General features: G+C 43.6%; 1 long non-coding RNA gene across 2 annotated transcripts; it reads right to left on the reverse strand.

The window, feature by feature from the left end:
* Window positions 1–25,552: 25,552 nt before the first annotated feature.
* LOC149971177 (uncharacterized) lies at window positions 25,553–44,233 on the reverse strand. 2 transcript variants are annotated; one of them, XR_016493061.1, is made up of 3 exons: window positions 43,329–44,233; window positions 42,899–42,960; window positions 25,553–29,038 (listed from the first exon to the last, which is right to left on the reverse strand). It is a non-coding gene; the product is annotated as an uncharacterized LOC149971177 (long non-coding RNA). The 2 variants fall into 2 exon arrangements; XR_016493060.1 differs by lacking the exon at window positions 25,553–29,038 and adding an exon at window positions 38,635–39,713 and having other exon boundaries at window positions 43,329–44,224.
* Between the last annotated feature and the right edge of the window lie 27,856 nt (window positions 44,234–72,089).

Consider the following 72,089-nt stretch of genomic DNA (forward strand, 5'->3'; position numbering starts at 1 on the left):
ATCGCTATTGGAATCTATCTACTTCATAGCTATATCGCTATTGGATTACCCTCACTGGCTCTCCCTCAGCCCGGTTCTCCCAGCCTGATATTCTCAGCCGGATTTTAGAACTCAACATTATTATTTATTAATATTATTATTATTTTTTAATATAATTTAATATGAATGAAACAAGACCACTTTCTCTTGGTCACAGATGGACGACCCTTCGTGTTTAAAATTATAACTTTTCTGCGCACATTTGAATGATGTCTCTGCGCCGCTCAGCGGACGTTTTAAGAGAAAATCCTCTGTCGTCAGTTCTATGAAAGAGTGCCAATATTGTACTGTCACTAAGTAAGATCCCATTTTGCATTGTTTATGATTAGGAAATATATTATTTTTCATATTTTCACATTATCTGTACTGTACAGTCGGTGCCAAAAGTTCTGAGAATGACACAAATATTAATTTTCACCAAGTTTGCTGCTTCAGTGTCTTTAGATATTTTTTGTCAGATGTTACTACGGAATACTGAAGTATAATTACAAGCATTTCATAAGTGTCAAAGGCTTTTATTGACAATTACATGAAGTTGATGCAAAGAGTCAATATTTGGAAGTGGAAAGTGGTGTGTTGGAGGGAATGCATTGCAGGACACTGTGAGCTATCTATCACAAACAATCAGTAAGATGGAACAACTGTTCCTGTAATGGTACCTAACAGCCTTCAGTGTGTGTGTGTGTGTGTGTGTGTGTGTGTGTGTGTGTGTGTGTGTGTGTGTGTGTGTGTGTGTGTGTGTGTGTGTGTGTGGTGTGTGTGGTGTGTGTGTGTGTGTGTGTGGTGTGTGTGTGTGTGTGTGTGTGTGTGTGTGTGGTGTGTGTGTGTGTGTGTGTGTGTGTGGTGTGTGTGGTGTGTGTGTGTGTGTGTGTGTGTGTGGTGTGTGTGGTGTGTGTGTGTGTGTGTGTGTGTGTGTGTGTGTGGTGTGTGTGGTGTGTGTGTGTGTGTGTGGTGTGTGTGGTGTGTGTGTGTGTGTGTGTGTGTGTGTGTGTGTGTGTGTGTGTGTGTGTGTGTGTGTGTGTGTGTGTGTGTGTGTGTGTGTGTGGTGTGTGTGTGTGTGTGTGTGTGTGTGTGTGTGTGTGTGTGTGGTGTGTGTGTGTGTGTGTGTGTGTGTGTGTGTGTGTGTGTGTGTGTGTGTGTGTGTGTGTGTGTGTGTGTGGTGTGTGTGTGTGTGTGTGTGTGTGTGTGTGTGTGTGTGTGTGTGTGTGTGTGTGTGTGTGTGTGTGTGTGTGTGTGTGTGTGTGTGTGTGTGTGTGTGTGTGTGTGTGTGTGTGTGTGTGTGTGTGTGTGGTGTGTGTGTGTGTGTGTGTGTGTGTGTTGTTGTCAGGTAGGTAATGCCTATCAGTTGGTGTGTGAAACAGGTCCCAAAATAGATGGTGCTGCATGCCAACCTCAGACGGAGTAAATAGTGTTGTTGACTGCACATTTCCAACACCTGCATTTCAACTGAAGGTGTTCTGATTTTACCTTCAGTTTGTTAATGTTCCATTATGACTTACAACCGTAGTGAATGTTCCATTATGGCTTACTACTGTAGTGAATGTTCCATTGTGACTTACTACTGTAGTGAATGTTCCATTATGACTTACTACTGTAGTGAATGTTCCATTATGACTTACTACTGTAGTGAATGTTCCATTATGACTTACTACCGTAGTGAATGTTCCATTATGGCTTACTACTGTAGTGAATGTTCCATTATGACTTACTACCGTAGTGAATGTTCCATTATGACTTACTACTGTAGTGAATGTTCCATTATGACTTACTACTGTAGTGAATGTTCCATTATGACTTCCTATTGTAGTGAATGTTCCATTATGACTTAATACTGTAGTGAATGTTCCATTATGACTTACTACTGTAGTGAATGTTCCATTATGACTTACTACTGTAGTGAATGTTCCATTATGACTTACTACTGTAGTGAATGTTCCATTATGGCTTACTACTGTAGTGAATGTTCCATTATGACTTACTACTGTAGTGAATGTTCCATTATGGCTTACTACTGTAGTGAATGTTCCATTATGGCTTACTACTGTAGTGAATGTTCCATTATGACTTACTACTGTAGTGAATGTTCCATTATGGCTTACTACTGTAGTGAATGTTCCATTATGACTTACTACTGTAGTGAATGTTCCATTATGACTTACTACTGTAGTGAATGTTCCATTATGGCTTACTACTGTAGTGAATGTTCCATTATGACTTACTACTGTAGTGAATGTTCCATTATGACTTACTACTGTAGTGAATGTTCCATTATGGCTTACTACTGTAGTGATTAAGAGTAATGAAATATCACATTTACGTAAGTATTCAGAGCCTTTACTCAGTACTTTGTTGAAGCACCTTTGGCAGCGATTACAGCCTTGAGTCTTCCTGGGTATGACGCTACAAGCTTGGCACACCTGTATTTGAGGAGTTTCTCCCATTCTTCTCTGCAGGTCCTCTCAAGCTCTGTCAGGTTGCTGCACAGCTATTTTCAGGTCTCTCCAGAGATGTTAGATTGGGTTTAAGTCCGGGCTCTGGCTGGGCCACTCAAGGACATTAAGAGACTTGTCCCGAAGCCACTCCTGCATTGTCTTGGCTGTGTGCTTAGGGTCGTTGTCCTGTTGGAAGGTGAACTTTCACCCCAGTCTGAGGTCCTGAGTGCTCTGGAGCAGGTTTTCATCAAGGATCTCTCTCTACTTTGCTCCTTTCATCTTTCCCTCGATCCTGACTAGTCTCCCAGTCCCTGACTCTGAAAAACATTCCCACAACATGATGCTGCCACCACCATGCTTCACCGTAGGGATGGTACCAGGTTTCCTCCAGATGTGACGCTTGGCATTCAGGCCAAAGAGTTCAATCTTGGTTTCATCAGACCAGAGAATTTTGTTTCTCATGGTCGGAGTCTTTTGGTGCCTTTTGGCAAACTCCAAGTGGGCTGTCATGTGCCTTATACTGAGGAGTGGCTTCCATCTGGCCACTCTACCATAAAGACCTGATTGGTGGAGTGCTGCAGAGATGCCTGTCCTTCTGGAAGGTTCTCCCATCTCCACAGAGGAACTCTGGAGCGCTGTCAGAGTGACTATCGGGTTCTTGGTCACCTCCCTGATCAAGGCACTTCTCCCCCAAATGTTTAGTTTGGCCGGGCGGCCAGCTCTAGGAAAAGTCTAAATACTTATGTAAATAAAGTATTTTCTGTTTTTTATCTTTAATATATAACATTTCTAAAAACCTTTTTTCACTTTGTCATTATGGGGTATTGTGATGTCAATAAAGGGTAGTTTTTATTTTTTATTTTTTTTTCTCCTTTGACTTTTTATTTGAGCTTGCGTTGTTAAAATTCATGTTTGAATACATAAACAGTTATTTAAAAATGTCAACTGACCAGATATCAAATTACTTTTAAAAACCATTTGGTGTAAAAACTTAGGACCGATTTTTAGAAAAACATCTGCCATTAAGGGGTAGTGTGATGTCATTAAGGGGTATTGTGATGTCATTAAGGGGTATTGTGATGTCATTAAGGGGTAGTGTGATGTCATTAAGGGGTAGTGTGATGTCATTAAGGGGTATTGTGATGTCATTAAGGGGTATTGCTGTGTAGATTGATGAGGGGAAAAAAGTATTTAATACATTTTAGAATAAGACCATAACGTAACAAAATGTGGAAAATATCAAGGGCTCTGAATACTTTCTGAAAGTACAGTATAGCGTACCTCTCACTCTCTGATCACAGAAGTGGAGCTGCTCTGGTTTGCAGTAGGACAATAGAAAAAGGGAAACACTAGGCGATGGAGAGAGAGAGAGAGAGAATGAAATAAATAAAGAGGGAAGGAGGGAGAGAGAGAGGAGAGACAGAGAGAGAGAGAGAGAACAAAATAAATAAAGAGGGAAGGAGGGAGAGAGAGAGGAGAGACAGAGAGAGAGAGAGAACGAAATAAATAAAGAGGGAAGGAGGGAGAGAGAGAGGAGAGACAGAGAGAGAGAGAGAGAGAGACAGAGAGAGAGAGAGAGAGAACAAAATAAATAAAGAGGGAAGGATGGAGAGAGAGAGGAGAGACAGAGAGAGAGAGAGAACAAAATAAATAAAGAGGGAAGGATGGAGAGAGAGAGGAGAGACAGAGAGAGAGAGAGAACAAAATAAATAAAGAGGGAAGGAGGGAGAGAGAGGAGAGACAGAGAGAGAGAGAGAGAGATAAATAAAGAGGAAAGGATGGAGAGAGAGAGGAGAGAGAGAGAGAGAGAGAGAGAACGAAATAAATAAAGAGAGGGAGAGAGAGAGAACGAAAGAAAGAAAGAAAGAGGGAAGGATGGAGAGAGAGAGGAGAGACAGAGAGAGAGAGAGAGAGAACAAAATAAATAAAGAGAGGGAAGGAGGGAGAGAGAGAGAGACAGGCGATAAAGTAGAAGAATGTGGCTGGTTATTCTGCTATGATGTTGAATAGCTGACCCCTAACCCCTGACCAAACTGACAGCTGACAGTTGAAAGGCCCAGTATGTAGTAATAGTTTGATGATGTTGACAGTTGAAAGGTATTCTGAAGATATATTGCTTTGTAAAAAATTTTGTTGCTTTTGATGTAAAACCACATCTGTCTTTTGACTTACTCACAGTGCGCGTTTCCATCTGCCTAAATAAGACGACACTAACGCTTAGGCTTTAGCTCAGTGGGATAACACAGTTGAGGAACACAGGAGACCAGGGTTTGAACTCACTCGGTCACACACCATGTTACTCAATGACTCACAATGCACTGGGGAAAACTACATTTTCTGGGTTCAAAGGTTACAAGAAGACAAATGCTATTTCTGCAACGGTGCATTCTATATTAAAAGTCATACATATTTCACTAGGTTTCTCTCTGTATGTTTAGAGTACAGAGAGAAAGAGAGCGAGCGAGAGCGAGAGAGAGAGGAAGTGGGAAAGCGAGAGAGAGAGAGCAAGGAAGCGAGAGAGAGAGAGAAAAGAGAGAGGAAGTGGGAGAGGGAGAGCGAGAACAAAAGAGACAGAGAGCAAGAACGTGAGAGAAAGAGAGTATACAGCAAGATGTTTATCTCTCTCTTCCCTCCACTCTCCTGTTGTTTTTCAATCCTGTGAAACACCCCCTTGTGTCCGCTAGCATCCCATCCATTAGGCCAGTCAGGTGGAGTAAACACGGTAGGCAGCAGTGCCCTGTGGCTTGTTCTGGTTCCTCAGTAGACTTTAAAACACTCTGTTTATTTTATAGTCCAACCCTACATACAGAAAATAATTCACATCCCTTGATGTATTCCACGTTTTGTTCTGGTTACAGCCTGAATTCAAAACGGATTGAATGGTTTGTTTTTATTCAACCAGCTACACACAATACCACATGATGACATCACAATACCACATGATGACATCACAATACCACATGATGACATCACAATACCACATGATGACATCACAATACCACATGATGACATCACACTACCACATGATGACATCACAATACCACATGATGACATCACAATACCACATGATGACATCACAATACCACATGATGACATCACAATACCACATGATGACATCACAATACCACATGATGACATCACACTACCACATGATGACATCACAATACCACATGATGACATCACAATACCACATGATGACATCACACTACCACATGATGACATCACACTACCACATGATGACATCACAATACCACATGATGACATCACACTACCACATGATGACATCACACTACCCCATAATGACATCACACTACCCCATAATGACATCACACTACCCCATAATGACATCACACTACCCCATAATGACATCACAATACCACATGATGACATCACAATACCACATGATGACATCACACTACCCCATAATGACATCACACTACCCCATAATGACATCACACTACCCCATAATGACATCACACTACCCCATAATGACATCACATTACCTCATAATGACATCACACTACCCCATAATGACATCACACTACCCCATAATGACTTCACACTACCCCATAATGACATCACAATACCCCATGATGACATCACACTACCCCATAATGACATCACACTACCCCATAATGACATCACACTACCCCATAATGACATCACCCTACCCCATAATGACATCACACTACCTCATAATGACATCACACTACCCCATAATGACATCACACTACCCCATAATGACATCACACTACCCCATAATGACATCACAATACCCCATGATGACATCACACTACCCCATAATGACATCACACTACCCCATAATGACAAAGTGAAAACATGTTCTTAGACATTTCTGCAAATGTATTGCACCTGGCTACTCCTACAAACCCCTACCCCGACCAACAGCTCAACACCCCCCTCAGCAACTTGCCCTGGATTGTCATGGATGAACCTCAGCTGGTCATGGATGAACCTCAGCCACGCTCAAGGTCCTAAACGACATAATAGCATTGTTTGCTTTCGCCAAAAAGCCTTTTTGAAATCTGATATGTTGGCTGGATTCACAACAAGTGTAGCTTTAATTTGCTATCTCGCATGTGTGATTTAATGAAAGTTTGATTTTTATAGTAATTTATTTGAATTTGGCGCTCTGCATTTTCCCTGGCTTCTGGCCAGGTGGGACGCTAGCCTCCAAATTAGTTTCAATGCCATACATGCCTCTAACTGCTCTTAAATGGTAGTAAAACTAAATGCATGCTCTTCAACCGATCGCTGCCCACACCCGCCCACCGCCCACACCCGCCCATATCTGGTTAGACTGTAAACTCTCCTTCCAGGCTCACATTAAGCATCTCCAATCCAAAATTAAATCTAGAATTGGCTTCCAATTTCGCAACAAAGCCTCCATCACTCATGATGCCAAACTAACCCTCGTAAAACTGGCTATCCTACCGATCCTCGACTTCGGCGATGTCATTTACAAAATAGCCTCCAACACTCTACTTAGCAAATTGGATGTAGTCTATCACAGTGCCATCCATTTTGTCATCAAAGCCCCATATACTACCCACCACTGCGACCTGTATGCTCTCGTTGACTGGCCCTCGCTACATATTCGTCGCCAGACCCACTGGCTCCAGGTCATCTATAAGTCTTTGCTAGGTACAGCCCTGTCTTATCTCAGCTCACCATAGCAACACCCACCCGTAGTATGTGCTTCAGCAGGTATATTTCACTTTCATCCCCAAAGCCATCACCTCCTTCGGTCGCCTTTCCTTCCAGTTCTCTGCTGCCAATGACTGGAACGAATTGTAAAAATGACTGAAGTTGGAGACTTATATCTATCTCATTAACTTTAAGCATCAGCTGTCAAAGCAGCTTACCGATCACTGCACCTGTACACAGCCCATCTGTAAATAGGCCAGCCAACTTCCTCATCCTCATTTTTGCTCTTTTGCACCCCAGTATCTCTACTTGCACATCATCATCTGCACATCTATCAATAAAGTGGTAATGCTAAATTGTAATTATTTTGCCATCCTTTCCTATGTATCGCCTTACCTCCCTAATCTTACTACATTTGCACACACTGAACATATACTTTTCAATTGTGTTATTGACTGTACGTTTGTTTATTCCATGTGTAACTCTGTGTTGTTGTTTTTGTCGCACTGCTTTGCTTTATCTGGCCAGGTCACAGTTGTAAATGAGAACATGTTCTCAACTGGCCTACCTGGTTAAAAGGCTAGGGGGCAGTATTCGGAAGTTCGGATGACTGACATGCCCAGAGTAAACTGCCTGTTACTCAGGCCCAGAAGCTAGGATATGCATATAATTGGTAGATTGGATAGACAACACTCGGACGTTTCCAAAACTGTTAGAATAATGTCTGTGACTATAACAGAACTGATATGGCAGGCAAAAACTCGAGGAGAATCCATCCGGACATGTTTTTTTTTTTTAGGTCACAGGCCATTCAAATGCTTGTCTATGGAATATTCAATGGAATTCCTCCCAGATTGCAGTTCCTATGGCTTCCACTAGATGTCAACCGTCTTTAGAAAGGGTTCCAGGCTTGTTTTTAGAAAAATGAGTTAGTAGTTGTAGTTTTTCAAGGTGGCTCTCATTTTGACTCTAGTCTTGAGGCGCGCGTGGATGAGGGTGTTATTTATCTCCGGTATTGAACATATTACATTCCGTCTTAAATTGTATAGTTTATTTACATATTAGGGATTGTTAGAAACGTTGTTTGACATGTTTGGACGAAGTTTATTGGTAACTTTTGAGATTGCCTTTTCTGCATGTTGAACGAGTGGAACGGGTGGATTACTGAATGCAACACGCAAACTAAACATGGGATATAAAGAAGGACATTATCGAACAAACCACCATTTGTTGTGTAGCTGGGACCCTTGGAATTGCAAACAGAGGAAGATCTTCAAAGGTAGGTGATTTATTTTATCACTATTTCTGATTTTTGTGACGCCTCTGCTGGTTTGGACAATGTTTTTAATGCTGGTGTATGCAGGGCACTGTCCTCAGATAATCGCACGATGTGCTTTTGCCGTAAAGCCTTTTTGAAATCTGACACTGTGGCTGGATTAACAAGAAATTATGGTTTTAAACGATGTAAGACACTTGTATTTTCATGAATGTTTAATATTACGATTTTTGTCTTTTGAATTTCGCACTCTGCATTTTCACCGGATGTTGTCGAGGTGGGTTGCTAGCCCAAAGAGGTTATTAAATAAAGGTGAAATAAAAATACATTGAAAAAAAAGTAGAAATATCTCATTTACATAAGTATTCACACCCCTGAGTGCATGACAGCAATTACAGCTGTGAGTTTCTCTGGGTAAGTCTTTAAGAGCTTTACACACCTGGATTGTACAATATTTACACACCATACTTTTTAAAGTCTTGCCACAGATTTTCAGGATGATTTAAATCAAAACTGTAACTAAATCACTCAGAAACATTCAATTTCGTCTTGGTAAGCAAAATATTTAGCCTTGTGTTTTAAGTTATTGTTCTGCTGAAAGGTGAATTCATCTCCCAGTGTCTAGTGGAAAGCAAACTGAAACAGGTTTTCCACTAGGATTTTGCCTGTGCTTAGCTCTACTCGTTTTATTTCACACTAAAAAAACTACCTAGTCCTTGACGATGACAAGCATACCCATAACATGATGCAGCCACCACTATGCTTGAACATATGAAGAGTGGTACTCAATCAATACTGAGTTCAATAAACGTTATTTACAGTGCCTTGCGAAAGTATTCGGCCCCCTTGAACTTTGCGATCTTTTGCCACATTTCAGGCTTCAAACATAAAGATGTAAAACTGTATTTTTTTGTGAAGAATCAACAACAAGTGGGACACAATCATGAAGTGGAACGACATTTATTGGATATTTCAAACTTTTTTAACAAATCAAAAACTGAAAAATTGGGCGAAATATCCAATAAATGTCGTTCCACTTCATGATTGTGTCCCACTTGTTGTTGATTCTTCACAAAAAAATACAGTTTTATATCTTTATGTTTGAAGCCTGAAATGTGGCAAAAGGTCGCAAAGTTCAAGGGGGCCGAATACTTTCGCAAGGCACTGTATATTGTTGAATTTTGTTCTAATGTTTTATTCTGTTCTACTGGCTGCACTGTCTGCAATGTTGATTTTTCTCAGCCCAACAGATGTCTCTCTCCGGTAGGAAGGGAACTGACTTCAGAGTCTCCTCTCAGCCCAACAGAAGTCTCTCTCCGGTAGGAAGGGAGCTGACTTCATAGAGTCTCCTCTCAGCCCAACAGAAGTCTCTCTCCGGTAGGAAGGGAACTGACTTCAGAGTCTCCTCTCAGCCCAACAGAAGTCTCTCTCCGGTAGGAAGGGAGCTGACTTCATAGAGTCTCCTCTCAGCCCAACAGAAGTCTCTCTCCGGTAGGAAGGGAACTGACTTCAGAGTCTCCTCTCAGCCCAACAGAAGTCTCTCTCCGGTAGGAAGGGAACTGACTTCATAGAGTCTCCTCTCAGCCCAACAGAAGTCTCCCTCCGGTAGGAAGCAAGCTGATTTTAGAGAGACTCCTCTCAGCCCAACAGAAGTCTCCCTCCGGTAGGAAGCAAGCTGATTTTAGAGAGACTCCTCTCAGCCCAACAGAAGTCTCTCTCCGGTAGGAAGGGAACTGACTTCATAGAGTCTCCTCTCAGCCCAACAGAAGTCTCCCTCCGGTAGGAAGCAAGCTGATTTTAGAGAGACTCCTCTCAGCCCAACAGAAGTCTCCCTCCGGTAGGAAGCAAGCTGATTTTAGAGAGACTCCTCTCAGCCCAACAGAAGTCTCCCTCCGGTAGGAAGCAAGCTGATTTTAGAGAGACTCCTCTCAGCCCAACAGAAGTCTCCCTCCGGTAGGAAGGGAGCTGACTTCATAGAGTCTCCTCTCAGCCCAACAGAAGTCTCTCTCCGGTAGGAAGCAAGCTGATTTTAGAGAGACTCCTCTCAGCCCAACAGAAGATAATCTCCTTTTCTTTCACATGCACCTTCAGCCATAACAAGCCTATATGCAGCCCAAATCATATTGATAAATATTCTGAGATGCAAGTCGTTAAGTGCTCAAATGCGTATAGATTCTTGGATCAATTACTCCACGAAACATTAAAGTGAACTTACATCTGCCTGCATGTTTTAATTCAGCCTGAGATGAGACAGGGGGGGGAGGGGCAGTCATAAAGCCCTTTTGTGGGTGGGGGAAAACTAATTCTGATTGGCTGGGCCTGGCTGCCAAGTTGGTGGGCCTATGCCTTCCAAGGCCCAATCATTAGGGTCTAATAGGTTTATTTCCATTGACTGATTTCCTTATGCGAAATGTAACTCAATAAAGTCTTTGAAATTGCTGCAATGTTGCGTTTAAATTTTAGTTCCAGCACCTAACTCAGGTTACTGGGCAGACTGAGCTGGCAAATGCGTGTTGTCTGGCTGATGAATGCCATCATAAGACTGTAAATTGCCCCCCAGCTTTACTTGGCCAACACCCAAACCTCTCCTATGAGCCAGAGCCAGTCAGAGTGTGATCTATTGGCAGGGAACACAGAAGTGGCCCCATTGCCTGTCCTCTCTCTCTCTCTGCTGCTGTTTCTCTCTCCTTCCCCCTCTCTCTATTTCTCTGCCTCCCTCTCTCTCTCTATTTCTCTGCCTCCCTCTCTCTCTATTTCTCTCAACCTCCCTCTCTCTTTATACTTCTCTGCCTCCCTCTCTATTTCTCTCTGCCTCCCTCTCTTTCTACTTCTCTGCCTATCGCTTTATTTGTCTCCGCCTCCCTCTCTCTCTCTATTTCTCTACCTCCCTCTCTCTCTATATTTCTCTCCGCCTCCCTCTCTCTTTCTACTTCTCTGCCTCCGTCTCTATTTCTCTCTGCCACCCTCTCTATTTCTGTCTCCCTCTCTCTCTCTATTTCTCTGCCTCTCGCTCTATTTCTCTCTGCCTCCCTCTTTCTCTATTTCTCTCTGCCTCCCTCTCTCTCTATTTCTCTCTGCCCCCCTCTCTCTCTATTTTTCTCTGCCTCCCTCTCTATTTCTCTGCCTCCCTCTCTATTTCTCTGCCTCCCTCTCTATTTCTCTGCCTCCCTCTCTATTTCTCTGCCTCCCTCTCTATTTCTCTGCCTCTCTCCCTGTCGCTACTTCTCTGCCTCTCTCCCTGTCTCTACTTCTCTGCCTCTCTCTCTCTCTACTTCTCTGCCTCTCTCTATCTCTCTCTACTTATCTGCCTCTCTCTCGCTCTACTTATCTGCCTCTCTCTCGCTCTCTCTACTTATCTGCCTCTCTCTCTCTCTACTTATCTGCCTCGCTCTCTCTACTTATCTGCCTCTCTCTCTCTCTACTTCTCTGCCTCTCTCTCTCTCTACTTATCTGCCTCTCTCTCTCTACTTATCTGCCTCTCTCTCTCTCTACTTATCTGCCTCTCTCTCTCTACTTCTATGCCTCTCTCTACTTCTCTGCCTCTCTCGCTCTCTCTCAACTTCTCTGCCTCTCTCTCTCTCTCTCTACTTCTCTGCCTATCTCTCTCTCTACTTCTCTGCCTCTCTTTCTCTACTTCTCTGCCTCTCTTTCTCTACTTCTCTGCCTCTTTTTCTCTACTTCTCTGCCTCCCTCTCTCTACTTATCTGCCTCTCTCTCTCTCTACTTCTCTGCCTCTCTCTCTCTACTTCTCTGCCTCTCTCGCTCTCTCTCAACTTCTCTGCCTCTCTCTCTCTCTCTCTACTTCTCTGCCTATCTCTCTCTCTACTTCTCTGCCTCTCTTTCTCTACTTCTCTGCCTCTCTTTCTCTACTTCTCTGCCTCCCTCTCTCCACTTATTTGCCTATCTCTCTCTACTTCTCTGCCTATCTCTCTCTACTACTCTGCCTATCTCTCTCTACTACTCTGCCTATCTCTCTCTACTACTCTGCCTATCTCTCTCTACTACTCTGCCTATCTCTCTCTACTACTCTGCCTATCTCTCTCTACTTCTCTGCCTATCTCTCTCTACTTCTCTGCCTATCTCTCTCTACTTCTCTGCCTATCTCTCTCTACTTCTCTGCCTATCTCTCTCTATTTCTCTGCCTATCTCTCTCTACTTCTCTGCCTATCTCTCTCTACTTCTCTGCCTATCTCTCTCTACTACTCTGCCCATCTCGCTCTACTACTCTGCCTATCTCTCTCTACTTCTCTGCCTTCCTCTCTCTACTTCTCTGCCTCCCTCTCTTCTTCTCTGCCTCCCTCTCTCTATTTCTCTGCCTGCCTCCCTCTCGCTCTCTCTATTTCTCTGCCTCCCTCTCGCTCTCTCTATTTCTCTGCCTGCCTCCCTCTCGCTCTCTCTATTTCTCTGCCTGCCTCCCTCTCGCTCTCTCTACTTCTCTATTTCTCTGCCTCCTTCTCTCTATCTATTTTTCTCTGCCTTTCTCTAACTCTCTGTCTCTGTGCTCCTCTTACTCTCTGTCCCTCTCTTCTGCCTACCTAGTATCACAGTGGTGGGGTGGTTTTCAGTTTTCCAAATGATTCATAGTTATCCGCTCATGAAAAAAGTTTATCTGCGGTGATGATGCCTGCTGTAGACTCAGCCAGCCAACACCATGTATGTATGAGAGCTTCCTGTATATTATTGAAAACTATTTTCCTGAAGGGCTAACATACTGCACACTGGAACACACACACACTACACACACACACACACACACACACACTCACACACACTGGCCATTAATGTCCAACAGGATACTTTTGCCTATACTTCAAATGATTAAGTAGTGATGGGAAACTGAGGCTCTCTTAAGGCTTAGGTGCTTTTGACCAAATCATGTCGGGAAAAAACAGTTAATTACTCTGAGCTTCATTATCTGTTCACAATGCAGAATAGTGACATCTGCTGGTCAGCAATACACAGCAGCAATACACAGCAGCAATACACAGCAGTGTGTAATTATCTGATACAGGTATTTTTTTCTCAGTTGTTTTCATTTTAAGACCTTGGAGCAGTGGTCAGTTGTTGACTGATTATAGTATTACTATAATATATATATGCCTCATTACTGAACTTAGTAGCCTATAATTATATAATATATTATAGTAGCCTATAATGTTATTGTAGCCTATAATTATATATTACCCTATAATTATATATTATAGTAGCCTATAATTATATAATATATTAAAGTAGCCAATAATTATATTATAGTAGCCTATAATTATATTATCCTATAATTATATATTATATTATAGTAGCCTTTAATTATATTATATATTATCGTATAGTAGCCTATAATTATATATTATATTATAGTAGCCTATAATTATATAATATATATTATATTATAGTAGCCTATATAGTAGCCTATCGTATAGTAGCCTATAATGATATATTATATTATAGTAGCCTATAATCAATTGAAATATCAGGTTTGCATCTTACATCATGCTTCTCTTTTTCGCCGTCAAGTTGACTATTTAAAAAAAAAAACAGAATCTATGTCATTATTTACGATGCTTAAGACAGAAACTTACTAGACTAAATTAAATACATTTTTTGAAAAACAGTGCAGAAAGAACAATTTTATAAATAGTGTGCCTTCAGTGGAATTCAACCTCATACCCTAACGTCCCTGAATGTTCCCTACCCACTAAGCTAACGTCCCCGAATGTTCCCTAACCGCTAAGCTAACGTCCCGGAATGTTCCCTACCTGCTAAGCTAACGTTGGGCGGCAGGGTAGCCTAGTGGTTAGAGCGTTGGACTAGTAACCGGAATGTTCCCTACCCGCTAAGCTAACGTCGGGCGGCAGGGTAGCCTAGTGGTTAGAGCGTTGGACTAGTAACCGGATTGTTCCCTACCCACTAAGCTAACGTCCCTGAATGTTCCCTACCCGCTAAGCTAACGTTGGGCGGCAGGGTAGCCTAGTGGTTAGAGCGTTGGACTAGTAACCAGAATGTTCCCTACCCGCTAAGCTAACGTCCCCGAATGTTCCCTACCCGCTAAGCTAACGTTGGGCGGCAGGGTAGCCTAGTGGTTAGAGCGTTGGACTAGTAACCGGAATGTTCCCTACCCGCTAAGCTAACGTCGGGCGGCAGGGTAGCCTAGTGGTTAGAGCGTTGGACTAGTAACCGGAATGTTCCCTACCCGCTAAGCTAACGTTGAGGTGAAACCTATCGTTCAAAAATCCTAACTATATTTGCATGTACGGTGTCCAGCAGAGGTCGATGTCTGAAAGCAGCTTGAAAATCCAGGGAAAAAAGCACCGGAATCGCGGCATAAATCACACACGGTTTGAAAAAGCCTGTGATCAGACAAAACTTTGGACGTCAGTAATGACGTACCTGTGATAAAGTGACGCACACATCGACACACTGCTTTTTTTGATTTCGACACATGACTCGGAGCTCCGGTATCAAACATAACATCACTATTAAATCAGAACTCAGGCATTATCACTCCTCTAAGAGGACAGACATTCAGCACCTCAGACATCCAGCCCTGTCTATAGCCTATACAACCGCTGTGCAGCCAGTATGAGCCATAACCACTAGCAGTAGTGTATGTTCATCCCCCACCTCCCCCCCAAAAAAACATATTAAATAATGTATCTTTAATCTCTCCGTGTTTAATAATTGTCCTTCAATTTGCAAGAGGCTAACCATCTCACCGAAGAAAACATCCAAAAGAGCGACACAGTGCCCCCTCTGTCTATGTACAGCACTTTCGGAAACTATCCTGACCCCTCCCTTTTTTCCACAGTTTGTGACGTTACAGTCTCATTCTAAAATGGATTAAATCATTTTTTTATCTGATCAATCTACACACAATACACCATAATGACATCACAATACACCATAATGACATCACAATACACCATAATGACATCACAATACATCAGAATGACATCACAATACACCATAATGACGTCACAATACACCATAATGACGTCACAATACACCATAATGACATCACAATACACCAGAATGACAACATTTGTGACTGACCAGCTCGAGTCTGTCTTATGTAGCCAACTCTGAAACATTGTTTTTTTACATTGGATAAAAGTAGAGGATCAGAGCTAGAAAATGGTATAACATACACTACAGTTGAGGAACAATGGGAAAGTAATTACGCTTTGAAAGTTGATAAATGAGTAATCTCACTTTTGAGAAAACGGCCTATGAATGTTTTGGTACCTACTGGAAAGCTCTTTGTGAACACCCGTTCAGCATCGTTCACACCCTTTGAAGCTTAAGCCCCACCCATTTCTTTAAGGGTTGGTCCGGGTGTTCTATCCTAACAACCATATCGCTCCCGGTAACGGCATCTCAGCCATAACAAGTTGATAACAAAAGGTTCAAATGGCGTAGTGATGCGGGACAAACAGTTGAAGTAGGAAGTTTACATACACATTAGCCAAATACCTTTAAACTCAGTTTTTCACAATTCCTGACATTTAATCCTAGTAAAAATTCTCTGTCTTAGGTCAGTTAGGATCACCACTTTATTTTAAGAATGTGACATGACATGAATAATAGTAGAGAGAATTATTTATTTCAGCTTTTATTTCTTTCATCACATTACCACTGGGTCAGAAGTTTACATACACTCAATTACTATTTGGTAGCATTGCCTTTAAATTGTTTAACTTGGGTCAAATGTTTAGGGTAGCCTTCCACAAGCTTCCCACAATAAGTTGGGTGAATTTTTGGCCCATTCCTACTGACAAAGCTGGTGTAACTGAGTCAGATTTGTAGGCCTCCTTGCTCACACACGCTTTTTCAGTTCTGCCCACAAATTTTATATAGGATTGAGGTCAGGGCTTTGTGATGGCCACTCCAATACCTTGACTTTGTTGTCCTTAAGCTATTTTGCCACAACTTTGGAAGTATGCTTGGGGTCATTGTCCATTTGGAAGAACGATTTGCGAACCAAGCTTTAACTTCCTGACTGATGTGTTGAGATGTTGCTTCAATATACCCACATAATTTTCCTGCCTCATGATGCCATCTATTTTGTGAGGTGCACCAGTCCCTCCTGCAGCAAAGCACCCCCACAACATGATGCTTCCAGCCCCATGCTTCACAGTTGGAATGTTGTTCTTCGACTTGCAAGCATCCGCCTTTATCCTCCAAACATAACAATAGTCATTATGGCCAAACAATTATATTTTTGTTTCATCAGACCAGAGGACATTTCTCCATAAAGTACGATCTTTGTCCTCATGTGCAGTTGCAAACCATAATCTGGCTTTTTTATGGCAGATTTGAAGCAGTGGCTTCATCCATGGTGAGCGGCCTTTCAGGTTATGTCGATATAGGCCTCGTTTTACTGTGAATATAGATACTTTTGTACCTGTTTCCTCCAGCATCTTCACAAGGTCCTTTGCTGTTGTTCTGGGATTGATTTGCACTTTTCGCACCAAAGTACGTTCATCTCTAGTAGACAGAAAGCGTCTCCTTCCTGAGCGGTATGACGGCTGCGTGGTCCAATGTTGTTTATACTTGCGTACTATTGTTTGTACAGAACAAAAAAAACTTGGTATCTTCAGGCGTTTGGAAATTGCTCCCTAGGATGAACCAGACTTGTGGAGGTCCACCATTTTTTTCTGAGGTCTTAGCTGATTTATTTTGATTTCCCCATGATGTCAAGCAAAGAGGCTGAAGGTAGGCCTTGAAATACATCCACAGGTACACCTCCAATTTACTCAAATGATGTCAATTAGCCTATCAGAAGCTTCTAAAGCTACACTTTCAGCTTGGAAAATGTTCTGGATTGTTCCAAGCTGTTTTAAAGGCACAGTCAACTTAGTGTATGTAAACTTCTGACCCACTGGAATTGTGATAAAGTGAATTATAAGTGAAATAATCTGTCTGTAAGCAATTGTTGGAAAAATTACATCTGCACAAAATAGATGTCCTCGCCAACTTGCCAAAACTATAGTTTGTTAACTAGAAGTTTATGGAGTGGTTGAAAAACAAGTTTTAATGACTCCAACCTAAGTGCATGTAAACTTACGACTTCAACTGTACGTTTCCTGAAACGATTCAAGTTTATAAAACATTTAAAAAAAACATAACTACCTTATTTACATTAGTATTCAGACCCATTAATCTGTGACACAAAATTGAGCTCAAGTACATTCTGTTTCCATTGACCATCCTTGAGATTTTTCTACAACTTGATTGGAGTCCACCTGTGGTAAATTCCATTGATTGGACATGATTTGGAAAGGCATAAAACTGTCTATATAAAAGGTCCCAGAGTTGACAGTGCATGTCAGAGCAAAAACCAAGCCACGAGATCAAAGGAAATGTCCATAGAACTCAGAGAAAGGATTGTGTCAAGATCTGAGGAAGGGTACCAAACAATTTCTGCAGCATTGAAGGTCCCCAAGAACACAGTGGCCTCCATCATTCTTAAATGGAAGAAGTTTGGAACTACGAAGACTCTTCCTAGAGCTGGCCGCCTGGCCAAACTAAAAAATTGGGGGAGAAGTGCCTTGGTCAGGTAGGTGGCCAAGGACCCGATAGTCACTCTGACAGAGCTCCAAAATTCCTCTGTGGAGATGGGAGAACATTCCAGAAGGAGAAACTTCTCTGCAGCACTCTACCAATAAGGCCTTTATGGTAGAGTGGCCAGACAGAAGTCACTCCTAAGTAAAAGGCACATGACAGCTTGCTTGGAGTTTACCAAAGGCACCAAATGGACTCTCAGACCATGAGAATCAAGATTATCTGGTCTGATGAAACCAAGATTGAACTCTTTGGCCTGAATGCAAAGCGTCATGTCTGGGGGAAACCTGCCACCATCCCTACGGTGAAACATGGTGGTGGCATCATCATGCTGTGGGGATGTTTTTCAGCGACAGGGACTGGAAGTCTAGTCAGGATCGAGGGAAAGATTAACAGAGCAAAGTACAGAGAGATCCTTGATGGAAACCTTCTCCAGAGCTCTCAGGTCCTCAGACTGGTGTGAAGGTTTACCTTCCCACAGGACAATGATCCTAAGCACACAGCCAAGATATCGCAGTAGTTGCTTCAGTCTCTGAATATACTCGAGTGGCCCAGCGAGAGCCCGGACTTGAACCCGATGGAACATCTCTGGAGAGACCTGATAAAATATGTGTAACGAGACTCCCCATCCAACCTGACAGAGCTTGAGAGGATCTGCAGAGATGAATGGGAGAAACTCCCCAAATACAGGTGTACCAAGCTTGTAGGGTTATACCCAAGAAGATTCAAGGCTGTAATCGCTGTCAAAGGTGCTTCAACAACTACTGAGTAAAGGCTCTGAATACTTACAGTACCAGTCAAAAGTTTGGACACACCTACTCATTCAAGGGTTTTTCTTTCTTTTTACTATTTTCTACATTGTAGAATAATAGTGAAGACATCAAAACTATGAAATAACACATATGGAATAATTTAGTAACCAAAAAAGTGTTAAACAAAATCAAAATCTATTTTATATTTGAGATTCTTCAAAGTAGCCACCCAAAACTCTACAAAGATGACCATTTGCATTTCAGGTCAAATAACAATCCAATGTTTAACTCCCATGAAAAAAGTTGCTAGCAACAGCACGCTAGCTATATAACCATGAATGTTTCATGTGTGCTTCGACCTGTCTCCATATTTAATATAGTAAGTTCACAGTTATTTTTTGGTATGTTAACGTGTCATGAACGCGTCTGGCGGGAATAGACAACAACAAAAAAACGATGAAATGTGGCACGTCTAAAACCTAAACGGCAGTGTTTAAAACTGAAACATTAGGTATTTAGATTAGCCAATAAGTGTTCTCGTTTTAAACACAGGCGTTTCACAATGCAAGATTAAACGTGATAGTCAGTTTCCAACCAGATTTTAAACACTAATGTTTCCTTTCCCATCGTCCTGCTTAGAGTGCTTTTAGTCGTTAGAAATGGATGTGACCTCCCTTGTTATTCAGATCGGTGTTAGGAATGTTTGTCACCTTACCTACATCTCAGCCCAACTGGACATTTGATTAAAGAAACCTTTTCAACAGCGTGTTGTTGTTGTTGTTGTTTTTCCACCGTGTTGAGTTCATTTCCGTTTTCTCTCTCAGAGTGAAAAAGCAATCGGGGGTCTCATTATCATATTTCCCAGCATGCTTTGTTGTAGGTAGATTTTTCTTTTTTAATAGTTGGTTTAAATGTGTTTCCTCATGCACATTGATTAATGAAATGTGTCTTACACTATACAAAGATAAATAACTAAATATTTTCTAAACTAATCCAATTTGTAAGGGGTTGGACTTATTGTACCTGTTACTGAGATGGTTGCTTCAGTTTATATGGTTTAGGTAGTCTTGTGATTATACCCTTCACCATAGCAGTTATTCTGAGTGCAGGTTTTGGGTGATAAAATATAAAAAACAAAATGGATATTCTCCCTCTGGCTTGGATCCCTAGAGATGGGCAAATGAAGCATTGAGGCTTTCCAGCCAATTGTTTTTTGAAAATTAGGTTCATTATTTGAGACTGTGTACACAATTGTGGCAGCTGCTGGTCAAAAAAGAATTTATAACAGCCAAATTATTATAGATTATAGTCCCACACGCCGTAGCGCGTTTTTGTCTTTTACCGACACTAATACCAAAACCAATCAGGTGGTTTTTCAACAAAAAACTAAAGTTTTGGAAGTCATTGGTCATTGCTAAGTGTTATACCGGCACACTGCTTTAAAGTAAACTGCTTAGCGATTACGACGCACCATATTGGAGCTGTCATTTGTGACCGAGACTTGTAAACGTTGTACTTTAAATAAAAAAAAAGAAATGTACATTTCTTGATTGCTAGACATATAAATAATATTATTTAAATAATATCATAATATCATTTAAAATGAGGTGTAGTGGTGGCTGCAACTTTTCCTCTACTCTGTTGTCCGTTACATACGTCTCGTTATGGAGAAGAAACTAACATCCGTTTGGCCGGAGTAAGGAGTCTGGGAAGTCAGGCAAGGTGATAAGCACAGTCGTTTGCAAAAAGCTGTGTCCATCATAACATTCAGTATTCAATTAATTAAATCATTATTGCACCATGAGAACAATTATCAGTTTTAAACATGTTTTTCTTCTTCTCTATGCTCAAGATCTATTTCCCTTTGCACATTTGACAGACAGTTGGTGATCGGAGCACGTCTCTGGAGCCGCTGAAGAGTGTTATTAGTCCTGCTGCAAGACTCACTGCGGCCAGCACAAGCAGGTCAAACAAATGACTAAAAAGGAACGAGTCACGACTCTCGAGTCGGTAAAAAGAGTCATTTAAAAAAATAAAAAGTAGTTCACAAACTGCACATTAGAAGTGTACTGTGACTTGCAGATCTGATGTGGTCCATGAGACATGATTTTCAGCCCACAATGTCAAATATAACTATAATATATAGATATAGCCATAACTAAAGTAAATTAAACTAAAGTAAAGTAAAAGGTATGAAATGTATAACATGCGGACATAAAGGGATTGTTTTTAATTGAACCACAAGGCTTCAGGAATAAAAGTTACTGAACGCAACAACCATGTCTTTGTCGCTAACAAACAGTCATTGGTGGGTATCGCTCACATTCACTCAAAAGGCATGCAGGGAAATATGCAAATATGGCTTTACACCCTAGAGTGTTTAGTGTTAAAACCTAAAGGCATTGTGCTGAACAACCTGTTCATGTGTTTAAAAAGTGTTACAGCGAATAAACACTTTCTGTCGTTTACAATCTAAACACTGCGATGTAAAATTCTAAATTAATTTGATGCATTTACAAAGTGTTACCAAAAAAAGCGTGTTTAGTTATGTGTTTATAGACACTTGATTTAACAGTGTAAGTGCCCTAGAATGGAGCTGTAGGCTAACTGTTTTTAAACATTCAACAAGTTCATTATGTAACCTAGTGTTTACCTTAGTTGTTTAGAGTTGGTGTGCTGCAAGAGGTCATGGAGTAGATTGCAATATCTGATGTAGATGTTGGTACACGACCAGATTGGTCACATCTAAATCTATAGCCGTATCACTACAATAACCAACCGAGTCATGCGTAAAGCGTACGTTTAGAAAGCAACAGACAGAGAAAACACCTCTCTCGCGCTAAAAACCATAGAATATTAAAATAGCTAAAATAACCCGATAAACCGTCAGATTTTGCTATCAACTTCAAGATCTAAGATCTCTTTCCTCTCACCTTATGCAACCTCTTTTTGGAGATCCCTCTCTTTCACTGTTTTCAAGGAAATCCCGGGAGCACAAACGGCTTCTCTCCAAGTCTCTCTATTTTCGCTCAGACGAGTCTCCGGAGACAGGAATAACCCGGAGGCACGGGAAACCTCCACGCGTATCCTTAATCATCTGTTTATTTTTTATGCAGCCGAGACGTCCACGCGGTTCATATATTGAGTCAGTCGACCATGCAGGCGTTCCTCAGGTCTCGGGATCTTTCTTGATAACCTCTTAAAACCACCTATCTCTGCTCTTTCTGCTCTCTGCGGGGCTTAGGGACAGAGCCACAGAGCTCGAGACAGATGGTATATTCGGAATGGGTAATTACGGGCTTCCCGCTGTCTCTACCACTTGTCACTCCCCAATAAGAGTCTAGAATGGAGATAAGCAATCTTTTTTTCCAAACGTGAGCTAATAGGAACGGCGATAACTATTCTAGTTCAACACTTGTCTCTCCCATTCAGCTGGGTTCTAGAGATAACATTTTGCCAAATTGGAGAGATGCAATCAGCCGAGACATATGGATTTAGGATAGTATATGCCCTCTTTATGTGAACAATAATATGCACGGAGTAGCCTTGTCGAGGCTGAATTAAGGGGATGAGGGTGTGGATATCCGCGCATTCGCATTCTTGTCATATTCTGTCAATCTATACAAATGTGGAAAGGTCTATTTCACATGTGGTTTCCACTGAAGGTTCATGGGAATAGTAATATCTATATTTCAGAATAAAACCTCATAGTAATTTCTTACTATCAGCTGACAACAATTTTTGGAGTTTGTGTGAACCAAATGCAGTGTTTTTTAATTTATTTATGTGTAGTTATATTTAACTAACACTTGCTAATCTGTCATTTATACCAAAGTTCGATAATATGACAGATAAAGCAACACATGCATAAACAACTCTTCATCGACATGTCAAGAGTAATAACGAATGACGTTGGTCAATGGACATTCTCTACTAATCATTTCACTCCATGTGTGAGACGCAGGAAGTGAAAACGCCTGTTATGCATTGATCCTTTATATTCTTGAAGCCAATAAAGAAGACAAGTACTTACCTTTCCTCTTTCCAAGTTCACCAGTCATTGAAATACATTTAAACGGGGACTCCTTCAAATCGACCGTGCACAACGTGGTGACTTTTAAACGCTTTTGCGGGGCAGAGTAGAAGGATGCGGCGGAGCGGTAGTGGCTGCTGTACGTATCTCCCGCGGTGAGGAGTCATTGATGTCATACTTGCCCCTGCAGGGTGCCGAACAGTGGGGCAAACAAGTGTCGTGACGGGTCGGTTTGAGCAAGACGCTTAATGTTGGTGTATTGCCATGTCCGGGACCGGGAGATAGCACCGTAACCACACCCAATCGGAAGGTCAGCATCATAAACCAGTTGTGTCCATAGATTACTAATACACTGTTGTAACGCTAAACTCATGTAGTGGATATAGTCTAATTGACGTCATTATGGTTATCAATTTTGATCCAAGTCAAATGCTCCGTATTGTGAAATCGGGTTTTGGGGATAATGAAATCAGATGTTATGGGCGTGAGATAAATAATTATTTGAGTGTAAGGGACAGAGGATGGGCGCTAGGTAGGCCTACTCGATTTAAAGATGCCTTAAATGTGTTGAAATGAGATTGGTTAAAGTCATAGTTGGCTGCAAGGAATTGGGTTTATTAATAACAAGTGTTTTCATTATTTGAACATTTTACTGAAGATACGACACCAGGGTCAAGGATCAGGATAGCGAGTCGTATGGAGATAACATGGGAGGGAAATGCATGTTCTGTTAACCCCAACCCCCGAATGTTTGTTCCTATTTTCTAAACGTTATGCTGCATGTGTTATGCAACAACAAAAAAACGCTGTCACTGATAATTCACGTCTACTCAAAACAACACATATTTAATTGAACTTTACACTGTTCACTGTATAATAGAATATAGTGTGTAGAATGTCTGATTTGCGTCATGAACCTGATCTGCATGTCCTTGTGCCAGTACGGGGAAACCACTGCATGAACCTGATCTGCATGTCCTTGTGGCAGTAAGGGCAAACCACTGCATGAAACTGATCTGCATGAAACTAATCGGCACGTCAAATCAGATCAAATTTTATTGGTCACATGCACATGGTTTGTAGATGTTATTGCCAGTGTAGCCAAATCTAGATCTGACAGTGCAGCACTATCTAACGGGTAATATCGACCACATTCCACAACAAAACCTAATATCTAACAAATACCACAACAAAAACCTAATACACACAATCTAGTAAAGAATTGGGATGAGAATATAGAAGTATAAAATATATGGATGAGCAGTGACAGAGCGACTAAGATGCAATAGATAGTAAAGAATAGACAGTGAAGGATACAGTATACAGTATATACATATGAGATGAGTAATGAGAGATATGTAAACATTGTTAAAGTGACTAGTGATCCATTTATTAAAGTGGCCAATGATATCAAGTCTGTAGGTAGGCAGCAGTCTCTCTGTGCTAGCGGTGGCTGTTTAACAATCTGATGGCCTTGAGATAGAAGCTATTTTTCAATCTCTCTATACCAGCTTTGATGCACCTGTATTGACCTCGCCTTCTGGATGGAAGCTGGGTGAACAGGTAGTGGCTCGGGTGGCTGTTGTCCTTGATGATATTTTTTTATATATCCTTGATTATATTTTATGCCTTCCTGTGACATCGCGTGTTGTAGGTGTCCTGGAGGGCAGGTAGTTTGCCCCCGGTGATGCGTTGTGCAGTCCTCACTACCCTCTGGAGAGCCCTGTGGTTGTGGGCCGTGCAGTTGCCGTACCAGGCGGTGATACAGCCCAACAGGATGCTCTCAATTGTGCACCTGTAAATGTTAGTGAGGGTTTTTGGTGACAAGACACATTTTTTCAGCTTCCTGAGGTTGAAGAGGCGATATTGATATTAAAACTTCCACCTTCTCCACTGCTGTCCTGTCGGTGTGGATAGGGGGGTGCTCCCTCTGCTGTTTCCTGAAGTTCACGATCATCTCTTTTGTTTTGCTGACATTGAGTGAGAGGTTATTTTTCTGACACCACACTCCGATGGCCCTCACCTCCTCCCTGTAGGCCGTCTCGCCATTGCTGGTACTGTAGTACTGTATTGTCGTCTGCAAACTTGATGATTGAGTTGGAGGGTTGCGTGGCCACGCAGTCGTGGGTGAACAGGGAGTACAGGAGGGGGCTGAGCACGCACCCTTGTGGGGCCCCAGTGTTGAGGATCAGTGGAGTGGAGATGTTGTTTCCTACCTTCACCACCTGGGGGCAGCCCGTTAGGATGTCCAGGACCCAGTTGCACAGGGCGGGGTCGAGACCCAGGGTCTCAAGCTTAATGATGAGTTTGGAGGTTACTATGGTGTTGAATGCTGAGCTGTAGTGAATGAACAGCATTCTTACATAGGTATTCCTCTTGTCCAGATGGGATAGGGCAGTGTGCAGTGTGATGGCGATTGCGTCGTCTGTGGACTTATTGGGGCGTGAACCAAATTGGAGTGGGTCGAGGGTAACAGGTAGGGTGGAGGTGATATGATCCTTGACTAGTCTCTCAAAGCACTTCGTGATGACAGAGGTGAGTGCTACGGGGCGATAGTCATTTAGTTCAGTTACCTTCGCTTTCTTGGGAATGTCATTATGACAGTAAGGGGAAAACACTGCATGAGACCTTTTTTCCCTCCATCCCTCCCTCCCTCCCTCCCTCCCCCCCCACACACACACTCTCTCCCTCTCTCTCATAAACACACACACAAACACCAGTCTCTCTCGCCCACAAACACATACACAGACTGCTCTAATCTTTTAAAACATTAAGCCACCGGAAATAAATAGATGTTTTATATAGTTTAGTCTTCCATTAGGCCTATATGAATACTACCTTTGAAGCACATCTCATGAGTACCCTTGTCCTTTCTTCCTGTGCCAATCACATATTCCTACACCTACTGTCAAATTAACAGGATGATAGCTAGCTAGGTAATATGACCGAACAACGCTGTTTGTTATCAATCTAATAATTAGCAAACTGGGATTAGTTTAGAATAGCCTGCAACATGGTTTGTAAAAGGTAAGCTCCGTAATATGGGTCATATTTAAATATTTACAGTTTGAGCTAGAAGCTGTTTCATTTTGCCGTAAAGCTGCAAAAAATGCCTGTCGCAAAGCTGTGCTCCATTTCCTCTCTGTCAGAGAACCTGCAATTGCAAAGCCTACTTGTACTGGAATGTGCTTTGTGTATGCCACATGGTATACCCAGAGTACAAGCAGTCTGAACCAGAAGACAGGCCAGTTTGAGTAAGCTTTGCATTTGCAGGTTCTCTCCAACAAGAGAGGAAATGGAGCACAGCTCTGCAACAGGTCATTTATTTAGCTACATTACAAGTCAAAAGTTTGGACACACCTATTCATTGAAGGGGTTTTTCATAATTGTTTACTTTTTTCTACATTATAGAATAAAATTGAAGACATCAAAACTATGAATAACAGATGTGGAAACATGTAGTAACCAAAAAAGTGTTAAACAAATCAAAGTATATTTTATATTATTGAAATTTGCCATCATTTGCCTTGTTGACAGCTTTGCACACTCTTGGCATTCTCTCAACCAGCTTCATGAGGAATGCTTTTCCGACAAAGTCTTGCAGGTGTTCCCACATACGCTGAGCACTTACTTGTTGGCTGTTTTTTCTTCACTCTGCAGTCCACCTCATCCCAAACCATCTCAATTGGGTTGATGTCGGGTGATTGTGGAGGCCAGGTCATCTGATGCAGCACTCCATCACTCACATTCTTGGTCAAATAGCCCTTACACAGTCTGGAGGTGTGTTGGGTCATTGTCCTGTTTAAAAAATAAATGATAGTTCCACTTAGCGCAAACCAGATGGGATGGTGTTTTGCTGCAGAATGCTGTGGTAGCCATGCCGGTTAAGTATGCCTTGAATTCTAAATAAATCACTGACAGTGTCACCAGCAAAGAATCCCCATCACCATAACACCTCCTCCTCCATGCTTCACAGTGGGAACCACACATATGGAGATCATCCGTTGAACTACTCTGCGTCTCACAAAGACACGGGAGTTGGAACCAAAAATCTCAAATTTGGACTCGTCAGAACAAAGGGACAGATTTCCATCGCTCGTGTGTCTTGAACCAAGCAAGTCTCTTCTTATTATTGGTGTCCTTTAGTGGTAGTTTCTTTGCAGCAATTCAACCATGAAGGCCTGATTCACGCAGTCTTCTCTGAACAGTTGATGTTAAGATGTGTCTGCAACTTAAACTCTGTAAAGCATTTATTGGTAACTCTTAATTCCTGACATTTAATCCTAGTAAAAATTCCCAACTTTAGGCAATCGTTTTGAAGGAATCTCCAGGTACAGTTGAAGTCGGAAGTTTACATACACCTTAGCCAAATACATTTAAACTCAGTTTTTCACAATTCCTGACATTTAATCCTAGTAACAATTCCCCGTCTTAGGTCAGTTAGGATGACCACTTTATTTTAAGAATGTGAAATGTCATAATAATAGTAGAGAGAATGATTTATTTCAGCTTTTATTTCTTTCATCACATTCCCAGTGGGTCAGAAGTTTACATACACTACATACTCAATTAGTATTTGGTAGCATTGCCTTTAAATTGTTTCACTTTGGTCAAAAGTTTTGGGTAGCCTAGGATTGAGGTCAGGGCTTTGTGATGGTCACGCCAATACCTTGACTTTGTTGTCCTTAAGCCATTTTGCCACAATTTTGGAAGTATGCTTGGGGTCATTGTCCATTTGGAAGACCCATTTGCGACCAAGCTTCAACTTCCTGACTGATGTCTTGAGATGTTGCTTCAATATATCCACATCATTTTCCTGCTTCATGATGCCATCTATTTTGTGAAGTGCACCAGTCCCTCCTGCAGGAAAGCACCCCACAACATGATGCTGTCACCCCCATGCTTCACGGTTGGGATGGTGTTCTTTGGCTTGCAAGCCTCCCCTTTTTCCTCCGAACATAACGACGGTCATTATGGCCAAACAGTTATATTTTTGTTTCATCAGACCAGAGGACATTTCTCCAAAAAGTACAATCTTTGTCCCCATGTGCCGTTGCAAACCGTACTCTGGCTTTTTTATGGCAGTTTTGGAGCAGTGTCTTCTTCCTTCCTGAGCGGCCTTTCAGGTTATGACGATATAGGACTTGTTTAACTGTGGATATAGATACTTTTGTACCTGTTTCCTCCAGCATCTTCACAAGGTCCTTTGCTGTTGTCCTGGGATTGATTTGCACTTTTCTCGCTAAAGTATGTTCATCTCTAGGAGACAGAACGTGTCTCCTTCCTGAGCGGTATGACGGCTTCGAGGTCCCATGGTGTTTATACTTGCGTGCTATTGTTTGTATAGATGAACGTGGTACCTTTAAGCGTTTAGAAATTGCTCCCAAGGAAGAACCATACTTGTGGAGGTCTACAATGTTTTTTGGAGGTCTTGAGTGATTTATTTGGATTTTCCCATGATGTCAAGCAAAGAGGCACTGAGTTTGAAGGTAGGCCTTGAAATACATCCACAGGTACACCTCCAATTGACTCAGATGATGTCAATTAGCCTATCAGAAGCTTCTAAAGCCATCATCGTCACCAACATCATTTTCTGGAATTTTCCAAGCTGTCACAGTCAACTTCTTGTATGTAAACTTCTGACCCACTGGAATTGTGATACAGTGAATTATAAGTGTAATAATCTGTCTGTAATAAATTGTTGGAAAAATGACTTGTGTCATGCATGTATTTAAATGTATTTAGATAGCCCTTCGTACATCAGCTGATATCTCAAAGTGCTGTACAGAAACCCAGCCTAAAACCCCAAACAGCAAGCAATGCAGGTATAGAAGCACGGTGACTAGGAAAAACTCCCTAGAAAGGCCAAAACCTAGGAAGAAACCTAGAGAGGAACCAGGCTATGAGGGGTGGCCAGTCCTCTCCTCGCTGTGCCGGGTGGAGATTATAACAGAACATGGCCAAGATGTTCAAATTTTCATAAATGACCAGCATGGTCAAATAAAAATAATCACAGTAGTTGTCGAGGGTGCAGCAAGTCAGCACCTCAGGAGTAAATGTCAGTTGGCTTTTCATAGCTTTCATTAAGAGTATCTCTACCACTCCTGCTGTCTCTAGAGAGTTGAAAACAGCATGTCTTGGACAGGTAGCACATCCGGTGAACAGCCGCAGGCAGAACAGTTGAAACTGGATCAGCAGCACGGCCAGGTGGATTGGGGACAGCAATGAGTCATCATGCCAGGTAGTCCTGAGGCATGGTCCTAGGGCTCAGGTCCTCCTCCGAGAGAAAGAAAGAGAGAAAGAGAGAATTAGAGAGAGCATACTTAAATTCACACAGGACACCGGATAGGACAGGAGAAGAACTCCAGATATAACAAACTGACCCTAGCCCCTCGACACATAAACTACTGCAGCATAAATACTGGAGGCTGAGACAGGATGGGTCAGGAGACACTGTGGCCCCATCCGATGACACCCCCGGAACAGGAAGGATATAACCCCACCCACTTTGCCAAAGCACAGCCCCCACACCACTAGAGGGATATCTTCAACCACCAACTTACCATCCTGAGACAAGGCCGAGTATAGCCCAAAAAGATCTCTGCCACAGCACAACCCAAGGGGGGGCGCCAACCCAGACAGGAAGATCACATCAGTGACTCAACCCACTCAAGTGACGCACCCCTCCTAGGGACAGTATGAAAGAGCCCTAGTAAGCCAGTGACTCAGCCCCTGTAATAGGGTTAGAGGCAGATAATCCCAGTGGAGAGAGGGGAACAGGCCAGGCAGAGACAGCAAGGGTGGTTCGTTGCTCCAGAGCCTTTCCGTTCACCTTCACACTCCTGGGCCAGGCTACACTCAATTATATGACCCACTGATGAGATGAGTCTTCAGTAAAGAAAGGTTGAGACCGAGTTTGCGTCTCTCACATGGGTAGGCAGACCATTCCATAAAAATGGAGCTCTATAGGAGAAAGCCCTGCCTCCAACTGTTTGCTTAGAAAGAGGAGTCCGTAATTTGCTTTCTAATAATCATGATATTTTCCTCAAAGAAGTTCATGAATTTATTATTGCTGAAGTGAAAGCCATCCTCACTTGGGGAATGCTGCTTTTTAGTTAGCTTTGCGACAGTATCAAAAATAAATGTCGGATTGTTCTTATTTTCCTAAATTAAGTTGGAAAAATAGGATGATCGAGCAGCAGTGAGGGATCTTCGGTACTGCACAGTACTGTCTTTCCAAGCTAGTCGGAAGACTTCCAGTTTGGTGTGGCGCCATTTCCGTTCCAATTTTCTGGAAGCTTGCTTCAGAGCTCTGGTATTTTCTGTGTACCAGGGAGCTAGTTTCTTATGAGAAATGTTTTTAGTTTTTAGGGGTGCAACTGCATCTAGGGTATTGAGCAAGGTTAAATTGAGTTCCTCAGTTAGGTGGTTAACTGATTTTTGTCTTCTGACGTCCTTGGGTAGGCAGAGGGAGTCTGGAAGGGCATCAAGGAATCTTTGTGTTGTCTGTGAATTTATAGCACGACTTTTGATGCTCCTTGGTTGGGGTCTGAGCAGATTATTGGTTGCAATTGCAAACGGAATAAAATGGCGGTCCGATAGTCCAGGATTAAGAGGAAAAACATTAAGATCCACAACATTTATTCCAAGGGACAAAACTAGGTCCAGAGTATGACTGTGACAGTGAGTAGGTCCAGAGACATGTTGGACAAAACCCACTGAGTCGATGATGGCTTCGAAAGCCTTTTGGAGTGGGTCTGTGGACTTTTCCATGTGAATATTAAAGTCACCAAAATTAGAATATTATCTGATATGACTACAAGGTCCGATAGGAATTCAGTGAACTCGATGAGGAACGCTGTTAATGGCTCAGGAGGCCTGTAAACAGTAGCTCTACAAAGTGATTGGCTGCATAGATTTCATGACTAGAAGCTCAAAAGATGAAAACGTCTTTTTTTTTTTTGTAAATTGAAATTTGCTATCGTAAATGTTAGCAACACCTCCGCCTTTGCGGGATGCACGGGGAATATGGTCACTAGTGTAACCAGGAGGTGAGCCCTCATTTAACACAGTAAATTCATCAGGCTTAAGCCATGTTTCAGTCAGGCCAATCACATCAAGATTATGATCAGTGATTAGTTCATTGACTATAACTGCCTTTGAAGTAAGGGATCGAACATTAAGTAGCCCTATTTTGAGATGTGAGGTATCACAATCTCTTTCAATAATGGCAGGAATGGAGGAGGTCTTTATCCTAGTGAGAATCCTAGTAAGTTATCCTAGTAAGGCAAACACCACCATGTTTAGTTTTGCCCAACCTAGGTCGAGGCACAGACACGGTCTCAATGGGGATAGCTGAGCTGACTACACTGACTATGCTAGTGGCAGACTACACAAAGCTGGCAGGCTGGCTAACAGCCTGCTGCCTGGCCTGCACCCTATTTCATTGTGGAGCTAGAGGAGTTAGAGCCCTGTCTATGTTGGTAGATAAGATGAGAGCACCCCTCCAGCTAGGGTGGAGTCCGTCACTCCTCAGCAGGTCAGGCTTGGTCCTGTTTGTGGGTGAGTCCCAGAAAGAGGGCCAATTATCTACAAATTCTATCTTTTGGGAGGGGCAGGAAACAGTTTTCAACCAGCGATTGAGTTGTGAGACTCTAATGTAGAGCTCATCACTCCCCCTAACTGGGAGGGGGCCAGAGACAATTACTCGATGCCGACACATCTTTCTAGCTGATTTACACGCTGAAGCTATGTTGTGCTTGGTGACCTCTGACTATTTCATCCTAACATTGTTGGTGCCGACGTGGATAACAATATCTCTATACTCTCTACACTCGCCAGTTTTAGCTTCAGCCAGCACCATCTTCAGATTAGCCTTAACGTCGGTAGCTCTGCCCCCTGGTAAACAGTGTATGATCGCTGGATGATTCGTTTTAAGTCTAATACTGCGGGTAATGGAGTCGCCAATGACTAGAGTTTTTAATTTGTCAGAGCTAATGGTGGGAAGCTTCGGCTTCTCAGACCCCGTAACGGGAGGAGTAGAGACAAGAGAAGGCTCGGCCTCTGACTCCGACTCGCTGCTTAATGGGGAGAACCGGTTGAAAGTTTCTGTCGGCTGAATGAGCGACACCGATTGAGCATTACTACAGCATTTCCCTCCAGAAGCCGTGAGAAAGTTGTCCGGCTGCGGGGACCTAGCGAGGGGATTTATACTAACGTTACTATCTTTACTTACTGGTGGCACAGACGTCGTTTCATCCTTTCCTACACTGAAATTACCCTTGCCTAACGATTGTGTCTGAAGCCGGGCCTGCAGCACAGCTATCCTCGCCGTAAGGCGATCGTTCTCCTGTATATTATGAGTACAGCGACTGCAATTAGAAGGCATCATGTTAATGTTACTACTTAGCTTCGGCTGTTGGAGGTCCTGATTAACCATGTCCAGAGAAAGCATCATGTTAATGTTACTACTTAGCTTCGGCTGGTGGAAGTCCTGACGAACCACGTCCAGATAAAGCATCATGTTAATGTTACTACTTAGCTTCGGCTGGTGGAGGTCCTGACGAACCACGTCCAGATAAAGCATCCGGAGTGAAAAAGTTGAATGAAAAAAAGTTGAGTGAGTGAAAAACTAAAAATATAAACGGTAATTAAAAAAGTAAAGTTGTCAGGTAGCGAAGTAAGGTTGGCAACAAAATGCACAGCAACACGTAAACAAGTCTGCAAGTTGTGACCGGAAATGCTCAAGACTTGACCGGAAAAAAACGTGACGGTAGTCCCTCTCCTATCAAATAGAGTATCTAGAGCATCAGCATTTGTGGGTTCGATTACAGGCTCAAAATGGCCAGAAACAAAGGCCTTTCTTCTGAAACTCGTCAGTCTATTCTTGTTCTGAGAAATGAAGGCTATTCCATGCGAGAAATTGCTAAGAAACTGAAGATCTGCCACAACTCTGTGTACTACTCCCTTCACAGAACAGCGCAAACTGGCTCTAACCAGAATAGAAAGAGGAGTGGGAGGACCCGGTGCACAACTGATCAAGAGGACAAGTACATTAGAGTGTCTAGTTTGAGAAACAGACACCTCACAAGTCCTCAACTGGCAGCTTCCTTAAATAGTATCCACAAAACACCAGTTTCAATGTCAACAGTGAAGAGGCGACTCCGGGATGCTGGCCTCCTAGGCAGTTCCTCTGTCCAGTGTCTGTGTTATTCTGTCCATCTTAATGTTTTATTTTTATTAGCATTTTATTTTTATTTATTTATTATTATTTTATTTATTCATCAGGGTCTGCATCCCACTCCAACCTAACAGCTAAATTATATTAGAAAAATTGATGGAGGAATAGATGTGCGTTTAAAAAACTCTTTAAGTGGACAGTATTGGACCCATACAAGAGACTAGTTATATTTAAACTGCGCTTTATAAACATTCAATAACGGGCTCCAGGTTGTTCTTTACCTCTGTCAAATGTGATAGTATGATCATATGGAACGGTACTAGGGTATATTGTTTGTGTGTGTGTGTGTGTGTGTGTGTGTGTGTGTGTGTGTGTGTGTGTGTGTGTGTGTGTGTGTGTGTGTGTGTGTGTGTGTGTGTGTGAGAATCTCCCTTGGTTCTTGGCCTAGCTTGATGTTTATAACTCACGTACATGTGCTTACACTTCAAAGCTTTGAGGTGCATTTATACCAGTCCCCAAAGGAGTTCAGTCCTATTGATTTAAATTCATATGCAACTAAAGATCTGTAGTCTCATTAAAATATGCCATTTCCATCCTGATAAAGGGCTGATCTTGATCTCTGATACAACTTGACCAGTCAGATACAACTTGACCAGTCTGATACAACTTGACCAGTCTGATACAACTTTACCAGTCTGATACAACTTTACCAGTCTGATACAACTTTACCAGTCTGATACAACTTGACCAGTCTGATACAACTTCACCAGTCTGATACAACTTTACCTGTCTGATACAACTTGACCAGTCTGATACAACTTGACCAGTCTGATACAACTTTACCAGTCTGATACAACTTTACCAGCCTGATACAACTTTACCAGTCAGGGCCCCTGTGAGTTAGAAAGAAGACCCTGTGGTATCCAAGAAAATGTTTGATCACATAGATGGAAGATAATACATGTAAATTAGGATTAAGGTCTTGTTTGTGTTAGTATGAACACATGTACATATAGGTATGTCAAATCAAATCAAATTGTTTTGGTCACATGCAGATGTCGTTGCGGGTTGTAGCAAAAATCTAAAAGTAAAAGAATGGAATTAGGAAATATGGAAGTATTAGGAGGAGCAATGTCGGAGTAGCATTGACTAGAATACAGTAAAATAGAGTATATACTGTACATGTGAAATGTACATGTGAAATTAGTAAATCAGTATGTAAACATTATTAAAGTGACTAGTGTTCCATTATTAAAGTGACCAGTGATTCCATGTCTATGTACACAGTGCAGGAGCCACTAAGGTGCAGGGTTGAGTAGCCGGGTGGTAGCCGGCTAGTGATGGCTATTTAACAGTTGATATCCTTGATGATCTTTAATGGCCTTCCTGTGACAGAGGGTGTTGTAGGTGTCCTGGAGGGCAGGCAGTGTGCCCCCGGTGATGCGTTGGGCAGACCGCACTACCCTCTGGAGAGCCCTGCGGTTGCAGGCGGTGCAGTTGCCATACCAGGCGGTGATACAGCCCGACAGGACGCTCTGTAAAAGTTTATGAGGGACTTCGGTGCCAAGATTAATTTATTCAGCCTCCTGAGGCTCTGTTGTGCCTTCTTCACCACGCTGTCTGTGTGGGTGGACCATTTCAGATTGTCAGTGATGTGTAGGCCGAGGAACTTGAATATTTACACCTTCTCCACTGTGGTTCCGGTGACGTGAATAGGGGGCTCCCTCGGCTTTTCCTGAAGTCCACGATCAGCTCCTTCATTTTGTTGACGTTGAGAGAGAGGTCATTTTCCTGGCACCACTCTGCCAGGGCCCTCACCTCCTCCTATGTGTACTGTACGTACTGTTAATTCTATCCTGTGTTCTTGTGTGAAAATCAAGTATACAAATGTAGTTTTGCCCGTTTTCTTAGGGTTTGGAAACTAGCCAGTTGCTGAAATTAGGTACAGTAGGATGGTTGTATCCACTAACAATGCACTAATCTGGCACTATTAACCGCCATGAAGAGGGATTTCATGGCACATACTGTAATCCCCTTTCCACAGGTTGTAGGGTCTTTGAGATGGACAAACAAATACCCCTTCAATTAAACCACTACTGAGAGCCGTTCATTCTACCAGGAATTCCCCCCCCCCCCCCATTCTTCTAAACCAGGAATCCTCCCCCCTCCATTCCTCTGTACCAGGAATCCTCTCTCCTCTCCTCTCTCCCCTCATTCTTCTAAACCAAGAATCCTCCCCCCCCTTTCCTCTAAACCAGGAATCCTCTCTCCTCTCCTCTCTCCCCTCATTCTTCTAAACCAGGAATCCCCCCCCCCATTCCTCTAAACCAGGAATCCTCTCTCCTCTCCTCTCTCCCCTCATTCTTCTAAACCAGGAATCCTCCTCCCTCCATTCCTCTAAACCAGGAATCCTCTCTCCTCTCCTCTCTCCCCTCATTCTTCTAAACCAGGAATCCTCCCCCCTCCATTCCTCTAAACCAGGAATCCTCTCTCCTCTCCTCTCTCCCCTCATTCTTCTAAACCAGGAATCCTCCCCCCCTTTCCTCTAAACCAGGAATCCTCTCTCCTCTCCTCTCTCCCCTCATTCTTCTAAACCAGGAATCCCCCCCCCCCATTCTTCTAAACCAGGAATCCCCCCCCCCATTCTTCTAAACCAGGAATCCCCCCCCCATTCTTCTAAACCAGGAACCCCCCCCCCATTCTTCTAAACCAGGAATCCCCCCCCCCATTCTTCTAAACCAGGAATCCCCCCCCCATTCTTCTAAACCAGGAACCCCCCCCCACCATTCTTCTAAACCAGGAACCCCCCCCCCCATTCTTCTAAACCAGGAATCCCCCCCCCCCCATTCTTCTAAACCAGGAACCCCCCCCCACCATTCTTCTAAACCAGGAACCCCCCCCCCCATTCTTCTAAACCAGGAACCCCCCCCCCCCCATTCTTCTAAACCAGGAACCCCCCCCCCCATTCTTCTAAACCAGGAACCCCCCCCACCATTCTTCTAAACCAGGAACCCCCCCCATTCTTCTAAACCAGGAATCCCCCCCCCCCCCCCCATTCTTCTAAACCAGGAATCCCCCCCCCCCATTCTTCTAAACCAGGAACCCCCCCCCCCCCCCATTCTTCTAAACCAGGAATCCCCCCCCCCCATTCTTCTAAACCAGGAATCCCCCCCCCCCCCCCCACTCTTCTATACCAGGAACACTCACTCTGAAATCCCTCTCCATGGTGCATAGAGATGGTATTTTCCCACTCAGCCTTCGCCTTCTCCTCTTCCTCCTCCTCCCCCCCTTCCTCCTCCTCCTCCTCCTCCACCCCCCCCCCCCCCCCCCCCCTCCCCTCACTCTCAGTGGCTCAGGAGATCTGTCTGGGAGAAATGAAGAGGCTTTTGTTTGATTCTGGTCTCTGATGATTTATTGACTGCTTCAAAGACCAGTCCACCTGCCATCACTTTAATCATCTATGACCCTGGTGGAAGCAGGGACTCTGTGTATTTGTGTGTGTGTGTGGGGATGTGTATATATGTGTGTATTTGTGTGTGTGTGTGTGGGGATGTGTATTTGTGTGTGTGTGTGTGTGGGGGGGGGGGGGGGATGTGTATATATGTGTGTATTTGTGTGTGTGTGTGTGGGTGTGGGTGTGGGGATGTGTATATATGTGTGTATTTGTGTGTATTCTTGTGCCTGCGTGCGGTTGCTGTTATTTTCAACAGAGCCTGAGCCCTGCGTGTCAGCTGTGCTGAAAAATATTCCTCTTAAACTGACTGTTTTGTGCAATGAAACTGATTCTGAACCTTCAAGCTTTTTCTTTTCACGAAACATTAATATCTCTTTCATCTCTATTCTACATTTAACATTAATATCTCTTTCATCTACAGTATCCTTCCGAAAGTGTTCAGACCCCTTGACTTTTTCCACATTTTGTCAGGGTACAATCTAACAAAAAAAATGTATTAAATCGTTTTTTTTCTCCCCCTCATCTATCTACACACAGTACTCCATATATTTTATTCAGACCCTTTACTCAGTACTTTGTTAAAGCGATTACAGCCTTGAGTCTTCTTTGGTATGACGCTTCAAGCTTGGTAGTTTCTCCCATTCTTCTCTGCAGATCTTCTCAAGCTCTGTCAGGTTGGATGGGTAGCGTTGCTGCACAGCTTTTTTCCAGGTCTCTCCAGAGATGTTCGATCGGGTTCAAGTCCGGGCTCTGACTGGGCCACTCAAGGACATTCAGAGACTTGCCTCGAAGCCATTCCTGTGTTGTCTTGGCTGTGTGCTTAAGGTCGTTGTCCTGTTGGAAGGTGAACCTTCACCCCAGTCTGAGGTCCTGAGCTCTCTGGAGCAGGTTTTCATCAAGGATCTCTCTGTACTTTGCTCCGTTCATCTTTATAAACATGTGTGTGCCTTTCCAAATCATGTCCAATCTATTGAATTTACCACAGGTGGAATCCAATCAAGTTGTAGAAACATCTCAAAGATGATTAAACAGGATGCACCTGAGCTCAGTGTTGAGTCTCATAGCAACGGGCCTGAACACTTACGTAAATTAGGTATTTTAGTTTGTGATGTTTTTCGCTTTGTCATTATGGGGTATGTGTTACTGAGGATTGTTTTTATTTTTATTTTTATTTTATCCATTTTAGAATAAGGCTGTAACGTAACAAAAATGTGGCAAAAAAGTCAAAGGGGTCTGAATACATCGCGAAGGCGCTGTATATTCACAATGTATCCTAGGGAGTGGGCTAAGAGGAATACATCGACTTAGTGTTGCGTGGCACAATTTATAGATACTGTTGCGATCGCTGGCGTCGTGGAAATGACCGGACCAAGGTGCAGCATGGTACATTTACCCTACCCTTCCCTACCCATGGTACCCTACTCAACAAATTGGATGCAGTCTATCACAGTGCAATCCGTTTTGTCACCAAAGCCCCATATACTACCCACCATTGCGACCTGTACGCTCTCGTTGGCTGGCCCTCGCTTCATACTCGTCGCCAAACCCACTGGCTCCATGTCATCTACAAGACCCTGCTAGGTAAAGTCCCCCCTTATCTCAGCTCACCTTATCTTATCTCAGCTCGCTGGTCACCATAGCATCTCCCACCTGTAGCACACGCTCCAGCAGGTATATCTCTCTAGTCACCCCCAAAACCAATTCTTTCTTTGGCCGCCTCTCTTTCCAGTTCTCTGCTGCCAATGACTGGAACGAACTACAAAAATCTCTGAAACTGGAAACACTTATCTCCCTCACTAGCTTTAAGCACCAACTGTCAGAGCAGCTCACAGATTACTGCACCTGTACATAGCCCACCTATAATTTAGCCCTATCAACTACCTCTTTCCCAACTGTATTTAATTTATTTATTTATTTTGCTCCTTTGCACCCCATTATTTTTATTTCTACTTTGCACATTCTTCCATTGCAAAACTACCATTCCAGTGTTTTACTTGCTATATTGTATTTACCTTGCCACCAAGGCCTTTTTTGCCTTTACCTCCCTTCTCACCTCATTTGCTCACATTGTATATAGACTTGTTTATACTTTATTACTGACTGTATGTTTGTTTTACTCCATGTGTAACTCTGTGTTGTTGTATCTGTCGAACTGCTTTGCTTTATCTTGGCCAGGTCGCAATTGTAAATGAGAACTTGTTCTCAACTTGCCTACCTGGTTAAATAAAGGTAAAATAAATAAAAATAAACATTTATTTTATTGATAAATGTCGCCAACAGAACCCAGAACAAGGAAAACGACCTTGAAGCTTACTTTGGCTATAATGCCACTAACAAAGACAACTATCCACAAATACAAAAGGAAAAAATGGCTGCCTAAGTATGATTCCCGATCAGAGACGACGATACACAGCTGTCCCTGATTGAGAACCATACCCGGCCAAAACAGAGAAATAAAGAACATAGAGTTTCCCACCCGAGACAGATACTGCATGGATTTGATGTATTCCTGAACCTCTCTCTTAATAAGACCACGGTCATCATCATATTTTGCAATTAGAGGAGATAGTAAAATTAGATCATTTCCCAGAAATGTCCTTGTATGAAAGTCATCCCTAGAACTTATTGTCAGGTATTGAACATTTGCATAAAAATGTGAGAATTTCGAAATCGTGCAAGTTGTAGTTTCAGGCAAATTTATGGGCTGTACTGTCAAGTAGCTAGAGGACGCTTGAAAGAAAAATCCTAGCACGGCCTAAATAAGCCGAGGCTTGAAGTCAACTTTCGCCTTTGGAGCAACAACCTGTGCACGCTCATCCTTTCTGTGTACATAAATGTATAACCCTGCCACTTAAGGGGTCCCTCAAGGCTCCGTTCTGGGGACACTGCTATTCTCTAAAAACATGCAGCCACTTTATATGCTAATCTGAAAGTGTGCACTCAACTTTCATTTTCATGCAGATATGACACAAAGAAGGGGACAGTGCAATGTGTGTGGGCAGCGCCTTGCTTCTGATGATAGACGAGAGAGGAGGGTGAGGTAGGCATCGTATGGGTGTGTGTCGTTTTCTTTGTTGACAGAGGAATACTTTTTGGGCCACACAGCTGAGCACCTGAGAGGGGGAGTTTCAGGGTTGTGTTGTAAAATCAGGGTAGAGCCAGCCCAGCCAGCTGGTGGAATGGGTCCCCTTTCTCCTCCCCTGTCTCCTCTCCAGTCTCCTCCCCTGTCTCCTCTCCTGTCTCCTCTCCTGTCTCCTAGGCTAGAGGAGGCTGTAGGAGAATAAGGTGGGCATCCTGCCAGCCACACCTCAAAGGGAGCTGTAATACACACGCACACACGCACACACACACACGCACACACACACACACACACACACACACACACAGAGCTGTGCTGTTACACAGCATGTTTGATGAAGGGACATTTCTAACCTTGACTAATTACAGTTCATCAAAATTAAATCAAATCAAATTGTATTTGTCACATGCACTCAATATATAGTGAAGTGAAGTGCTTACTTAAAAGCCCTTAACCAACAATGTTGTTTTATTTTTTATTTTTTTAATAAATAATTAACACGTGTTAAGAATTGTAAAATAATTATTAAAAATAATAAATAATGTATACACAACACTACTGTCTCAATCTGGCACTCACAACACTACTGTCTCAATCTGGCACTCACAACACTACTGTCTCAATCTGGCACTCACAACACTACTGTCTCAATCTGGCACTCACAACACTACTGTCTCAATCTGGCACTCACAACACTACTCTCTCAATCTGGCACTCACAACACTACTCTCTCAATCTGGCACTCACAACACTACTCCCTCAATCTGGCACTCACAACACTACTGTCTCAATCTGGCACTCACAACACTACTCCCTCAATCTGGCACTCGCAACACTACTCTCTCAATCTGGCACTCACAACACTACTGTCTCAATCTGGCACTCACAACACTACTCTCTCAATCTGGCACTCACAACACTACTCTCTCAATCTGGCACTCACAACACTACTCCCTCAATCTGGCACTTGCAACACTACTCTCTCAATCTGGCACTCACAACACTACTCTCTCAATCTGGCACTCACAACACTACTCTCTCAATCTGGCACTCACAACACTACTCTCTCAATCTGGCACTCACAACACTACTCTCTCAATCTGGCACTCACAACACTACTCTCTCAATCTGGCACTCACAACACTACTCTCTCAATCTGGCACTCACAACACTACTGTCTCAATCTGGCACTCACAACACTACTCCCTCAATCTGGCACTCACAACACTACTCTCTCAATTTGGCACTCACAACTCTACTCTCTCAATCTGGCACTCACAACACTACTCCCTCAATCTGGCACTCACAACACTACTCTCTCAATCTGGCACTCACAACACTACTGTCTCAATCTGGCACTCACAACACTACTGTCTCAATCTGGCACTCACAACACTACTCTCTCAATTTGGCACTCACAACTCTACTCTCTCAATCTGGCACTCACAACACTACTGTCTCAATCTGGCACTCACAACACTACTGTCTCAATCTGGCACTCACAACACTACTCTCTCAATCCGGGCACTCACAACACTACTCTCTCAATCTGGGTCTCACAAGTCACCCCTGAAGAAGAAGTCTTTACACAAAGCTCGAACACACAATAATAAAGACTCATTTTTGAAGTCTGCTTCTATTCTTTGCGTGACAAGAGTTCCTTTCTTTATTTGTCTCTTCTCTTTGTGCACCTTGGCTGGAAAGTGATGTGACGATCAGAAAGACAATTGTACCACAGATCTCGAGGTAAGACGCTGAGTGCATTTCTGTATTTCATTCAGACAAGACCTTCTGAATATCCATGAAATAAACATCTCTCTTTCTCTGCCTCTCTTTCTCTGCCTCTCCCTCCTTCTCCTCCCTCCTACAATATCAAACAGGTCTCTCTTTCTCTGCCTCTCTTTCTCTGCCTCTTCCTCCCTCTCCTCTTCTGTCCACTGACAACATCAAACATGTCTCTCTCTCTCTGACTCCCTCCCTCTCCTCTTCTGTCCACTGACAACATGAAACATGTCTCTCTCTCTCTGACTCCCTCCCTCTCCTCTTCCCTCCCATGAGGACATCAAACCTATCAATTCCATTTAAATTTACATTTAAGGGCTTTATTGGCATGGGAAACATATGTTAACATTGCCAAAGCAAGTGAAGTAGATAATAAACAAAAGTGAAATAATTAAACACTAACAAATGTACAGTTAACATTACAGTCACAGAAGTTCCAATAGAATAAATACATTTCAAATGTATTAATATGTGCCAATAGTTAAAGTAGCAAAGAGAAAATAAATAAACATAAATATCGGTTGTATTGGTGTTACAATGGTGTTTGTTCTTCACTGGTTGACCTTTTCTTGTGGCAACAGGTCACAAATCTTGCTGCTGTGAGGGCACACTGGTATTTCAACCAATAGATATGGGAGTTTATCAAAATTGGGTTTGTTTTCGAATTCTTTGTGGATGTCACGACTTCCACCGAAGTCGGTCCCTCTCTTTGTTCGGGCGGCGTTCGGTGGTCGACGTCACCGGCTTTCTAGCCACCGCCGATCCACTTTTCATTTTCCATTTGTTCTGTCTTTGTCTTATCACACCTGACCTCACTTAATCAATGACTTGTTTATTATTTAACCCTCTGTTCCCCATGTTGTATTTGTGAGTGATTGTTGTATTGTGGTCCGTATTGTGTGGCCGTGTTTATTTACGTGTTACGTTTGAATTTTTATTAAAATTTTGGAGTAAAGTCTTTTATTACTCATATCTGCTGTCCTACGCCTGACTCATCTCACCAGCTACACACAGACGCCTTTACAGTGGATCTGTTTTAATCAAATGTGTCTCTAATATGGTCATACATTTGGCAGGAGGTTACGAAGTGCAATTCAGGTTCCACCTCATTTTGTGGGCAGTGTGCACATATTCTGTCTTCTCTTGAGAGCCATGTCTGCCTACGTTCTCAATAGCAAGGCTATGCTCACTGACACTGTACATACATTACCAGTCAAAAGTTTGGACACACATTCCAGGGTTTTTCTTTTCTTTTTACTATTTTCTACATTGGAGAATAATAGTGAAGACATAAAAACTATGAAATAACACATATGGAATCATGTAGTAACCAAAAAAGTGTTAACCTTTCTGATCTCCCCATCCCGGATCCGGGTTCGTGAATACAGACTCAAGCTCATTACCATAACGCAACGTTAACTATTCATGAAAATCGCAAATGAAATGAAATAAATATGCTAGCTCTCAAGCTTAGCCTTTTGTTAACAACACTGTCATCTCAGATTTTCAAAATATGCTTCTCAACCATTGCAAAACAAGCATTTGTGTAACAGTATTGATGGCTAACGTAGCATTTAGCATTAGCATTCAGCTGGCAACATTTACACAAAAAAACAGAAAAGCATTCAAAAAAATCATTTACCTTTGAAGAACTTCAGATGTTTTCAATGAGGAGACTCTCAGATAGCAAATGTTCAGTTTTTCCTGAAAGATTATTTGTTTAGGACAAATCACTCCGTTTTCTGCGTCACGTTTAGCTATGAAAAAACCCCTGTATCCAGGATTGTGTAAATCTATCAGCAAGCTCATTAGCATAACACAACGTTAACTATTTATGAAAATCGCAAATGAAATGAAATAAATATGCCATCTCTCAAGCTTAGCCTTTTGTAAACAACACTGTCATCTCAGATTTTCAAAATATGCTTCTCAACCATAGGAAAACAATAATTTGTGTAAAAGTAGCTAGCTAGAGTTAGCATTTCGCGTTAGCATTTAGCGTTAGCATTAGCGTTAGCATCCAGCACGCAACATTAACAAAAACATAAAAGCCTTCAAATAAAATCATTTACCTTTGAAGAACTTCTGATGTTTTCAATGAGGATACTCTCAGTTAGATAGCAGATGCTCAGTTTTTCCAAAAAGATTCCTTGTGTATTAGAAATAGCTCCGTTTTATACATCACATTTGGCTACCAAAAAGAATCCATAAATTCAGTCCTCAAAACGCAAACTTTTTTCCAAATTAACTCCATAATATCGACTGAAAACATGGCAAACGTTGTTTAGAATCAATCCTCAAGGTGTTTTTCACATATCTCTTCATTGATACATCGTTCTTGGACACATGCTTTCTCTCCTGAATCCCAGGAGAAAATGCCCGCACCTGAAGATTACGCACAAATTTAGACAAAGGACACCGGGCGGACCTCTGGAAAATGTAGTCTCTTATGGCCAATCTTCCAATGATATGCCTACAAATACGTCACAATGCTGCTAAGACCTTGGGCGAACGACAGAAAGTGTAGGCTCATTCCTTGCGCAATCACAGCCATATAAGGAGAGAATGGAAAACAGAGCTTCAGAAATTCTGCTAATTCCTGGGTGATGCATCATCTTGGTTTCGCCTGTAGAATGAGTTCTGGGGCACTTACAGACAAAATCTTTGCAGATTCTGAAACTTCAGAGTGTTTTCTTTCCAAAACTGTCAAGAATATGCATAGTCGAGCATCTTTTCGTGACAAAATATCGCGCTTAAAACGGGAACGTTTTTTATCCAAAAATGAAATAGCGCCCCTAGAGCTCTAAGAGGTTTTAAACATATCAAAATATATTTTAGATTTGAGATTCTTCAAAGTAGCCACCCTTTGCCTTGATGACAGCTTTGCACACTCTTGGCATTAACAATAATTTAAGATTTCTGCCCATATAAAGACATGTCTATGTCTTGGAAAGTTTGCTGTTAATTACAACGTCATTCTAGTCACATTAGCGCACGTTAGCAACAACCGTTCCGATTTAGGGACACCGATCCCGTACAGGTTTTTAATATTAGATATCACACACCAGGTGTTGTTGAGTTTACCCAACACTGTCGTTCTATCCTGCCGATGCATAGAAAAATCCATCTACAATATTATCCATCTACAATGTTATCCATATGTCCATCTACAATGTTATCCATATGTCCTTGTTTAGCTTTTCTGTTCTGTTTATTTATTAAACACTCACTCCCTGTACTTCCTGACTCTCAGTGCATTCATTACAGAGTAACACCTCACCAAAGGGAGTGTTTTTGTGTTGGAGGTGACGTCGGGTTCTGCTGCCGGAGCAACCGAGGATGCCTCTACCGGCTCATCAGGCTTTCACGCCTCAGCCGGTACATAGGGGTGTCAAGACTCAGTTGGTGGGTAAAGCGTCTTTTGTCGAGTCTACCGAGGATGCCTCAGCTAGCTCGTCAGGCTTTCATGCCTTAGCTAGCTCGTCAGGTTCTCAAGACTCGGTGAGCTCGGCAGGCTCCCATACCAATGCTGGCTCGCCAGGCTCTGGCACTTCTACCTGCTCATCAGGTTCCTGTGCCTCAACGGAGGTGTCTGGTCCACTCCTGATCCCCGGGTCGGCGTGCTGTGGCTGGAGTCGTGCGTTAGTTTTCAAGAAACAAAGGATATTACAGTTCTTCAGTTCCCGTTGATAGGTCTCAAACGGAGCACTTCCAGTTTATTCTCCAGTGATTGGATATTACAGTTCTTCAGTTCCCGTTGATAGGATAGTCTCAAACGGAGCACTTCCAGTTTATTCTCCAGTGATTGTACATTTGCAAGTAGAACTGAGGGTAAAGGCGGATTATTGATTTATTTGCCGTAGTTTCAACAGAGTACCCACACGTCGGTCTCTATATAGCTGTCTCTTTCTCTTCCTAGTGTCAGGGATTAGGTTGTGGACCAGGGGGTGAGCCGGACATGTCCTGTGCCGCCGACTCATTGAAGTAGAAAATCTTAATTCAAATTGAGGTTAGTGTTCTGATGTTTTCCAGTCATAGGAAAGTGATGGTGGAAACAAAAAGTTTAAGTTCAGTTCAAAAAAACCTAATAAAATAGGGCCTCTATACATTATAACCAAATTGTCGGGAACGTCCCATCAGCATTTCATTAGTCTACACGTGTTGTTCAAGAAAAATGGGACAAATACATTTAATTTTAACTGGTTATTTGACACACAAACACACCAGAATCTGTTCTGCCAAAGCCTGACTCCCTACAGGTTAGTACGGCTCAGTGTGATTGATATGACGAAGACTCCCTGACATTTAGGCTGTGACACATTTAGAGCACAATACTGTAGATGGAGCAAACAGAAGCCCTGTTTATACATGGTGCTAACAATGCGTCCTGTGTGTGGATCATGTCCACTTTCTGATTTTACCCACATTTTCATATCAGGACAAGATCAGGACAAAAGACGCATGTTAGCGGCAGGTCTAAACATGGCTAGAGAGAAGCCTTTTTATTTCAGTGGGTTGGAAGATAGATAATCACAGCAGAACACTGTTGATATTCAACCTTGAATACAGACAGCAGGACTTGCTATGAAGGGAGTGAAACAATGAGTGTATATGTCATGCTGGGTTTGGATAGAGAGAGAGAGACAGAGAGAGAGAGAGAGAAATGAGAGACAGAGAGAGAGATAGAGAGAGAAATTGGAGACAGAGAGAGAGAGAGTAGATAGAGAAATGAGAGAGTGAAATAATGTATTGGGAGAGAGAGTGTGAAGAGAGAGAGAGAGAGAGAGAGAGAGAGAGAGAGAGGGAGAGAGAGCGGGGGATGGGGAGGGAGAGAGAGAGAATAGAGAGAGAGAGAAATGAGAGAAGGAAATAATGTATTGGGAGAGAGAGTGTGAAAAGAGAGAGAGAGAGAGAGAGGGAGAGCGGGGGATGGGGAGGGAGAGAGAGAGAATAGAGAGAGAGAGAAATGAGAGAAGGAAATAATGTATTGGGAGAGAGAGAGATCATGTGAAAAGAGAGAGAGACAGTAGAAGATCAAGAAAGAGAGTATGATGCTTCGTTGAGGGTCTGCTATACAAATTGATGGGAAGTGGTGTTGGGGGAAAAACATACAGCATTATAAAATGTACAATGTACAAAAACAACAAGTGTGCACATTTCTTTCCACATGACCGTGGGGTGAGACAGGGATGCAGCTTAAGCCCCACCCTCTTCAGCATAAATATCAATGAATTGGCGAGGGCACTAGAACAGTTCGCAGCACCTCACCTGACTAGAATCTGAAGTCAAATATCTACTGTTTGCAGACTATCTGCCCACTGAACACACATCATCCATTCATCAGATCACAGTGAGATAACTTTTTTTATTTTGTTTGTTTTCCTAGAGAACTGCCCCATTATGTTCCATAAACCCCAGTGGTGTTCAGGGATAGACAGAGGTGAGAATACAGGGATGTCATTTAAACACTGTGAATCGGAAAGATGCAGAGCCCTCTCCCTCTAGTGAGCTTTACTTCTGTTTGATTTATCTTTGACAATTGGATTCCATCCTGGGATAAACATGCAGCAGTCCTCAGACACAGACCACTGCAACCACATTTGAATAATGCAGAGTGATCTGCGGCTTGTGTGTGTGTGTGTGTGTGTGTGTGTGCGCGTGTGCGTGTGTGTGTGTGTGTGCGTGTGTGCGTGTGTGTGTGTGTGCGCGTGTGTGTGTGTGTGTGTGTGTGCGTGCGCGTGCGCGCGTCCGCGTGCATGACTGCCGTCTCTTCCCTGCTCTGAATAACAAACTGAGTTAGAGAAAACATTTGTTATGTGTCATCTCTCAATACCCTGACCGTCAATCCTCTGACCTAAAGAAAACATTTGTTATGTGTCATCTCTCAATACCCTGACCGTCAATCCTCTGACCTAAAGAAAACATTTGCTATATGTCATCTCTCAATACCCTGACCGTCAATCCTGTGACCTAAAGAAAACATTTGCTATATGTCATCTCTCAATACCCTGACCGTCAATCCTCTGACCTAAAGAAAACATTTGTTATGTGTCATCTCTCAATACCCTGACCGTCAATCCTCTGAACTAAAGAAAACATTTGTTATGTGTCATCTCTCAATACCCTGACAGTCAATCCTCTGACCTAAAGAAAACATTTGCTATATGTCATCTCTCAATACCCTGACCGTCAATCCTCTGACCTAAAGAAGACATCTGCTATGTGTCATGTGATGCTGCACAGAGGGTAGTTGACCATACAGGGCCCCTCAGAACACTGTGATGCTGCACAGAGGGTATTTGACCATACAGGGCCCCTCAGAGCACCGTGATGCTGCACAGAGGGTAGTTGACCATACAGGGCCCCTCAGAGCACCGTGATGCTGCACAGAGGGTAGTTGACCATACAGGGCCCCTCAGAGCACCGTGATGCTGCACAGAGGGTATTTGACCATACAGGGCCCCTCAGAGCACCGTGATGCTGCACAGAGGGTAGTTGACCTATTTGACCATACATGGGCCCTCAGAGCACCGTGATGCTGCACAGAGGGTATTTGACCATACAGGGCCCCTCAGAGCACCGTGATGCTCCCCCCCCCCCCCCCCCTGCCCATCCTGGAAAACGGTGATGCTTCTAAGAGTGTATCTAGGGGAAAGGGTTATTTTTGGGATGCGGCCTCTATTGTTGTACATTCTGTACTGACAGGTGATTTTTCCGGTATTCAGCAGGCTGTGGTTACCTCCTTTCAATGCTGCTGTGTATCTCCAAAACATGATACTACTGATGATACTGAAGTGCCTCTGTGTATTTCAAGCTCAAACTCAGTGTTATTATGTTCAGTTCACAAAAAAAAGAGAGCAAGCTAGATATGGCAAAGGAGAGGTTTCTCTAATGATATGGTGAGTGTACTACTTATGACTGTCACTCTTCTCTCTTCTCCGGTCTACATGACCTGTCTGTTAGTCCTCACCTAAATCACAAGAGGGGGTTCGTTCTGAGGAGGGAGATATGTGAAGAGGTCGGTTGATAAGGCAGCAGGGTAGCCTAGTGGTTAGAGCGTTAGACTAGTAACCGGAAGGTTGCAAGTTCAAACCCCTGAGCTGTCGTTCTGCCCCTGAACAAGGCAGTTGACCCACTGTTCCTAGGCCGTCATTGAAAATAAGAATTTGTTCTTAACTGACTTGCCTAGTTAAATAAAGATTTAAAAAAAAATTGTAATATAACTCTTGTCAAATCAACTCACTGACTGTTTCTTAAATGGCATTGGCCCAGGTCAAAAGTAGGGCCCTTTTTTAAAAATTTGCAGCCAAAGACTTAATTGGCAGTTATATTATAAACCCCCTCTCAGCATAGAATGAATCATACACATGATGTACACGCTGTCAGTTGGGCTGTATAGTGAACCAGGATGTACACACTGTCAGTTGAGCCGTATAGTGAACCAGGATGTACACGCTGTCAGTTGGGCTGTATAGTGAACCAGGATGTACACACTGTCAGTTGAGCTGTATAGTGAACCAGGATGTACACACTGTCAGTTGGGCTGTATAGTGAACCAGGATGTACACACTGTCAGTTGAGCTGTATAGTGAACCAGGATGTACACGCTGTCAGTTGGGCTGTATAGTGAACCAGGATGTACACGCTGTCAGTTGAGCTGTACAGTGAACCAGGATGTACACGCTGTCAGTTGACATTTGGGCTGTATTGTGCACTGACCCGATTTCCTCTGAAAGCAGTTCATGTTTTGGTTTTATTTCATTAAGTCTGCAGATTGAAAGCAAATGTGTCTTTTGAAAGGCAATTATTAGCAGATATACACTCTGGTTGAATAGTGCGATCCGGGTTACCGAGTTTTACCGAGATTTACCAAACAAACCCACTCCCTTTTCCCTCAGATAAAAAACTGCGAGAAACAGGTACATTTATCATAAATTATTTTTATGAACAGCATGACGTGAAATGAAAGTGTTTTAATTATATACAATATCTAAATCTGACTTCTCTATGGCCTTCTGTCATTCATTAACCCTCAGGGTTGAGGACAGACAATACACAATCAGTATGCAGCTCAGTTCACAACGCATGTATCATCTCATCACGGTAACTGGTTTTCTTGTCACAGTCAAGCCTACGTTTGCAGCAGCACAGCTATGCTACAGTAATATAAAGGACTGAGTGATAATTTACACACCTCCATCAGGCTTTCAGGACTCAACTTATTTTTATACTGTAAAGACAATTTTTTTTTTTTAAATTGCTGCCACAGAGTTTTAAAACAGCCTACACTCGAATATCTTTGCTTTAGACTGCCTTTAAATAAAAACATGTTTTATTGCTTGTTTCATATATGACACACCTAAAGCTTCTATCTATAACTCGTTTGTGGAGTTATGTGATCAGAACACCAGGGGTTCTGCTTCACTGAACCAAAATTGGTTCCATAATACTGTAGAACCCTTGGGTTGCATCTAGGGTTCTATACGTAACATATTTCAGTTCAATATAGAACCTTAAGGGTTGCGATACATGAAGCGAGCGTAGAACCCTTTTTGGTTAATATCCAGAAACCTGTTGTGCATAATTGTATCTTTGTAGGCCTCATGTCCAGCACCAGGATCACATGTTGCCTCCCAGCTTCATGGTTGGAACAAGGTCCATCATTCCAGCCCACGTAATACAGTATAATGCAATACAGTACGCTAATACAGCCTACCCTCAAAGATTAGCCTACTGGAGCTTGTTACATGTATTCACACACGAGAGCATAGCGACAGTACATCAATGGGCTTTTATGGTGTGTGTAATGTGTGGAAGCCTATATATTATAGGCTATGTATTGGCTAACGGCACAATCATTTGTTTGTTTTGGGTTTGGGCTCATTACATGTCTTTAATGTAGGGCTCATTACATGTCTTTAATGTAGGGCTCATTACATGTCTTTAATGTAGGGCTCATTACATGTATTTAATGTAGGGCTCATTAAATGTCTTTAATGTAGGGCTCATTACATGTCTTTAATGTAGGGCTCATTACATGTCTTTAATGTAGGGCTCATTAAATGTCTTTAATGTAGGGCTCATTACATGTCTTTAATGTAGGGCTCATTACATGTCTTTAATGTAGGGCTCATTAAATGTATTTAATGTAGGGCTCATTACATGTCTTTAATGTAGGGCTCATTAAATGTATTTAATGTAGGGCTCATTAAATGTATTTAATGTAGGGCTCATTAAATGTATTTAATGTAGTGCTCATAAAATGTATTTAATGTAGGGCTCATTAAATGTCTTTAATGTAGGGCTCATGAAATGTATTTAATGTAGGGCTCATTACATGTCTTTAATGTAGGGCTCATTAAATGTATTTAATGTAGGGCTCATTAAATGTATTTAATGTAGGGCTCATTAAATGTATTTAATGTATGGCTCATTAACTGTATTTAATGTAGGGCTCGTAAAATATATTTAATGTAGGGCTCATAAAATATATTTAATGTAGGGATCATTAAATATATTTCATGTAGGGCTCATTACATGTCTTTAATGTAGGGCTCATTAAATGTATTTAATGTAGGGCTCATTAAATGTATTTAATGTAGGGCTCATTAAATGTATTTAATGTAGGGCTCATAAAATATATTTAATGTAGGGCTCATAAAATATATTTAATGTAGGGCTCATTAAATATATTTAATGTAGGGCTCATTAAATGTATTTAATGTAGGGCTCATTAAATATATTTAATGTAGGGCTCATAAAATATATTTAATGTAGGGCTCATTAAATGTATTTAATGTAGGGCTCATTAAATATATTTAATGTAGGGCTCATAAAATATATTTAATGTAGGGCTCATTACATGTCTTTACTGTAGGGCTCATTAAATGTCTTTACTGTAGGGCTCAATACATGTCTTTAATCTAGGCCTCATTACATGTCTTTACTGTAGGGCTCATTAAATGTCTTTAATGTAGGGCTCATTACATGTCTTTACTGTAGGGCTCATTAAATGTCTTTAATGTAGGGATCATTACATGTCTTTAATGTAGGGCTCATTACATGTCTTTACTGTAGGGCTCAATACATGTCTTTTATCTAGGCCTCATTACATGTCTTTAATGTAGGGCTCATTACATGTCTTTACTGTAGGGATCAATAAATGTCTTTAATCTAGGCCTCATTAAATGTCTTTAATGTAGGGCTCATTACATGTCTTTACTGTAGGGCTCATTACATGTCTTTACTGTAGGGCTCAATAAATGTATTTAATGTTGGGCTCATCAGGTTCAGGAAGCATCATACTTGAATCTTCATGCCGATCAAAGCTCTTATCAAATCCAGACACATTTAAATTCTAAAATGCTTTATGTGCTTTAGAATGACACTTGTAAAATACCTGGAAAATATGAAACCCTAATACAACAACAACTAACAGACCCTGGGCTGCAGGACACAGACACACACAAACAGACCCTGGGCTGCAGGACACAGACGCACACAAACAGACCCTGGGCTGCAGGACACAGACACACACAAACAGACCCTGGGCTGCAGGACACAGACACACACAAACAGACCCTGGGCTGCAGGACACAGACGCACACTAACAGACCCTGGGCTGCAGGACACAGACGCACACAAACAGACCCTGGGCTGCAGGACACAGACACACACAAACAGACCCTGGGCTGCAGGACACAGACGCATACAAACAGACCCTGGGCTGCAGGACACAGACGCACACAAACAGACCCTGGGCTGCAGGACACAGACACACACAAACAGACCCTGGGCTGCAGGACACAGACACACACAAACAGACCCTGGGCTGCAGGACACAGACACACACAAACAGACCCTGGGCTGCAGGACACAGACACACAAACAGACCCTGGGCTGCAGGACACAGACACACACAAACAGACCCTGGGCTGCAGGACACAGACACACACAAACAGACCCTGGGCTGCAGGACACAGACGCACACTAACAGACCCTGGGCTGCAGGACACAGACGCACACAAACAGACCCTGGGCTGCAGGACACAGACACACACAAACAGACCCTGGGCTGCAGGACACAGACGCATACAAACAGACCCTGGGCTGCAGGACACAGACGCACACAAACAGACCCTGGGCTGCAGGACACAGACACACACAAACAGACCCTGGGCTGCAGGACACAGACACACACAAACAGACCCTGGGCTGCAGGACACAGACACACACAAACAGACCCTGGGCTGCAGGACACAGACACACAAACAGACCCTGGGCTGCAGGACACAGACACACACAAACAGACCCTGGGCTGCAGGACACAGACACACACAAACAGACCCTGGGCTGCAGGACACAGATGCATACAAACAGACCCTGGGCTGCAGGACACAGACGCACACAAACAGACCCTGGGCTGCAGGACATAGACACACACTAACAGACCCTGGGCTGCAGGACACAGACACACACTAACAGACTCTGGGCTGCAGGACACAGACACACACAAACAGACCCTGGTCTGCAGGACACAGACGCACACTAACAGACCCTGGGCTGCAGGACACAGACACACACTAACAGACCCTGGGCTGCAGGACACAGACACACACTAACAGACCCTGGGCTGCAGGACACAGACGCACACAAACAGACCCTGGGCTGCAGGACACAGACGCACACTAACAGACCCTGGGCTGCAGGACACAGACGCACACTAACAGACCCTGGGCTGCAGGACACAGACACACACTAACAGACCCTGTGCTGCAGGACACAGACGCACACTAACAGACCCTGGGCAGCAGGACACAGACACACACAAACAGACCCTGGGCTGCAGGACACACACACACTAACAGACCCTGGGCTGCAGGACACAGACACACACTAACAGAACCTGGGCTGCAGGACACAGACACACACTAACAGACCCTGGGCTGAAGGACACACTAACACTAACAGACCCTGGTCTGCAGGACACACTAACACTAACAGACCCTGGGCTGCAGGACACAGACGTACACAAACAGACCATGGGCTACAGGACACAGACGCACACTAACAGGCCATGGGCTGCAGGACACAGACACACAGTAACAGACCCGGGGCTGCAGGACACAGACACACACTATCAGACCCTGTGCTGCAGGACACAGGCACACACTAACAGACCCTGGGCTGCAGGACACAGACGCACACAAACAGACCCTGGGCTGCAGGACACAGACACACACTAACAGACCCTGGGCTGCAGGACTAACAGACCCTGGGCTGCAGGACTAACAGGCCATGGGCTGCAGGACACAGACGCACACTAACAGACCCTGTGCTGCAGGACACAGACACACATTAACAGACCCTGGGCTGCAGGACACAGACACACACTAACAGACCCTGGGCTGCAGGACTAACAGACCCTGGGCTGCAGGACTAACAGGCCATGGGCTGCAGGACACAGACGCACACTAACAGACCCTGTGCTGCAGGACACAGACACACATTAACAGACCCTGGGCTGCAGGACACAGACACACATTAACAGACCCTGGGCTGCAGGACATAGACACACACTAACAGACCCTGGGCTGCAGGACAGAGTGGATTCTTCCCCACCTCACGGTTCCAGATAGCGAAGGTATGACCGCAGGGTCTTTAGATTCAAACACCCCATTAGGATTCAATAGATGGGCACCATAGTGATGAGTGTCTAGAGGAGAGGGCCTGATGGTGAATACTAAACACAGTTAAACATATGCAGGGGAAACGAACGACCACCTCTATACATACAATACAAAGGCTTGGATGGATCTATCTGTCCGTCTGTTGTCTGTCCATTCTCTGTGCCTCCCCCCTCTCCCCCCACCCCCACTTTCTCTACCCCCCCCCCCTCTCCCCCCACCCCCACTTTCTCTACCCCCCACTCTCCCCCCACCCCCACTTTCTCTACACCCCCCCCCCCCCCTCTCAATTCAATTTCAATTAAAGGGCTTTATTGGCATGTGAAACATACAGTTGAAGTAGGAAGTGTACATACACCTTAGCCAAAGACATTTAACCTATTGAGTGTAGGGGGCAGTATTTTGATGTTTGGATGAAAACGTACCCAAATCAAACTGCCTATTTCTCAGGCCCAGAATCTAGAATATGCATTGTCAGATTAGGATAGAAAAACACTCTAAAGTTTCCAAAACTGTCAAAATATTGTCTGTGAGTATAACAGAACTGATATTGCAGGCCAAAACCTGAGGAAAATCCAACGAGGAAGTGCCTAAGAGAAAATAATCTCCCTGTTCTATTGCATGCCTATCCTCCATTTAAAGGGATATCAACCAGATTCCTTTTCCTATGGCATCCACATGGTGTGAAGATTCTTTAAACATAGTGTCAGGCTTTTATTTTGAAAAATGAGCAAGAAAGATCACATCACGTCATTGGATTGCTGGGTGTATTTTGGATATAAAAATTATCTTTATGGAACAAAAGGAACATTTATTGTGTAACTGGGAGTCTCGTGAGTGCAAAAAATCGAAGATCATCAAAGGTAAGCGATTCATTTTATTGCTTTTCTGAATTTCATGACCAATCTACTTTTCTGCTAGCTGTTGTAATGTTTTGTCTGCTGAGAGAGATGTCCTTACATAAACGCTTGGATAGCTTTCGCCAAAAAGTTTTTTTGAAATCTGACACGCCAGGTGGATTAACAACAAGCTAAGATGTGTTTTGCTATATTGCACTTGTGATTTCATGAAAATTAAATATTTTTAGTAATTTAATTTGAATTTGGAACTCTGCAATTTTGCGGATGTTGATGAAAATGATCCTACTAACGGGATGGGTGCATCAAGAAGTTTAAAACTCAATTTTTCACAATTCCTGACATTTAATCCTAGTAACAATTCCCTGTCTTAGGTCAGTTAGGATCACCACTTTATTTTAAGAATGTGAAATGTCAGAATAATAGTAGAGAGAATTATTTATTTCAGCTTTATTTCTTTCATCACAATTACCATTGGGTCAGAAGTTTACTTACATACACTCAATTAGTATTTAGTAGCATTGCCTTTAAATTGTTTCACTTGGGTCAAACGTGTCAGGTAGCCTTCCACAAGCTTCCCACAGTAAGTTGGGTGAATTTTGGCCCATTCCTCCTGACAGAGCTGGTGTAACTGAGTCAGTTTTGTAGGCCTCCTTGCTCGCACACACTTTTTCAGTTTTGCCCAACAAATTTTCTATAGGATTGAGGTCAGGGCTTTGTGATGTCCACTCCAATACCTTGTCTTTGTTGTCCTTAAGCAATTTTTCCACAACTTTGAAAGTATGCTTTGGGTCATTGTCCATTTGAAAGACACATTTCCGACCAAGCTTCCTGACTGATGTCTTGAGATGTTGCTTCAATATATCCACATAATATTCACACCTCACGATGCCATCTATTTTGTGAAGTGCACCAGTCCCACCTGCAGGAAAGCACCCCCACAACATGATGCTGCCACCCCAATGCTTCACGGTTGGGATGGTGTTCTTCGGCTTGCAAGCCTCCCCCTTTTTCCTCCAAACATAGCGATGGTCATTATGGCCAAACCGTTATATTTATGATTCAGCAGACCAGACATTTCTACAAAAAGTACGATCTTTGTCCCCATGTGCAGTTGAAAAACAGTAGTCTGGCTTTTTTTATGGCAGTTTTGGAGCATTAGCTTCTTCCTTGCTGAGCGGTCTTTCAGGTTATGTCAATATAGGACTGGTTTTACTGTGGATATAGATACTTTTGTACCTGTTTCCTCCTGCATCTTCACAAGGTCCTTTGCTGTTGTTCTGGGATTGATTTGCACTTTTCGCACAACAGTACATTCATCTCTAGGAGACAGAACGCGTCTCCTTCCTGAGCTGCATGACGGCTGCGTGGTCCCATGTTGTTTATACTTGCGTACTATTGTTTGTACAGATGAACGTGATCCCTTCAGGCATTTGGAAATTGCTCCCAAGGATGAACCAGACTTGTGGAGATATACAATTGTTTTTCTGAGATCTTGGCTGATTTCTTTTGATTTTCCCATGATGTCAAGAAAAGAGGCACGGCGTTTGAAGGTCGGCCTTGAAATACTTCCACAGGTACAGCTCCAATTGACTCAAATGATGTCAATTAGCCTAACAGAAGCTTCTAAAGCCATGTCATAATTTTCTGGATTGTTCCAAGCTGTTTAAAGGTTACAGTCAACTTAGTGTATGTAAACTTCTGACCTACTGGAATTGTGATACAGTGAATTATAAGTGAAATAATCTGTCTGTAAACAATTGGTGGGAAAATTCCTTGTGTCATGCACAAGGTAGATGTCCTAACCAAGTTGCCAAAACTACAGTTTGTTAACAAGAAATATGTGGATTGGTTGAAAAACGAGCTTTAATGACTCCAACCTAAGTGTATGTAAACTAGTTTTAAAGACTCCAACCTAAGTGTATGTAAACTAGTTTTAATGGCTCCAACCTAAGTGTATGTAAACTAGTTTTAATGGCTCCAACCTAAGTGTATGTAAACTAGTTTTAATGACTCCAACCTAAGTGTATGTAAACTAGTTTTAATGACTCCAACCTAAGTGTATGTAAACTAGTTTTAATGGCTCCAACCTAAGTGTATGTAAATGAGCTTTAAAGACTCCGACCTAAGTGTATGTAAACTAGTTAATGGCTCCAACCTAAGTGTATGTAAACAAGTTTTAATGACTCCAACCTAAGTGTATGTAAACTCGTTTTAATGACTCCAACCTAAGTGTATGTAAACAAGTTTTAATGACTCCAACCTAAGTGTATGTAAAGTAGTTTTAATGACTCCAACCTAAGTGTATGTAAACTAGTTTTAATGACTCCAACCTAAGTGTATGTAAACGAGCTTTAAAGACTCCAACCTAAGTGTATGTAAACTAGTTTTAATGACTCCAACCTAAGTTTATGTAAACAAGCTTTAAAGACTCCAACCTAAGTGTATGTAAACTAGTTTTAATGACTCCAACCTAAGTGTATGTAAACAAGCTTTAAAGACTCCAACCTAAGTGTATGTAAACTAGTTTTAATGACTCCAACCTAAGCTGTATGTTAACATTGCCAAAGGAAGTGTAGTAGATAATAAACAAAAGTGAAAAAAACAATACAAATGAACTCTCGCTCTCTCTCTTAGTCCATATACTGTGCCGCTTGCATCTTTATCCAGTGAGAAGACTACAAGATAATAGAGTCTTGTTTCATACTGTGTTCTTATTAGTTGAAACACACAATACGTCTTAATTTACATAAAATACATTTTAAAAAGTATTATTTTCCCTATCATTAATCATCACATCAGTTTTGATAATGGAATTTGACTTGAGTCTCTCTCTCTCTCTCTCTCTCTCTCTCTCTCTCTCTCTCTCTCTCCATTCAATTTCAATTTCAATTCAAGGGCTTTATTGGCATGGGAAACACATGTTAACATGGCCAAATCAATTCTAAATCAAATCATATTTTATTGCTCACCAACACAATGTTTGCAGTTTTTATTGTGAGTGTTATGAAATGCTAATGCATCTAGATCCGACAGTGCAGCAGTATCTAACAGGCAATATCTAACAATTCCACAAAAAAATAAAAATATCTAACAAATTCCACAACAAAACCTAATGCACACAATCTAATGAAGGAATGGGATGAGAATATATCATTATAAAATATATGGATGAGCAGTGACAGAGCGTTTAATAGATAGTAAATAATAGATAGTGTAGGATACAGTATACAGTACATACATATGAGATGAGTAATGAGAGATATGTAAACATTATTAAAGTGGCATTATTAAAGTGACTAGTGATCCATTTATTAAAGTGGCCAATGATATCAAGTCTGTAGGTAGGCAGCAGCCTCTCTGTGCTAGCGGTGGCTGTTTAACAATCTGATGTCCTTGCGATAGAAGTTATTTTTCAATCTCTCTATGCCAGCTTTGATGCATCTGCATTGACCTCGCCTTCTGGATGAACAGGCATTGGCTCGGTTGGTTGTTGTCCTTGATGATCTTTTTGTCTTCCTGTGACATTTGGGTGTTGTAGGTGTCCTGGTGGGCATGTAGTTTGCCCTCAGTGATGCGTTGTGCAGACCTCACTACTCTGGAGAGCCCTGCGGTTGTGGGCGGTGCAGTTGCTGTACCAGGTGGTGATACAGCTTACCACTGTATTGTCGTCTGCAAACTTGATAATTGAGTTGGAGATGTGCATGGCCACGCAGTCATGGGTGAACAGGGAGTACAGGAGAGGGCTGAGAACGCACCCTTGTGGGCCCCAGTGTTGATGATCATTGTGAAGATCTTGTTTCCTACCTTCACAACCTGGGGGCAGCCCGTTAGCATGTGCAGGACCCAGTTGCACATGGCGGGGTCGAGACCCAGGGTCTCAAGCTTAATGATGAGTTTGGAGGGTACAATGGTGTTGAATGCTGAGCTGTAGTCAATTAACAGCATTCTTACATAGGTATTCCTCTTGTCCAGATGGGATAGGGCAGTGTGCAGTGTGATGGCGATTGCGTCGTCTGTGGACTTATTGGAGAGTGAACCAAATTGGAGTGGGTCGAGGGTAACAGGTAGGGTGGAGGTGATATGATCCTTGACTAGTCTCTCAAAAGCACTTTGTGATGACAGAGGTGAGTGCTATTAGTTTAGTTACCTTCGCTTTCTTGGGAATGTCATTATGACAGTGTGCAGTGTGAACCAAATTGGAGTGGGTCTAGGGTAACAATGGGAGGTGGTGTGATCATTGATGAGTCTCTCAACGCGCTTCATGATGACGTAAGTCAGTGCTACAGGGCAATAGTCATTTAGTTCAGTTACCTTAGATTTCTTGGGAACAGGAACAATGGTGGCCCTCTTGAAGCATGTGGGGACAGCAGACTGGGATAGGGATTGATTGAATATGTCCGTAAACACACCAGCCAGCTGGTCTGCACATGCTCTGAGGACACGGCTAGGGATGCCATCTGGGCCGGCTACCTTGTGAGGATTAACACGTTTATATGTTTTACTCACGTCGGCCATGGAGAAGGAGAGCCCACATTCTTTGGGCCGTGTCGGTGGCTCTGTATTGTCCTCAAAGCGAGCAAAGAAATTGTTTAATTTGTCTGGGAGCAAGACGTCGATGTCCGCGACAGGAATGGTTTTCTTTTTGTAATCCGTGATTGACTGAAGACCTTGCCACATAGGTCTCGTGTTTGAGCCATTGAATTGCAACTCCACTTTGTCTCTATACTGACGCTTTGCTTGTTTGATTGCTTGACGGAGGTAATAACTACACTGTTTGTATTCGTTCATGTTTCTAGTCGCCTTGCCATGATTTTAATGTGATGGTACGTGCTTTCAGTTTTGCGCGAATGCTGCCATTAATCCACAGTTTCTGGTTAGGGTAGGTTTTAATAGTCAGAGCGGGTACAACATCTCCTATACACTTCCTTATAAACTCGCTCACAAAGTCAGCGTATACATCAATGTTATTGTCTGAGGCTACCCGGAAAGTATCCCAGTCTACGTGATCAAAGCAATCTTGAAGCTTGGAATCCGACTGGTCAGACCAGCATTGGATAGACCTAAGCATGGGCGCTTCCTGTTTTAGTTTCTGCCTACAGGAGTGGAGCAACTAGATGGAGTCATGGTCAGATTTGCCGAAAGGAGGGTGGGGGAGGGCCTTGTATGCATCAGGGAAGTTAGAGTAGCAATGGTCAAGTGTGTTACTCGCATGTGTAGTGCAATCGGTATGCTGATAGAATTTAGGTAACCTTGTTCTCAAATTAGCTTTGTTGAAATCCCAAGCTACAATAAATACAGCCTCAGGATATATGGTTACCAGTTTGGATAAAGTCCAGTGAAGTTCCTTGAGGGCCGTCTTGGTATACACTTGAGGGGGAGATATACACGGCTGTGACGATAACCGAGGAGAGTTCTCTTGGGATATAATACGGTCGGCGTTTGATTGTGAGGAATTCTAGGTCAGGTTAACAAAAGGACTTCAGTTCTTGTACGTTGTTGTAATTACACCATGAGTCATTAATCATGATACATACACCCCCGCCCTTCTTTTTCCGCGCGATGCTGAAAATCCCATTGGCCTTACGGACTCCGACAGCATGTCCCCAGCTAGCCATGTCTCTGTGAAACAGAGTATGTTACAATCCCGGATATCTCTTTGGAAAGCAACTCTTGCCCTAATTTCGTTGACTTTGTTAACTAGGGACATTAGCGAGTAATATACTTGGAAGCGGTGGGTGGCCCATCCGAAGCCTCACTAGAAGACTGCCCTCTCCTCCGATGGCGTTGTTTTGTGTCGGCCTCTGGGAGACAAAATATCCGCTTTGCGAAAGTCATATTCAAATAAAATTGTATTTATCACATGCGCCGAATACATTACTTACAAGCCCCTGACCATCAATGCAATTGAAAAGAAATACGAGTAAGAATAAGAAATAAAAGTAACAAGTAATTAAAGAGCCGCAGTAAAATAACAATAGCGAGACTACATACAGGGGGTACTGGTACAGAGTCAATGTGTGAGGGCACCGGTTAGTTGAGGTAATATGTACAGTGCCTTGCGAAAGTATTCAGCCCCCTTGAACTTTGCAACCTTTTGCCACATTTCAGGCTTCAAACATAAAGATATAAAACTGTATTTTTTTGTGAAGAATCAACAACAAGTGGGACACAATCATGAAGTGGAACGACATTTATTGGATATTTCAAACTTTTTTAACAAATCAAAAACTGAAAAATTGGGCGTGCAAAATTATTCAGCCCCTTTACTTTCAGTGCAGCAAACTCTCTCCAGAAGTTCAGTGAGGATCTCTGAATGATCCAATGTTGACCTAAATGACTAATGATGATAAATACAATCCACCTGTGTGTAATCACGTCTCCGTATAAATGCACCTGCACTGTGATAGTCTCAGAGGTCCGTCAAAAGCGCAGAGAGCATCATGAAGAACAAGGAACACACCAGGCAGGTCCGAGATACTGTTGTGAAGAAGTTTAAAGCCGGATTTGGATACAAAAAGATTTCCCAAGCTTTAAACATCCCAAGGAGCACTGTGCAAGCGGTAATATTGAAATGGAAGGAGTATCAGACCACTGCAAATCTACCAAGACCTGGCCGTCCCTCTAAACTTTCAGCTCATACAAGGAGAAGACTGATCAGAGATGCAGCCAAGAGGCCCATGATCACTCTGGATGAACTGCAGAGATCTACAGCTGAGGTGGGAGACTCTGTCCATAGGACAACAATCAGTCGTATATTGCACAAATCTGGCCTTTATGGAAGAGTGGCAAGAAGAAAGCCATTTCTTAAAGATATCCATAAAAAGTGTTGTTTAAAGTTTGCCACAAGCCACCTGGGAGACACACCAAACATGTGGAAGAAGGTGCTCTGGTCAGATGAAACCAAAATTGAACTTTTTGGCAACAATGCAAAACGTTATGTTTGGCGTAAAAGCAACACAGCTCATCACCCTGAACACACCATGCCCACTGTCAAACATGGTGGTGGCAGCATCATGGTTTGGGCATGCTTTTCTTCAGCGGGGACAGGGAAGATGGTTAAAATTGATGGGAAGATGGATGGCGCCAAATACAGGACCATTCTGGAAGAAAACCTGATGGAGTCTGCAAAAGACCTGAGACTGGGACGGAGATTTGTCTTCCAACAAGACAATGATCCAAAACATAAAGCAAAATCTACAATGGAATGGTTCAAAAATAAACATATCCAGGTGTTAGAATGGCCAAGTCAAAGTCCAGACCTGAATCCAATCGAGAATCTGTGGAAAGAACTGAAAACTGCTGTTCACAAATGCTCTCCATCCAACCTCACTGAGCTCGAGCTGTTTTGCAAGGAGGAATGGGAAAAAATGTCAGTCTCTCGATGTGCAAAACTGATAGAGACATACCCCAAGCGACTTACAGCTGTAATCGCAGCAAAAGGTGGCGCTACAAAGTATTAACTTAAAGGGTCTGAATAATTTTGCATGCCCAATTTTTCAGTTTTTGATTTGTTAAAAAAGTTTGAAATATCCAATAAATGTCATTCCACTTCATGATTGTGTCTCACTTGTTGTCTTCACAAAAAAATACAGTTTTATATCTTTATGTTTGAAGCCTGAAATGTGGCAAAAGGTCGCAAAGTTCAAGGGGGCCGAATACTTTCGCAAGGCACTGTAAATGTAGGTAGAGTTATTAAAGTGACTATACTGAACATAGATGCTAATTCTATTCCTGGTCGTAGTTCTGGTTGTGCTGGTAAATTGACGTCTCTGTGATATCCAATAGTTTTTCCTGGGTGTATGTAATAACACTTAAGGTTAACACACTGAGTCTGTACGTAGTCAAAGCTGTCCTTAATTTTGATTCTGTCACAGTGGTCAGGTAATTTTCCACTGTGTACTCAGTTTAAAAAAAACAAATCTTTCCAATGTGTCAAGTAATTATCTTTTTGTTTTCTCATGATTTGTTTGGGTCTAATCTCCCTCTCTCTCTCTCTCTCGCTCGGTCTCTCTCTCTCTGTCTCTCTCTCTGTCTCTCTCTCTGTCTCTCTCTCTCTCTCTCTCTCTCTCGCTCGGTCTCTCTCTCTCTGTCTCTCTCTCTGTCTCTCTCTCTCTCTGTCTCTCTCTCTCTCTGTCTCTCTCTCTGTCTCTCTCTCTGTCTCTCTCTCTCTCTGTCTCTCTCTCTGTCTCTTTGTCTCTCTCTCTCTCTCGCTCGGTCTCTCTCTCTCTGTCTCTCTCTCTGTCTCTCTGTCTCTCTCTCTCTCTGTCTCTCTCTCTCTCTGTCTCTCTCTCTCTCTCTCTCTCTCTGTCTCTCTCTCTCTGTCTCTCTCTCTCTGTCTCTCTCTCTGTCTCTCTCTCTGTCTCTCTCTCTCTCTGTCTCTCTCTCTGTCTCTCTCTCTCTGTCTGTCTCCTCTCTGTGTCTCTAACTCCCTCTCTCTGTCTCTCTCTCTGTCTCTCTCTCTCTCTGTCTCTCCTTACTCAAGAAGCTCTCGTCTGGACTGAGTCTGTTTCTGCTCTCTTCACTTACGGAATCGTATTGGTTTGACAATCACATCGATGGAGTTGTTTTCCTCGTGGTTGGTCCTGATAGTTTCTAACAGACCATGTGCCTGATTGAGCCAGAACACACACACAAGCACACAGATACACACAGATACACACACACACACACACACACACACACACACACACACACACACACACACACACACACACACACACACACACACACACACACACACACACACACACACACACACACACACACACACACACAGAGAGACAGAAGGTCAGAGGGAGGCTCTGTGGAGGCTTCTGAAAGATTAGAGGGAGAATTTGTAACTCTATGTGTTTCCCAAATGGGACCCTATTCCCTATGTAGTGCACTACTTTTGACCAGAGCCCTATGAACCCTGGTCCAAAGTAGTGCACTACATGGGGAATCAGGTCCCATTTGGGGGACACACCGGTATGACGGACAGGGAAATCACTCTAGCTAATCCGCTGCCTGTGATGTGAGTAGATGCAAGACCAATACAATTTATCTTTAATCAGCAGTAATTAAACACGGAGAGAAGGTTGACGCTTTGGAGTCCTCTTCTCTGTCTTCCACTCCTCTGTCTTCCTCTTCTCTGGAGGCCTCTTCTCTGTCTTCCGCTTCTCTGGAGGCCTGCTCTCTGTCTTCCTCTTCTCTGCCTACCTCTTCTCTGTCTTCCTCTTCTCTGGAGGCCTCTTCTCTGGAGGCCTCTTCTCTGTCTTCCTCTTCTCTGTCTTCCTCTTCTCGGGAGGCCTCCTATCTGTCTTCCTCTTCTCTGTCTACCTCTTCTCTGTTTTTCTCTTCTCTGTCTTCCTCTTCTCTGGAGGCCTCTTCTCTGTCTTCCTTTTCTCTGTTTTCCTCTTCTCTGTCTTCCTCTTCTCTGGAGGCCTCTTCTCTGTCTTCCTCTTCTCTGTCTACCTCTTCTCTGTCTTCCTCTTCTCTGTCTTCCCCTTCTCTGGAGGCCTCTTCTCTGTCTTCCTCTCCTCTCTTTTCCTCTTCTCTGTCTTCCTCTTCTCTGCCTACCTCTTCTCTGTCTTCCTCTTCTCTGTCTTCCCCTTCTCTGGAGGCCTCTTCTCTGTCTTCCTCTTCTCTGTTTTCCTCTTCTCTGTCTTCCTCTTCTCTGTCTTCCTCTTCTCTGGAGGCCGCCTCTCTGTCTTCCTCTTCTCTGTCTACCTCTTCTCTGTTTTCCTCTTCTCTGTCTTCCTCTTCTCTGTCTTCCCCTTCTCTGGAGGCCTCTTCTCTGTCTTCCTCTTCTCTGTTTTCCTCTTCTCTGTCTTCCTCTTCTCTGTGTTCCTCTTCTCTGGAGGCCTCCTCTCTGTCTTCCTCTTCTCTGTCTTCCTCTTCTCTGTCTTCCTCTTCTCTGTCTTCCTCTTCTCTGTTTTTCCTCTTCTCTGGAGGCCTCTTTGTCTTCCTCTTCTCTGTCTTCTCTGGAGGCCTCTTCTCTGTCTTCCTCTTCTCTCCCTACCTCTTCTCTGTCTTCCTCTTCTCTGTCTTCGTCTTCTCTGAAGGCCTCTTTTCTGTCATCCTCTTCTCTGTTTTCCTCTTCTCTGTCTTCCTCTTCTCTGCCTCCATCTTCTCTGTCTTCCTCTTCTCTGTCTTCCTCTTCTCTGCCTCCATCTTCTCTGTCTTCCTCTTCTCTGTCTTCCTCTTCTCTGGAGGCCTCCTCTCTGTCTTCCTCTTCTCTGTCTACCTCTTCTCTGTCTTCCTCTTCTCTGCCTCCATCTTCTCTGTCTTCCTCTTCTCTGTCTTCCTCTTCTCTGCCTCCATCTTCTCTGTCTTCCTCTTCTCTGTCTTCCTCTTCTCTGGAGGCCTCCTCTCTGTCTTCCTCTTCTCTGTCTACCTCTTCTCTGTTTTCCTCTTCTCTGTATTCCTCTTCTCTGCCTTCCTCTTCTCTATCTTCCTCTTCTCTGTCTTCCTCTTCTCTGGAGGCCTCTTCTCTGTCTTCCTCGTCTCTGTTTCCTTCTCTGTCTTCCTCTTCTCTGTTTTTCCTCTTCTCTGGAGGCCTCTTCTCTGTCTTCCACTTCTCTGGAGGCCTCTACTCTGTCTTCCTCTTCTCTGTCTTCCTCTTCTATGTCTTCCTCTTCTCTGGCTTCCTCTTCTCTGGCTTCCTCTTCTCTGGCTTACTCTTCTCTTTAGGCCTCTTCTCTGTCCTCCTCTTCTCTGTCTTCCTCTTCTCTGTCTTCCTCTTCTCTGTCTTCCTCTTCTCTGGAGGTCACTTGTCTGTCTTCCTCTTCTCTGTCTTCCTCTTCTCTGTTTTCCACTTTCCTGTCTTCTCTCAAACGTTTTGTTTTTTAAATGTAAAGAATATCCTCCACATTATTTCTGGATGTTTTATGGACATGTATGACTTGAGTGTTGCAATACTGTATGTCAACATTTTAATGGTAATTTATTAGGAATACTAAAACATTTAGCTTAAGGCAGTATACTGCATTTGACCTGCAAAAAACGAATGACAACGGACAGCGATACGCCTACCCAATGTTAACGTTCATGCCTTTCCCTATAACCCTAACCTTAACCTCACCTTATCTCACCTTAACCTAACCTTAACCTCACCTTAACCTTCGCCTAACCTTCATTCCCAAACCTAACCTTAACCTCACCTTAACTTAACCGTCATTCCTAAACCTAACCTTAACCTCACCTTAACCTCACCTTAGCCTAACCTTCATTCCTAAACCTAACCTTAACCCTAACCTTAACCTCACCTTAACCTAACCTTCATTCCTAAACCTCACCTTAACCTCACCTTCATTCATAACCCTAACCTTAACCTCACCTTAGCCTAACCTTCATTCCTAAACCTAACCTTAACCTCACCTTAGCCTAACGTTCATTCCTAAACCTAACCTTAGCCTAACCGTTACGAATCCCTTTTGGCCCGACAGTCTAGGGGGGATGGTAATGAGACCCGTAACATATCTCATGCAAATTATAGTTGTGACAAAGTAAGTGTGAACGAAATAACCACGACAACTGAAATAACACCGTCAAACTCTGGGTTTATTTATAAACACACGGTAATGGGGGGAGCAGGAAAAGGGGCTGAGCTGGACCCAAGGAAAGAAACAATAAATATGCAAAAACACCCCTAAGCTAGACTAGCCTACCTTAACAACAGCTAACTAACTAACCAAAAATACAGTGGGTGGTCCGCCCAGTTCTAACTAGTGTATTTAACAAACGTCTACCTAGGGGTAGTGTATGCCCATGGGCGACTTGTCTTGGTTTCCCCCTTTTCCCACCAGCAACAAACAAACACCAGAACCAAAACAATACTCACAGGGGATGACAAAGTGCTATGGAGATGCTCACACAAAAGAGAGGTTAATTAATACACAGAGAGCGAGTGAAACACAGAGGTCTACAAACATGGCATTTACAAAGAGATTGAGCTCTAGAGCAAACAAATGATGGGGTTTTTAAACCATGGGGAAGGAACTGTGATAGGGTAGGAAACAGGAGGAGGTGTGTCTTCTGATTGAGGATTGGATTGGTGACTGATTGGGGAGAGATGATTTTCACCTGTGAGGGGAGAAGGAGAGAAAACAACACAGGATACATACACACACACACACACACACAGGATACCTGTATCCGTAACACTAACCTTCATTCATAACCCTAACCTTAACCTCACCTTAGCCTAACCTTCATTCCTAAACCTAACCTTAACCCTAACCTTAACCTCACCTTAGCCTAACCTTCATTCATAACCCTAACCTTAACCTCACCTTAGCCTAACCTTCATTCCTAAACCTAACCTTAACCTCACCTTAACCTCACCTTAGCCTAACCTTCATTCCTAAACCTAACCTTAACCCTAACCTTAACCCTAACCTTAACCTCACCTTAACCTCAGCTTAGCCTAACCTTCATTCATAACCCTAACCTTAACCTCACCTTTGCCTAACCTTCATTCCTAAACCTAACCTTAACCCTAACCTTAACCTCACCTTAGCCTAACCTTCATTCATAACCCTAACCTTAACCTCACCTTAGCCTAACCTTCATTCCTAAACCTAACCTTAACCTCACCTTAACCTCACCTTAGCCTAACCTTCATTCCTAAACCTAACCTTAACCCTAACCTTAACCCTAACCTTAACCTCACCTTAACCTCAGCTTAGCCTAACCTTCATTCATAACCCTAACCTTAACCTCACCTTTGCCTAACCTTCATTCCTAAACCTAACCTTAACCCTAACCTTAACCTCACCTTAGCCTAACCTTCATTCCTAAACCTAACCTTAACCCTAACCTTAACCTCACCTTAGCCTAACCTTCATTCATAACCCTAACCTTAACCTCACCTTAGCCTAACCTTCATTCCTAAACCTAACCTTAACCCTAACCTTAACCTCACCTTAGCCTAACCTTCATTCCTAAACCTAACCTTAACCCTAACCTTAACCTCACCTTAGCCTAACCTTCATTCATAACCCTAACCTTAACCTCACCTTAGCCTAACCTTCATTCCTAACCCTAACCTTAATTCCTTTGAACCGCAAATGCATAAATTCAGTTTTTCATATTCCACTTCTTTATCCTCAGGGTAAGATGGCATGAGTTATGAAGTCTAGAGGTTATCTTTTTTTCTGTTAAGGTCACATTGTCGTCTAAAAACTCTGGGTCATGTTTCGCAAACAAAACAAATGTCACTGCCAAATTTAGAACCGTACCTCATTGTGCTGTGCACTAAGTAATGTTTCTGGCAAACAAGGAACAGCGGGAATGTGTCCCAAATGGCCCACTATGGCCTTAATAGAGGACTACACGCTAATGGACCAATGGGCAAAAGTAGTGCACTATAAAAGGAATAGGGTGCCAATTGTGACGCTGAGGAAGATAGAGGTACTGTGGCTACTGCTCACGCACTCACTGTGGGGTGTTTTGAAGTTGATACTCTCTTCTGGTTTGTTGGTTTGTTTTAGGGAGCAGGGATTAGGCAGCAGGGAGCATGTAGTAGGGATTAGGCAGCAGGAAGCAGGGATTAGGCAGCAGGGAGCAGGGATTAGGCAGCAGGGAGCACGTAGCAGAGATTAGGCAGCAGGGAGCATGTAGCAGGGATTAGGCAGCAGGGAGCATGTAGCAGGGATTAGGCAGCAGGAAGCAGGGATTAGGCAGCAGGGAGCACGTAGCAGAGATTAGGCAGCAGGGAACATGTAGCAGGGATTAGGCAGCAGGGAGCATGTAGCAGGGATTAGGCAGCAGGAAGCAGAGATTAGGCAGCAGGGAGCATGTAGCAGGGATTAGGCAGCAGGGATTAGGCAGCAGGAAGCAGGGATTAGGCAGCAGGAAGCAGGGATTAGGCAGCAGGGAGCACATAGCAGGGATTAGGCAGCAGGAAGCAGGGATTAGGCAGCAGGGAGCATGTAGCAGGGATTAGGCAGCAGGAAGCAGGGATTAGGCAGCAGGGAGCCCGTAGCAGAGATTAGGCAGCAGGGATTAGGCAACAGGGAGCATGTAGCAGGGATTAGGCAGCAGGAAGCAGGGATTAGGCAGCAGGGAGCACGTAGCAGAGATTAGGCAGCAGGGAACATGTAGCAGGGATTAGGCAGCAGGGAGCATGTAGCAGGGATTAGGCAGCAGGAAGCAGAGATTAGGCAGCAGGGAGCATGTAGCAGGGATTAGGCAGCAGGGATTAGGCAGCAGGAAGCAGGGATTAGGCAGCAGGAAGCAGGGATTAGGCAGCAGGGAGCACATAGCAGGGATTAGGCAGCAGGAAGCAGGGATTAGGCAGCAGGGAGCATGTAGCAGGGATTAGGCAGCAGGAAGCAGGGATTAGGCAGCAGGGAGCCCGTAGCAGAGATTAGGCAGCAGGGATTAGGCAACAGGGATTAGGCAGCAGGAAGAAGGGATTAGGCAGCAGGGAGCAGGGATTAGGCAGCAGGAAGCAGGGATTAGGCAGCAGGGAGCACATAGCAGGGATTAGGCAGCAGGGAGCACGTAGCAGGGATTAGGCAGCAGGGAGCAAGTGGCAGGGATTAGGCAGCATGTAGCAAGGATTAGGCAGCAGGGAGCACATAGCAGGGATTAGGCAGCAGGGAGCACATAGCAGGGATTAGGCAGCAGGGTGCATGTAGCAGGGATTAGGCAGCAGGGAGCATGTAGCAGGGATTAGGCAGAACGGAGCATGTAGCAGGGATTAGGCAGCAGGAAGCAGAGATTAGGCAGCAGGGAGCATGTAGCAGGGATTAGGCAGCAGGGATTAGGCAGCAGGAAGCAGGGATTAGGCAGCAGGAAGCAGGGATTAGGCAGCAGGGAGCACATAGCAGGGATTAGGCAGCAGGGAGCATGTAGCAGGGATTAGGCAGCAGGAAGCAGGGAATAGGCAGCAGGGAGCATGTAGCAGGGATTAGGCAGCAGGAAGCAGGGATTAGGCAGCAGGGAGCCCGTAGCAGAGATTAGGCAGCAGGGAGCATGTAGCAGGGATTAGGCAGCAGGGATTAGGCAGCAGGAAGAAGGGATTAGGCAGCAGGGAGCAGGGATTAGGCAGCAGGAAGCAGGGATTAGGAAGCAGGGAGCACATAGCAAGGATTAGGCAGCAGGGAGCACGTAGCAGGGATTAGGCAGCAGGGATCAAGTGGCAGGGATTAGGCAGCATGTAGCAAGGATTAGGCAGCAGGGAGCACATAGCAGGGATTAGGCAGCAGGGAGCACATAGCAGGGATTAGGCAGCAGGGAGCACATAGCAGGGATTAGGCAGCAGGGAGCACGTAGCAGGGATTAGGCAGCAGGGTGCATGTAGCAGGGATTAGGCAGCAGGGAGCATGTAGCAGGGATTAGGCAGAAGGGAGCATGTAGCAAGGATTAGGCAGCAGGAAACAGGGATTAGGCAGCAGGGAGGACGTAGCAGAGATTAGGCAGCAGGGCGCTTGTAGCAGGGATTAGGCAGCAGGGATTAGGCAGCAGGGAGCACATAGCAGTGATTAGGCAGCAGGGAGCATGTAGCAGGGATTAGGCAGCAGGAATCATGTAGCAGGGATTAGGCAGCAGGGAGCATGTAGCAGGGATTAGGCAGCAGGAAGCAGGGATTAGGCAGCAGGGAGCACGTAGCAAGGATTAGGCAGAAGGAAGCATGTAACAGGGATTAGGCAGCATGTAGCAAGGATTAGGCAGCAGGCAGCACGTAGCAGGGATTAGGCAGCAGGGAGCACGTAGCAGGGATTAGGCAGCAGGGAGCATGTGGCAGGGATTAGGCAGCAGGGAGCACATAGCAGGGATTAGGCAGCAGGGAGCACGTAGCAGGGATTAGGCAGCAGGGAGCATGTAGCAAGGATTAGGCAGCAGGGAGCATGTTGCAGGGATTAGGCAGCAGGAAACAGGGATTAGGCAGCAGGGATTAGGCAGCAGGGAGCATGTAGCAGGGATTAGGCAGCATGTAGCAAGGATTAGGCAGCAGGCAGCATGTAGCAGGGATTAGGCAGCATGTAGCAAGGATTAGGCAGCAGGCAGCACGTAGCAGGGATTAGGCAGCAGGGAGCACATAGCAGGGATTAGGCAGCAGGGAGCATGTTGCAGGGATTAGGCAGCAGGAAACAGGGATTAGGCAGCAGGGATTAGGCAGCAGGAGGGAGGGACTAGGAAGGAGGGAGCAGCGGTAGCTTCCTGTCCTCCATGCTGAATTAGCCTGAGGCATCTATCCTTCTCCTACTCTTTTCTCTCTCTCTCTCTCTCTCTCTCTCTCTCTCTCTCTCTCTCTCTCTCTCTCTCTCTCTCTCTCTCTCTCCTTCTCATTGTCCCTCTCTCTCCCTCTCTCCCTCTCCCTCTCCCTCTCTCTGTCTGCCCTATCTTTCTTTCTCCCTCTGTCTCCTTGCTCTCTCTCTATCTCTTTCTTTCTTTCTCTCTCTCTCTCTCTCTTTCTCTCTCTCTCTGGTCTTTGTCTCTGTCTCTGTCCCTGCTGGTCTCTGTCTCTGTCTCTGTCTCTGTCCCTGCTGGTCTCTGTCTCTGTCTCTGTCCCTGTCCCTGCTGGTCTTTGTCTCTGTCTCTGTCCCTGCTGGTCTCTGTCTCTGTCCCTGTCCCTGTCCCCGCTGGTCTCTGTCTCTGTCCCTGCTTGTCTCTGTCTCTGTCTCTGTCTCTGCTGGTCTCTGTCCCTGCTGGTCTCTGTCTCTGTCTCTGTCCCTGCTGGTCTCTGTCTCTGTCTCTGTCCCTGCTGGTCTCTGTATCTGTCCTTGCTGGTGTCTGCATCTGTCCCTGTCTCTGTCTCTGTCCCTGCTGGTCTCTGTCTCTGTCCCTGTCCCTGCTGGTCTCTGTCTCTGTCTCTGTCCCTGCTGGTCTCTGTATCTGTCTCTGTCTCTGCTGGTCTCTGTCCCCGCTGGTCTCTGTCTCTGTCCCTGCTGGTCTCTGTCCCTGCTGGTCTCTGTCTCTGTCCCTTCTGGTCTCTGTCTCTGTCTCTGTCCCTGCTGGTCTCTGTCTCTGTCCCTGCTGGTCTCTGTATCTGTCTCTGTCTCTGTCTCTGTCCCTGCTGGTCTCTGTATATGTCTCTGTCCCTGTCCCTGTCCCCGCTGGTCTTTGTCTCTGTCTCTGTCCCTGCTGGTCTCTGTCTCTATCTCTGTCTCTGTCCCTGCTGGTCTCTGTCTCTGTCCCTGCTGGTCTCTGTCGCTGTATCTGTCTCTGTCCCTGCTGGTCTCTGTCTCTGTCTCTGTCCCTGCTGGTCTCTGTCTCTGTCCCTGCTGGTCTCTGTCTCTGTCCCTGTCCCTGTCTCTGTCTCTGTCCCTGCTGGTATCTGTATCTGTATCTGTCTCTG

The sequence above is a fragment of the Oncorhynchus mykiss genome, chromosome 28, assembly GCF_057628025.1.
Source record: "Oncorhynchus mykiss isolate SJ-2025 chromosome 28, ASM5762802v1, whole genome shotgun sequence".
In the NCBI taxonomy this organism is placed as follows: Eukaryota; Metazoa; Chordata; class Actinopteri; order Salmoniformes; family Salmonidae; genus Oncorhynchus; species Oncorhynchus mykiss.